Below are 72,089 nucleotides of genomic sequence, written 5' to 3' on the forward strand. Positions count from 1 at the left end.
TTTTTTTTTTTTTTTTTAACATATTCAATAAATATTTGGTGAATCGAGTTATCAGTAACCTTTTACCATAGAGTTAAAAATTTGTTTTAAATATGTAGAGAGAATTTTACTCAAAGCTCCTCGAAATAAATCTTTCATGCTATCTTCTTGCCCTGTAAGAGAGCTGTATGAGACATATCCTTCTTGAAAAAGTAACTTACACTCAGGAGGAGAGAACCACAGTTATCGAACTTTTGTAATGGTTTTATTATTATTGTTATTATTTTTTTAGATTTTATTTATTTATTTGACAGACAGAGATCACAGGAAGGCAGAGAGACAGGCAGGGAGAGAGGAAGGGAAGCAGGCTCCCTGCTGAGCAGAGAGCCCAACGCGGGGCTCGATCCCAGGACCCTGGGATCACGACCTGAGCCGAACGCAGAGGCTTTAACCCACTGAGCCACCCAGGCGCCCATGTAATGGTTTTATTATTAAAAAAAAAAATCTCTCGGAGTGATTAAGAACTGTTAGGCACCTCAATCCCTGTGTATTCTGAGATTTAGCATGAAATGTGAAAAGTATTCTGTTTGTTTCATTAAGTCATGGTAATATTTTATTGTATCTAAGGAGTTAAATGGTCCCTTCTTTGCCCTGTCTTATGAATGTGCATTTCCACTGTCTGAAATTTTCCACATTCGTAGCAAAAATTATGTTCATCCTCTTCATTTGACTTTAATGTAACAGAGATTCAAATGGTCTGTCAGCCTGACTGATCTGCTGATTATTCCTACTAGCTGCCTTTCAATTTGCTATGCTCATTCAAAACTTGAATCTGTTTTTCATCCATTTCAATGTTAATATGCACTCCTGTGGCTCCTACTTTGAAGTCAATGGGAAAATCTTTGTATGAAAGACATGCCTTTGGGGGATAAAGTAATTCAAGTTCTTTCTCAACTGAACGTAGAAAAATTGGGCACAGCTCAGAAATTTGAAATATAGTCTGCCCTTTCTCCTCTTTTGTAAAGAAAAAAAACACCCTTCAAGTACAATTTTTAACACTTTTAGTCAATGCTGTGAAGATGGTGAGGATGTCTTGGTGTTATATTTAAAATGAAAATTGACATTATTTTGCTATACAAAATGCTAATTTGAAACAAATATCTGTCTCCTAGGTAGGACTAAGAGTTTAACTTTTCCACCATTTTCTCCCTCAATTACCATTTTTAGTGTTTTGGTTCAGTAGTTAGACACACTTTCAACAGGAAATATTAATAGGAAAAAGTAGACACTATTTTATTCTGCCATTGGTCTAATTCCCTGCAATTATCAGAAATATTAAGCTATCACCACAGCAAGCTTAGGTTTAATTTACTCAATGACTAAGAGAAATGAATGTTATTCATATCACTAAAATAAAAATTGGAGACAAAAGATATAGAAGATATAAATGCAATTCATATGTAATACTAATGTTAATTATCATTTATACTTAAGCTATGTAGCATTGTTCCTTTGAAGTTGATTTGGAGTAAAAATCACTTTTGTATCTGTCATTAATGTTTCATATATTACTATTTTCATACTAGCTCAGGCACTCCCTTTGCAAAGAGGTATAAGTGAGAAAGAAATCTGGAATATTTAATGCTAAAAGAATCCTAACTGAAAAGGAAATCTGCTCTTTCTGCTAAGTGCTAACACTCCTTTAAACATTTTTAGTATGCCAAGCACACCATCTGTGCTCAATTACTTGTTATTTTGTAATGTCAACATCTGCTTATAAGATAATATATGCTTGCATATATTAAAGACTTGTTTTCCATACAAGAATGTGAAAGTTCTTTGCCTCAGTCCACATGTAATTCATTCTTCATTCTTCTTTTTGCTTTCTCCTGAACAATGCGAGCTAAAATATTAGAACCTCAGAAAGGCAAAGACACGGACAATCTAACACACATAAATCAAGGATAGAAGGCATTAGACGTATGTAGCCTTTGTGCTTTCATTGTATATAGATTTACATTTTATGTAAGTAGTCTGGGAATGTCAGAGATAATTGAATAAAAATTATATTCACACTCACATATTTATAACTCAATAAAATTACTTATTTGAATGGTAGAGATCAGATCACATAATATTTTCGCTACTAAAAAGCCTCTGCTGCTCTTTTCCATCAAGGAAATGCTGAATCTCACTGTAGGTACCAAACTGAGTAACCTCAACTAAGAATAATTTCCCAACTTCATCCACATGTGTTAATTTTGCTTCTACTATGCACACACTATGTAGTTACATTTGTATTCATTTAACTGGAGGCTGTTTTTAAAATTTTTTGTCAATAGAAGTGCATAAAGTTGAGAAGTCAAATAAAATTAAGACTTTTAATGAAAAATAAGAGCATACTCTTCAATTCTCACTCAAACTTGACCTTCTCCCAAAGACAATTATTTTCAAATATTTCATTGATTTTTTCAGGCCTTTTAATATAATATTTTTGAAAATAATGTTCTTAAAGTTTTATTTCTTAATCTATCAAATTTAGACACCATCTATTCATTTCCTGTTATATAATGAGTGGTGATTTAGCCCACTTATTTCAAGCCCCTTTCCCTACCATCCATTAACCTGATGTAGTTGTATCATAAGTATGCATTAAATTAATAGACCATGCTTATTTTATTATGATATATAAATGTGACATTATCCATCCAGGCATTGTTTTGTATTTATTTTTGTCTTCATATAAAATAGTCTTGACTAAGTAGTTTTTGACACTTTGACTAAATAGTTTCCCCTAGCATTAATAATTGCATTCTTCATTTGCTTACTTTTCTAAGGACCTAGTGCTGTTTTTTTCTAAATACATCAAAAGATCTGTCAAAGCATGCAAATAACGATCTCAAATATAAATAATATGTAATTGCACTTTGAAATTTTTCATGTTGCTCTTTCTGAATGATTACCTACTGTGATTGATCCTTAGCTGTTATCCTGGAGCTCTCCTGCAGAAGTGAACAACGGCTCTAGATGGATCGCCTATTTTCCAGAAACTTTATATTATTCTTTTTGGGTTACTCCCTTCTTTTTTTTTTTTTTTTTTTAAATATCCTATTTCAATAGCTTCCTAACTGGTTAAGAGTTTAAAAATGAGAGTACTCTCTCACGTCAAGAAAAATATCAGAGACCTGGAAATGAACAAAAAATTACTGTCTTTTTTTTTTTAATTTTATTTATTTATTTAACAGAGAGAGAGAGGTCACAAGTAGGCAGAGCAGCAGGCAGAGAGAGAGGGGGAAGCAGGCTCCCCGCTGAGCAGAGAGCCCGATGCAGGGCTGGATCCCAGGACCCTGGGATCATGACCTGAGCGGAAGGCAGAGGCTCAACCCACTGAGCCACCCAGGCGCCCCGAGTGTCTTTTTAGTGGAGTTCTGGACATTATCTAGCAAATACTTCAGGGATTTCTGATCTGCAGGAGTATGTTCCTTTGATAATCTTCCCATTGACTAAGCTGTTCTGTAATTGTGTAGGGGTATAAGCCAAGGTGTACAAACCAGATCCTCATTCAAATGATGGTCTCCATAGTGATGCAAATGAGATGCATCCACCTAGCCGGAAGAGATACAATTGATTTTGCCTTGAAGAAAAGATGATCTCAAACATCACTTTGTATTGCTAGAGTTATTAACATTTTTCATAATTGCACATTATTTTTTAGCATTTCTATTCAAGATATATTCAAATTCTCCTTGGAACTGGTTTTAACACCAATTAATGGATAAAATAAAGTCTTTGATTTATTTCATATGTTCATAACAGTAATGTGTTATCTTGAAATAATTAACACATTTGGAAATGTCTTTGTTATAGTCTCCTACTAAATTGATAGCTAGACTGGGTAGAGAATTTTAAGTTGCAAATCATTTTCTTTCACAATTTTGAGAGCATCATTTCACTGATTTCTAGCAGATCAGAAACCTTATATTTTTTCCCATTCATGCAACCTAGTATATCACTTAAAAAAAAAAAAAAATCCTCTTTCTCTGTCTGAAGCTTTTAGAGTGTTCTCTTTTTCCCCAGGATAAGACTTCAGAAGGTACCGTGTATTCAGTAGTTCTTTTTAGCCTAGAAATTCAGGTTTCTCTGGACAAAGTTCCTTGGTTTTCTTTGAGATAGCATGCAGTCATGGTTATATGTGTAAGCATTAACATTAGACTTATTTTTTAAAAAATTTCCATAATCACAGTCTTAATTTGCAAGAATTCTTTCTCTTAATCTGATTTTCCCTTTTCATAGCATAGCCCTTTAATGATAGGAATATATTATGTATAGTTACAACTAGGATAGTAATTAGACAAAAAAGAACAGGTAGGTACAAAGACTCAGCATCAAAAGAGTTTGTAATTTGCATAACATGTAAAAATAATCATTTTGGACCTGGGCATCTGGGAAGAGAATTGGCGAGAAATGGGAATGGAAAGAAAAGATATGGCCAGAAATTGAATGAGCTCTGTTGCTGTCATCTATGGCTTCTTAGTAAATTTATCCTCTATTGTATTGTGTTTCTTTAACATCAACAAATTTCTCCTCATAGCTGGATTTCCATTCTTAAATTCAATATGAAGCATTTTTTTTTCTGCTTCTCCAAACTCAGATTCATTCCTGGTAAACTTATTCTACTCTTCAAAACACTGTTTTTTTGTTTGGAAATAAGCTTTCACACTCCCTGCCCCCCAACCCAGCTTCTATTCTTTGACATTTCCTGAGAGCTTTAGGAATTTATATCAATTTTGTATATCACTAATGGTGTGATCAGGCGAACTACTTTAATTCCCTGGATTTATTTTCAACATTTGTAAAATAAGGATAGTAATTCTTACCTTAAAAATGGTAGGCAGTATTATACGAGATGATGGGCATTGCATTAACACCTGATCAAAATCACCATGGATTCTGCACACTGTATATGAAAAGATGGGGATAATCAACTAGATTTCCATAAACATCACTTTAATGGAAAAAGAGCCTGGAAAGTTTCCATTTTGAAACAGATTTAGAAAATTATGGTTCTATTAGCATGAGGTACTCAAACTACTTAGGTCATTTCTGTCCCTTGAAATATCTGTATATCAGTGACAGGAGCCCAACATGTAAGGGCTGTCGAGGTCCTTAGAAATTATCCTGCCCAACCTCTTCTTTTATTACAGTTATATTATATACCATGCAATTTAGCACCTAATTATATATTGTTTGCATTCTTGTCTAGGTATAATTATATGTCAGTCTCATCCATTCGATTCTCTAAAGACAGGATCCTAACTTTTATTTTTCTATCCCTCAAAGTGCTTTTCAGACAATTAGCTGAGCACATTCAGTTAAAATAGTATTTGCTAATTAGTATGTGATAAATATTCATCTGAAATTAATAAAAATAATATATTATCCTTCTGTCTTTAATAGCAGGTGGAAGTTTATTCTGGTCTCTACAGTATGGAGATGTGGAATATTCCTGTTGGTGAGGGAAGATCGGCCTGACTTTATGATGAACAGATCTAAGTCATTCAGTTCAAAGAAACATTCTGTCCTGCCTTCTTGGAACAGAATGAGTAAAAGGTGAAAATTGTCCCCTTCTATGCCAGAGTGGTGGTAGCTATGCTCAACACCAGTTTTTTAGCTGGGTCCAGTAAAGAGACAATTTTATAAGCACCATTTGCAACAAAGTCAATATGAGACCCACCAAGGAAGCTTGGGGGGGGGGGAAGTGAGGGACCTGTACTAAGCATTACACATCCTGAGAAACACTCAGAAAAAATGCTGACAGTCATTTAGGGAAAATGAAAAATTTCTGAAATAAAACTAAACAGGTCCTATGAGATTATTACATGGAACGTAAAATTGCATATATATAGATATCTACCTCTCTATTAGCTACAAAGAATTTAATAAATGTGTAATTTTGTATCCTACAGTTTTCCTTTATTAATTATGGTATGTTTATTAAAAACTGTCTTTAAGCATGATTTCTAAGACTGTATAATATTCCAGTGAGTAGACATTTCATAATCTATTTAATCATTCACCTGTTCTTGGGTATTTATATTAATCCCAAATTACCAGTAAGCTTTTTTTACTTTTTTGGTAAAAAATAAGGTGTCACTAAAACATTGATTATGTTATTAAGTAAAAGCATATGTGAAGTTTTGGGGTTCATAATGCATATATCAAATGGTTTTTTCAAAAAACTCGATTATCCCAACTATCTTTCCTCAACTATGAGAATGTTTCTTTGTTAAGTTCACTAATATTTAGAGTTAAATATGTAAGTATTTTTACCCTCTTGAGGAGTTTGAAACAAACTTTTATCTTAATAAAAAGACTGGGTAGGGCTTTGCAATTATATTCTTTTGGGGAAAGTTTAAAATTGTTCATGGGTGGAAAGAAAGGGACACATATATGTTTGAGTGCTTAAATGGGCAGAGGATAACAAAGACTGTTTGTACCCACTAATAGCTCTGCTTTTCTTCTGTTGCAGCAAATACATTTTCAGTTGTGCATATTTTACCTAGTTAAACGCCATATTTCTTAGGCTTTCTTTCAGCCATACTCAACCATGTGTTTATTTTCGAGTCACTGGGATATGAGCAGAAATGATGTGTATAACTACCCTTATCACTTTTCCCCCTTCTCCCTGGTTGAAAGGCAGATGTGAAGGAAGGGACTAGAATAACCATCCTGGAACTTTAGAGAGGAACTGCCTGTTGAGGATGGCAGGATGTCAGCCTAGAAAGAAGTTATTAGAATGCTGAGGACTGTGGAGGTACCATAATAGCCTTGCATTGCCCATCCAATTTTTTTTTTTAACCTAAAACAAGAAATCAACTTGGATCTTATCTAAGCCTCCAAGAATTTGTACTTTCTATTATAGCAGTAACCAGGTATCTTAACCAGATAAAAGGGGAAAAACTAGAGACAGGAGGTCTGGTGAGTCTTGGAATACAGTAATGCTTGGTCTGTGTGTCTATTCCTAATCTAGTAATATTTTTAAAATAATATTTTATGATTCAATAGCTGTTAGGACAAATAATTCTCATATTTTTCATTTTCAAATGCTCTTGGATATTTTGCCCTTACCTCTTCCAAATGAGCTTTAGAATCACTCTTACACCATTCAGGCTGCTGTAACAGAATGCCATAGCCTGGGTAGGCAGTAAACATCCGTAGTTTATTTCTGACAGTTCTGAGGTCCAAGATTAAAGCAGACTGAGTGTCTGTAAAGGCTTGTTTCCAGGTTCACAAATGACCATCTTCTGTCCGTGTCTTCACATAATGGAAGGCGGAAGGAAGCTTTCTGGGGTCTCTTACAAAAGCAGTAATTGCATTCACGATGCCTCCACTTTTATGCCTTAATCATCTCCTCAAGGCCTCATCTCCTAATACTACCTCAAGGGGTTAGGATTTCAACATACTATTTTTTTTTTTTTTTTTTTGGTGGGGGGCATAAACATTCAGTCCATTGCCAAACCATTCACCACATTTGCTTTGTATTTAAATTAAAGTGTAATTTATGTAGATTTGATATCAGCTTTTGAATACTGTCTTCCCATCAGGAAACAGCATATATAATTTATTCAAGTTTTTTTGCATATATATTAGCAATGTATGAAATTGCCTATTCTTTAGTTGTAAAAGCTATTTTTGAACTATATACTAAGTGTTTTCTGGGGTATACATGAAAGTACTCAATTTGGGTATATTTACATTTTGTCTAAGATCCACTCAACATTGTTATAAATTCAAAATTTTTCAGTTAATTATTCTAAAGTATCTAACAGAATAATTTGATTGCAAATACTGGTATCATTTTATTCTTAGTTTTTAAGAGCTGCTTTTGGTCTTTTTTATTTGGTTGGTTTTGTTTTTACAGTGAGAAATGGATCTTAAACTTGTTCATGTAATTTTCAGGTTTATTAAAAGACTCATTTTAAATGTGGCCTATTGATGTTTTAGGACATTTCTGAATGTAAAAAGAAGCATCCCTGGTTATCATTATTCTGGGTTGAATCCTGTCTGCTGGGAATATATGTTGAAGTCCTAAATCCCAGTATCTCAAAATGTGACTTTATTTAGAAATAGGGTCTTTGCAGATGGAACTCATGAAGATGAGGTCATGCTGGAGTGGGGTGGGACCTTAATCAAATACAACAGTATCATTATAAGATAATGAGATAATAAAGGAGAAGGGTACCATTTGGCCACAGAGGGAGGGATTGGAGTTACAAGGCAGCAAACCAAGGAAAGCCAAAGATTCCTGGTGATAACAAAAGCTAAGAGTAAGAATGGAACATATTTTCTCCTATAACCTTGAAAGAACATGGACATCTTGATTTTGGACTTCTGGCTTTCAGGGACTGAGAGGCAATAAATTTCCCCTGCTTAAAGACATTAAGTTTATGGTATTCTATTAAGGGAACCCTAGGAAGCTATCATATCATTTAGATTAACTTTAAAGATTTGGCTTTATAAAATATGTGATGTTATAGAGTTTCTCTTCCTGTGTTTCTAGAATGTCAAAATAGCTTTACATAAAAAAATAAATATTGCTGAAACCCATTTCTAATATACACAATAGTTATTCATTTCCTCACATATAATATGAGCATGTACAATTGTGTAATTGTAAAGATTTCAAACATTATAGGGTTTCATTTCATTTAATTATTCACCAAATCCTTTTTCTCATGATGCCTCCAATTATTCTACCCCTGGGTAGAAGAGCTAAACCCCAACTGAACCCCAGGATCTCTGTGTTGAGCAACATGGGGAAATAGAAAGAATAAGAAATATGTGGATACAAAATAGTGGAAGATATTATATTGCTTTTTAGACACTCTGGTGATAAAGTTAGTAAAAATGTAGTAATAAAACTCACATAAGTACACAAGTAATACAAGACCACTTGTGGTAACAATTACATGACTAGTACAAACTACTAGAGGCTTTGAAATAAAGATACAGCAATTGCTTCTGGTAATAATCAAGGGAACCTTTATGAAAGTGATGATATTTGATCAGCATCTTATCAAATGGGTGGAATCTTTCTAAATAGATGTAGGAAAACAGTATATTCCAGGTGAGAAAACATTTGAGGGAAGGATGTTTTGGAGCACGTTGACGAAAAGAGGAAAACAATTTCGGAGGAAACATGGGTGTGATGGTTAATTTAATGTGTCAGCTTGACTTGGCCAGTACCAGATATTTGGCCACAAATTATTCTGGATGTTTCTGTGAGGGTGCTTTTGAATGAAACTAACACTTAAATCAGTGGACTTTGAGCAAAGAAGATTCTCTCCAGAATGTAGGTGGTAAATGTTTGTTAAACAAACAAACAAAAAAGAATATAGGTGGGCCTCGTCCAATCTGGTGAAGAACCAAATAAAACAAAAGACTGGCTTCCACTGAGCAAGAAAGTATTCTGCCAGCAAAATGGTTTTGGACTCGAACTGTAAGATCAGCTATTCCCACATGTTAGGCACTAAATTGTGTCCCCTCAAAATTTATATTTTGAAACCTTTATTCCTAATGTGACTATATTTGGAGGTAGGGCTTTTAAGAGGTAATTAAAGTAATTTTAGGAGGTAATTAAGGTAGTGAAAGTCAAACCAAATGGCGGCAAAGGAAATGAAAAGGTGAGAGGAATGTTCTGAAGTCAGAGTAAAGGACACTATGACAATTGATTATAGGAAGAAGTGGAAGTAGTAATTAAGTCAAGAATGTTTTCTGCTCAAGTGATTTCATACCTTTAAAATGCTTTTCCTTTTGATAGAGAAACTCTTTTCCCACACTTCTTTTTGCTGATAGACTAACAAAATTTAAAACCAAATTCTGTAATCCTTTCTTTTAAGATACCCAAGGCATCTTCTGACCCTGCAGATTAGTATCCTATTAGACGTATAATGTACTTCCTTAGCATGCTTTTCACTCCATAACCAGGGAATTTATCATCTATTATTCCATGTCTGGTTAATTGTCAAATTCTTCCCTTACAGTAGGGCTCAAAGTTCATCTGGCTTTTGTTATCTTCCATAGTAACTGTGCTCTATGCATAAAATAATAAAATAAGAGACTGACACATATAAATTATTGAATGCATGAAAGAATGATGGAATCACTAACATAAAATGAATAATTTAGTGATTTACTAATAATTTAGTATTAAGAGCTAATCTGATAGAAATTCTGACTTTGGTTTTAATTTGTAGACATTGACATGATGGTGAGATATGTGATACAAATATCTAGTCATGACGTTAAACTTAAAAAAAAAATCCACATACACATAGGATTAAAAAAAGGTCTGGAATTCCAGATCGAAATAGTTACTGGAGACAATATTTTAAGAGTCATTTATATTGAAAGGATGATTGGAACAGAGGAGAGAATACGATTACTGTAGATAAATAGGAGAGAAGGGTAAATGATCAAAGACATATCCTTAATCAGTACTTAACACTGACAGTGTCAGGGATAAAAATGTGCTAGTGTGATAAGGAAATCTGGAGAATGATGGGACAATCATAATCAAACAGCATCAAAGAAGTTGAAAGGAAAAGTATTTAGAGTATGGGAGAGCATTTTAAAATATTAATACTGCACATTTAACTGAAAACAAAAACAAAAACAAACACCACTCTGCATTTAAAATTTAAGGGTCAGTGGTAACCCGTGAAATAACTTTTTTTTTTTGGTAGAGTGTATTTTGTATGCTCTGGTATAGTGTATTGTATTTTCTCTTTTGGTGAAGTTTTTAAATAAAGTTACTTAAAAAAAGATTTTCTTTATTTATTTGAGAGAGAGAGCGAGAGAGAGAGAGAGCACACACAAGCTGGGGGAGGGGCACAGGGAGAGGGAAAAGCAGACTACCCATTGAGCACAAAGCTTAATGTGGGGCTCCATCCCAGGACTCTGGGATCATGATCTGAGCCACTCAGGAGCCCCTAAGTTTCCTTTTTATTACAAAAATAATGTAATCATGTAACAGAAAATACAGAATGCAGGAAATGAAAAAATATTCCTAATCCTGTAACTTGAAAACTGGTGTGTGCCTATAAATATGTTTATTTTTCTGGCTCCTTTTATTCTATTCCTTCCGGTCCCATAACCTTTTAATTATTCAAACCATACTGTGGCAGCAGAACCTACTGTGATCCTCCAGTTACCCCCCTCTCCTGGTGTTTACACCTTTGTATAATTCCTTCTCCTTGAATGTGGGCAGGACTAGTGACTTTCTTATGACAATAGAATTTAGCAAAAATGAGAAAATGCCACTTCCATGATTCTGTTATGTCACATAAAAATGTGTAAAGATGACACTCTTGTGATTACCTTATACTCTATAATATTCTCGATCCTAGCAGACTGGAGCTAGAGACACTTCTTGCGGCCATGTCAGAGAAGCCCCCAGACAAGGAAGTATGAGTGTTCTCTAACAACTGTGGTCAGCCTCTAGGACCTGAGAACATACTCCAACCAGTAAAAAAAGCTAGTGAAAAACCCAGGGCTCTTAGCCATACAGAAACAAGGAAACAAATTCTGTCATTACCCTGAATGAACTTGGACGTGGGTTCTTCCCCAGTTGAGCTACAAGATGAGAATGCAGCCCACTTGACACCTTGATTGCACTCTGTGACACTCAGGACATAGATATAAAATTTTCCTCATAATTATTTTCTAATGATGAATTTACTGTTTTTGCAAACAATAGTCATATTCATTATGGCAGAGATAATAATATGTGTCTATTAAACCTAATTTCATGCTCTTCCTGGAAACAGAAGAAGGCTATATTCAAGTGACTGAGCTGTGGCTAAGAGAATGTGGATAGAATTGATGTACACCATGTCTCCTCAGAGATTAAAGGAGACTTAACTCCTTAAATATTTCATGCCATCTTTACTCTCTCTCTTTCCTCCTCTGCCAGCTGGATACAAAGGATTCCAATCTACTTCAATGGAAGAGTTAACCCAGTGGATTGGTGGAGTCATTAGAAGAAAGAAGCTGGGGTCCCTGAATAGCTGTGTGAAGTAGAGGCCCAATAATCCACATGAATGAGCTATCAACTGTGCTTTGTTTTGTTTTGTTTTGTTTTTTAAGATTTTATTTATTTATTTGACAGAGAGAGAGAGAGATCACAAGTAGGCAGAGAGGCAGGCAGAGAGGTGGGGGCGGTAGGCACTCTGCTGAGCAGAGAGCCTGAGACAGGACTCGATCCCAGGACCCTGAGACCATGACCTGAGCTGAAGGCAGAGGCTTAACCCTCTGAGTCACCTAGGTGCCCCAGTCAGCAGTGCTTTGTTAAGACATTAGGACTTTGTAATTGTTATTACAGAAGTTAGGCTAAATTACCTAAAAATTCACTTTGGAGATTTGGGAAATATATATTACAGATAGATACAGAGATTAAAAATGTTATATTATATAAATTATATAAATGTAACATTCTAGTAGATATATATCTGGTGGATATCTTAAAATAATTCTTATACTGTTATTTAATATAGAATATCCTAAATATAATAGAGTTGCCCATGTTAGAAATAATTTTATGAGAGAAAAAGTATTTTCTAAGAAAATTTTGTTCATAATCTTATCTTTTATTGAGCCATGAGGAGAGATTAGCCTTAGTGAAATTTACTGTATCCATCATCTTTTTTTTTTCTTCATCTTTTCTATTTTTCTTTTGGCTTTGATACCTTCATAAGAGTGTCCTCATGTTGCAGGTTGTCAATTCTGAGTTTTTAGAGAAATATCCTACCTTATGATAGTGATTGAGACATTGCTCTCAACTTTGAGTGTTTCAGGATTCTCTTGTCCTGATGCAGGCCAAGTGTTTTAGCTATTTTAACCATTTAAGTCATTGTTCTTTCAATTAATGATGAATAATATACAAAACAAATCTAATGCAAAATCTTGTGGGTAACAAGTACTTTTTATATTATTATTGCAAATAATTTTATGTTCTTATTTTAACAGATATTTTTACTGCTGTAAACTAACAGGATACCTAAGTTACTATGAGAGGAGTTCAGATATTCTCTGAAGTTCAGAGAGTGAGGTATTTGGAGGAACTTTTAGTTTCTGCAGAGACAATTTTCTATATCATGAGGTATAAATCTCGCCTTGGTGTCAATTAACTCTAACCTCAGTAACATGTGAAGCAGGATGTTGAATTAGAAATACTGAGGGACAAAGCAAGTCACAAGAGATTTCATATATCATATTACAAGTCAGAATGTGAAGCACATTTCCAAAAGGAAGGCAAAGGGTTTGCTTCACCACTCTTGATCTTTCCTCCGCATCCACGGGTACCAATCACAGAACCCATTTCCATTACAATGGAAATGTAGAGAGGATCTGTGAGGAGGAGTTCTTTGGAAATAGCTGCGTTGTGACAAAGAAACTTCCTCCACAAAGAAACTGGTAGTGGAAATGCTTACCTTTTTATATCTGGTCAAGGCCACAGAGCTTCAGTATTAGAAAGCTTGATGGAGATCCACTGCAGGGATGAGGACACAGTGGACTACTGTCTTACTCATATGTTAAAAAAAAATCCAGAAGGCAAAAATGGACTGACACATTTTGGTAGTGCTAACTTTCAGAGTAGCAGGTGGGTGGGGAGGAAATGAATGTTTTCCACTGACTAAATATGAGTTATGTGAGAGAACTGGCTCATAATCATCTTAAATTCTGCCCAAAAAGACTATTTGGAGGAATGATGGGATCTTGATAGTTAAGACTCTTGGTGATGTTGGTATGGGACATCTATTAAAAACAAAATTTGTCACTTTATAGAAAACACACTAAAATGTTTCTAGTGATAGGAACAAGGAAGTAGTCAAGAAAATGAATCATAACCTAGAACAATCATATCCTAGAACTTAGAGTATTTAGGGCTGACAAGCAACGGTTACAACTTTTCTGTTGCTCAATTTACAGACACATTTTTAAGGCATAGGAAGATGGATGAAAGAATAGGAATGGATTTCAAGCAGTTCTAATTTAGTGGAAGATGAACATGCTTATACAAAAAGTAAGAGTTAGAAGAGGTATTCTTGGTAAAGTAAAGATACATGGTATATCTATAAATAATACATACAGTTACATTAGCTTGCTATTTTAAATAAAATAAAGAGTAAGTAAGAGAGGAAAAAAAAAGAAAAAAATGATCCAGGAAACCTATCAGTTTAGAACATTTACCAGACTCAGAGAGCATTAAGTCATCGTACAAACACTGTAAGTACACCAAGAACCTGTATACTCGTGCTTTTTAGCTCTTCTCTTGGTTTAGCTCCAGAAAAGTCAGAAATTGAAGTGAACCAGAGAGAAGAAAAAGGATGGAGACTTAAATTAAGGAAAAATAAAAGAAGTACCTTGCCTCCCTTCTTTTGTTTCCATTAGCAGAAATCCCTTCCTGGTGAGAGAGGTTTTAACTTTAAAGCAATTTCGAAGTTTGTATTATGACATAGGACCAGACACTTTTCGTAATTGAACTGAGGCCATGTTAATAAGTTAAAGTAACAGTAAGACTTTTTGTTATTTCAGTTTAAACCACAAGTCATGGATATGTCCTACTTTTTATCCAAGCCAAGGAAAAAAAATCTCTCTGATAGGTAGACCCAAAGGGACTTTGAAGTTTAAAATTAAACTGTTTTTTTATTATTCGTCCAAAATAATGATAATGAGATTATCATTGTGTACATGTAGATCTGTCTACCTATTACAAATACATACAGTAATTCTATTCTGTATTAGTAGATTTTTTCCAGAGTACTAATTCACAAACTGTACAATTACATGAGGTACAAGGATGCTATATGTATGGAATTAACAAATCTCTAACTTAAAATATTTCAAAGTACGATATTCTTTGTTCTTGACTGAAAACTAACTCATTATCCTACTGATTGTTGAATCTTCATTGTGTTAGATCATGAAATGTAAGTATTAGTTTAAAATATTTTGTCAGTCTTTTTCATAAACTATTCTCAAACTGGTGAAAGAGACCAGTGGAATAAAAAGTATGTGAAGGGTGTTGGGTTGAATTTAACTTTTATAGAAGGATCTGAAATTTGAATTAAATTGTTAGAAGTAGATTTGGGGAGGTATGAAAGAAGGGGCAAGTTCTGGTTGTATATTCAAATCTGAGTAGTTATGTTAATATAAATGAAGTTAGAAATTAATGTGAGAGAGCTCCACCTACCGCAAAAAAAAAAAAAAAAATGAAGAAGGTGTTTGCCAGTAGCAACTGTGTTACTATAGAAAGTCTTTCAGTTCAAAGACTGATTTTGAAACATTTTCTTCCAACATGACAAGGCTTTGGTCTACTTCATAATTTCACTAAAATTATATAGCTGTCACAAAGTCATGGTCTGTGAACTGTAGTAATATGTACTGAGAATACACTGTCATCTTCTTACAGTTGGCAATCATTATGGTTGATTTTTTCACAAGTAACATTCATTTACTTAAGACTTCAAAAATTCATAAGGCTATCTGAGAAGACTTACATGATACCAGTAATTCCGGTGCCTGAGGATTTCATCTTTTTATGATCCATTTTAAAGCATTAACTACTATACATACATAAACACATGTGTGTCTATGAATGCACACATACACATATACAGGTAACATATATGTATATTTATGTATTTACATATGTGCATATATACATATATATACATATACATGTGTATGCATATGTAGATGTGTACATATATTTTTGCCAAATGTTTAGCTTTGGCTAAAAACTCTTTATGTTCTAGATATTATGTATGTGTATTCTAACCACTTACTAGATATTTGGGCCTGGAGTTTCTACTTAATCCTCAAACCCAGCTTGTTCAAAACTGAACACCTCATCATTTCTAACTAATCTTTTCCCCCATAATTTCCTAATCTAACAAGTCACAAATTTCCTACAGATGCCACCATCTTGTTCCTCATCGGCCTTCAATCAGAGTTACATCTACATGATCTCTTCTTCATTGCAATATCATTATTCTTATAGATTCTGAAATAGTCACCAAATAGTTCTTCCTGCTGCCGTTCTTTCCAAGTCACCTGAGGCAGACCAGGCCACCAAAAGTTGGCTAATATTTAAGACTGGTGAGAATAGTCTTGGATAGGCTTAAGTTACACTGATCAATAAAAGCCAAGATACAATCAAACGGTTACCACTCCCAGTGTCTAACTTGTTCCCTATTAAAGCAGAAACAAATTTCAGAGGCCAAGGCATGAAGAGAAGTAAATCAGGTTGAAAGATAAGATTAATAGCTGGGATGTATAATGAAAGCATAAAATAACACACATAATTGAGTATAATTTCAGTAAGTGTGAAGTGTGACTCAAGAGTTCTATTTAATTACATGAGGGACAATAACAAAGAAGGTAACCACATGTTCTGTACCCCTACAAAGTATTAGGTCAAAGGAAATGCATGAAAAGATCAAGAGTGCAAGAAAAAAATATGCTGATAATGATTCTATAAGATATAACAAATAATTTTCAAAACTGTTGAGCTGAAATAATGATACCTACATACATTTTAATATATCTTTTCCTTCTGTCTCTAAACACTACTTTCAAATCTTTATGGTAAAAGCTATAAATTGTGACTCTAAACATGTATTATTCCATTTAATTCTAAGCAATTCTATAATAAATATATTATTTGCATGTTAGATGTTAGACAACTGAGACCCAAGATCACATCAACTGTGACGGATACGTTCAGATTTTGAATCATAGTTCTGTATATGAACTTCATTCAAGTCACTTAAGGACTAAAATAGATGAATACTTCTCAGCTAGAGTGACTTTGCTCTTCAAAGAACTTTTGGCAATATCTGGAGATACTCTTGGTTGTCACAACTGGGTAAAGGGGAGTTTGCTACTGACATCTAGTGGGTAGAGGTCAGAGAGTTACTAAATATGCTTCAGTGCACAGGACAGCCCTCCACAACTATTCGACCCACATTCATTAGTGCTGAGGTTGATAAGCCGTGGAACAGTATGTTGTCCCGTTACTACAATATGACATATAAAGTAACAAAGAGTAATATAAGCCTAACAACTTGGGTGGTGTCTTAGAAGAAACAGGAAAAGGAAACATCTTACCAGCTTGGTAATAAGATGAAAATGAAGTTCAATAAAAGTTTACTTATGCTTTATCTATGATAAGAGTTTTGTCCTAAAAATGAATAGATCAAACAGAATCATATGAAAAATTTCTGCCTTCACAAGATAGCAAATGTGATTTCAGTCATTTTAGAAAGAGCATTTATGAAAACAATGTGATTTGAGCTGGTATTTTGCTTCGGAAAATGTAAGCACCATAGAGACGCTATTGACTGTAAGACACATCACCCATTTCCTGGAAGCTCAGTGAAAAAAAAATCAAAACACTTCATTAAATACAAACATTTTAAAAGACAACTATAGCAGAGTATTTGTTTCCATATAATCACAGACCGTTTTCATTTTTAATATCATGGAATTTAAATCTCTTCCTCATTTAGTCTAAATCATCTGTGTCACCGCTACAAGTATGCACAACATAAGGTGACTGCTGCTCATAGTCTTTGTTCATGGTCTTGAAATTATTTGCATCATAAGAAACTGACTATCATCTTATAGCATATCAGAAAATTCTAGGGACAGCTCGCTGACCCATGTGACTCTTGACCTCTGGGTTGTGAATTCGACCCCCATGTTGGGTGTAGCAATGACTTACAGACATAAAAACTTAAAAAAAAAAAAAATTCCAGAATATTATGTGTTTCCTTTTTCATGAGTCCCTTTCCCTTTTTATTTTTTTCAATGCTGGAAGTTAACCTGTTTCTTTTAAAAAATTATCTGGAAGTTTCTGACAGGTATTTCTTCAATGCCTGAGTGATAGCTATTTGTGACTCATGGATAAATCTTCTTTTCAACCTTTGTAAATTCTCTGGTGTTGTGAAGGGGCTTGGCTATTTCTACTTCCTAGACCAATTTGCTGGGCTTGTGTCAGAGAATTATTGGTACACACAATAATTTTTGTTTTAAGAATGTACCACAGTATAATCTTTGGAATAAATTTGCAGGGCCAATCAGAGTTTAAAGATAATATAAATTAAGTTTTGCCACTTTGCAAATACTTAAACTAAGAACAATTGGATGAATATAGTTTTTTAGAGTCCTAGTCTTCTAATTCATTTATAGATACACACAAACACACAGAATGACTATCGCTATTGAGTTTTTTTTAGCCCATAGATAAGCAGATATCATACTCTGTATTTTCAAAAAATATTTAAAAATTAAAAATAGTGGATCTAGAAATTATAAATAAATTTCCTTATCTTTTGATTAAATTAAAATAATTGTAAAAGCAAAATTTTGATTGGATTAATTACTTACATATTCTTCAAAATGAACTGCAGCCTTAAATCAGATATTATTTTTATTCAGCATTAAAATTATTCCAAAATAATATGTATTTCTACTGTAAGAGAAGCACACATCTGTTAAAAAATAAAATAAACCATCAAGAGTTATACAACCTTGCTTCAAATTATATAAATAATGTAAATAATGAATCAATAACTACATTTAGATAATAATTAAAACTTACTAAGTTCTTCTGGCTCAAGTGTCTTTGGGAAAATTAAAATTAGTCTTAGAACTGTGTTAACAAATTGACACAAGATTTGCACATTCCCAAAATGTTCTCTCTGCTGTTTTTCATAATATTGTTAGAAGTAATCTAATAAGATTTTTTTTTCAAATGAGTTTTTTTTTTTAATTGCTGAACTGCAAGATTGCTTTTTGGTTGCCATTAGTAACAGTGACAGTTACTATAGCATCAACCTGATAATTATGTATTTTTAAGAGACACTGGCAAATGCAAGAGTGACTAATTATTTAAAGATATTTAAATTATACCTTTTTTGGGTTACTAACGGTTATGCTTTTTATGCATGTGTTTTTGACATACTTAGCATATGAAAGACCTATAAAATTATTAAGTAAATCATAAAATCTCTAGTTTTGAAGATGAATGTATACATACCTGGGGATTCATAAATAATTGGATGATTTATTGTTCTATGATCCTAAGAATATACTGTCAATAACCGTTGACCTTGTAAAAACACATTCTCTCATTCTAGGACAAGTTAATTTAGAAAAATAGATTAATATAAATATCTCAAAAGAAAAAGCTTCTGCCTTCTCTGTCTTATAAACACAATTTAAACTTTATCTTTTTAAAAAAAAATTTAAACTTTTACTTAAGTCAAATTGTCACCATAAAGCTTCTATAATTCCAGTTTATCGTCTTGCCTTATTTTACTACTTTTTTGTAGTTCCTTATAGGCAGGACATACAGAAATGAGAATTATTTGAGGACAGAAAATGTGATAGAGTTAGGAAACACCTTCTGCATTGTTAAGAAGCTCTTCAGGACGTAAGAAATCTGATGACTAACAATCTAAATTATCTTTAGCCCATCCATGTATTTCCAGTAAACTAAGCACTCTTCATATCAGACCCACCCAAGAAATGTGGCTGGAGGAAGATGGTTTATTTATTTGTGGGGTGTACAAGATGACTGTGCTAATAAGCTACCTCTACCTTCTCGCATCATTAATTATGGGGAAGAGGATGAAATTACCTGAAAATTATTTCTCTCTTGTTAGATGAGGCTTATGGTAAATCCTCTTCTTGGACTATAACAAGGGTGAACTGGCCCCAGAGTAAATTGGTATGTCCAGTGTCTTTCAGATATGAGAAATGGAATGCCTACTATAGTCTACATTTTTGTCCAAGACTCAGACCATTTAGGGTATCTTTTAGAGATCTATAATATATTTCTGGGTTGTGGTACATTAAATCTTCTCCAAAATTATCCTCTCTCCTCGTTCCTCCTCCATGGACTCAGCAATGTGACTTACTTTATTCAATAGAATTTTAGCAGAAGTGATACAGGCAAAGGTTTGAAAATCGTTTGTGTCATTGATGTCCCTCTCTTGTAAATATACTATCGCAGCAAGAATATACTTAGCAAGCCAAGTATTGCAGAAGTAGGAAGATTAGTGTAGCAAAGTCCAGCCAAATCTGCTTACCTTCAGACTGTGGGAAAATAAAACACTGTTTACTCTTTCAGTTTGGGGGTGGTTTGTTTAGTAGTGTTTTGTGCGTGTACATGTGTGTGTCTGTGTGACCAAACTAACTGACACAGTGTTGGAAGTGAGTTGAGGATTTATAACACAAAACAAAAAACATGAGAGGGGAATATAGAATAATTTATATGTTGATGACCATAAAATTATTAAATATATTTAATTTCTGATGCTGTGGGTAAAGGAACATGGTAGGAAGGGCAAGATATGCTTGAAGGGAGAAAGCAAGAATTCAACAAAGAAAATGGAGTTCTGAGTAATGCAGAACAGTCGTACAGACAGTACTTAATTTGAAAACTATCTATTTTTTATATTTAAGAGCAACCTATAATGTCACTTCAACATCACCAGAGATCTTTGTAATGGTTGTGATTGCAAGAGTAATCTTTTTGGACGTCTTTATATGGAGTGGCCTATGGTAATGTAGAAAGAACTTGTATTTGGAACTAAATAGAAAAATGAAAATTGAAGCTGTCCAATTATCTACCTATGTATTTTTTTGAATATCAGTATTCTCATTCATAAAATAAGAATAATAATTCTTTAATATATTTTTGTCAAGATTAGTGATATATGCAAAGGATCTTTCTCAATAAATAGTGGATATTGCTTTTTATTATCCCCGAGGCTATACTTAGCCCATAGAGAATCTTCAGTCAATGGCAGTGATGTTATCATTGTTGTTGTTAGGAAAGAAATAACTTAGCAATAACAATGTTGCAGATGTAAATTGTGTATTTGAGGTTGCATGTAGGATGATACAGGAGGATTTCAATGATGGCAAGACTTTTCCACAGTAGTGCACTTGCTCTGATGATAAACAAAAACAAGCATAGTATAAAAAGAAAGGAAAAAATTACATTTTATTAGAAAACATTTCAGACTTATAGGGACATGAGACAAGATCAATAAAGCAGCAAGATAATAAATAAAAATTTAAGCTTCTCATTTTAAGCAGCTCTGGGTTATTTACTCCAGCAACACAGGGAAGTAGGAATGATAGAAATACAGTTTCATAATGCTCACTTAGTAATTGTGTTATATATAATAACTATTGATCAAATTGTATATGGTTCACATTCACACATGGACCAGACCTTATTTAAAATTATGTCATTGTTAAAACTCCTGAATTAGAAGAACTCCTCATTTATATCCACAAACATTTCATATGGACGATACACTAATTATAGCTGCCGTTCGTATAGTACCCATTATGAATAGGAAATGAGCTAGAGCTCTACATAGATGATTTAATTTCTCATAAACTCTACATTTTATGAAGAAGAAGAGTGAAGTTGCAGAATAGTAAGTAATTTATTTAAGGTCATAGAACTATTAAGTAGAGTAGGCAAGATTTGAATTTAGATTTGTATCTTTTTAAAATCTGTGCTCAGGGGTGCCTGGTGGCTCAGTTGTTAAGCATCTGCCTTTGGCTCAAGTCATGATCCCAGGGTCCTTGGATAGAGCCCCACATCGGGTTCCCTGCTCAGCTGGAAGCCTGCTTCTTCCTCTCCCACTCCCCCTGTTAGTGTTCCCCGTCTTGCTATGTCTCTGTCAAATAAATAAATAAAATGTTTAAAAATAAATAAATAAATAAATAAAATCTGTGCTCATAAGTACCAGCATTTGTAGTGTTTACCTAAGAGATGAGGTTTGAACATAATGCCCATTACATTCTTTATCCTTGTGCCTCCTGGATTTTGTTAAACAAATTCACCTAAAAAGCTACAAATAAGGATAATGCATGTATGTCCAGAGAAAGTTGAACAGGTAAAGAATCTCTTGTAACTGTGTGTATTTGGACAACTGTGAACAACTGTGACTTTCAGCAGTATCCTGATGCCATTTATAATCTGTTCTTTCCTGGAACATGTTGCCCTCTTTTTTTATTACACTTTTCATTTAAAAAATTTCTTTTGATTAATGTATGTTCTCTCTTTCACTGCGGCCAATTTACTTCAATTACAGAGGCATATCCCTCTCTTTCAGACCTTTTCATAGGCCTGATAATTTTTCTCAAACATTAACAGAGGCTCAATGTCTCTGAGAGGGACCATATCAAAACTTTTATAGATCACTGTACAGTTCTTCAAGGAGATAAAAATTGAACTTACTGGAATTTCTTTGTGCTAAGATGGGACTCACAATTAGTCTATTCATGTCATGAAAGCACTGGCAAAAACTGTCCGTCAAATGTGTCAGAGCTCTGGAAGCGAACCAAAAGCTTGCAACAATCTAAGGAAATTTAGTTAAGATAAATGGTCAAATCTAGGTAAGTACAAATCATGTGGTGTTTGTAACTTGCCTTATTCCCATTCTCCTTTTCTTAGCTCTCTAACTAACCTTGGAAACCACAGGGGCACAATCACAGTGGACATGAGCAACCCAGCAGCAATTAGAGAGCAAAGACTAGGACTGGAGTTTCTCCAAAGCCCCATTTCCAGAGAAGTGTCACTATTGATGTATCTGTAGTTCCCTGGCAAATCGCATTCATAGGACATGTCTCCATTTGACTTTGTTCAGACCTCACCCAAGATGAACAACTTTCCCTTGGGCATTTAGGAAAAACAATTAGAGACAATTCTTTAACATTGTAACTGCCTTAGGCAGCAATAAAACTTGGGGCAAGCAAGTTGATCAGTAAACTTAAAAAGAAAAGCTGTTAGATGGGATATTCATAGCTGATTTTGAAAAGTGAAAAATATATTTCTGGGAATCTAGTTTTTTAAGACAAATTTTATTACTAACAATTACTAACCAAAGATCCCCCAAATATATGAAACTGAAACTTATAGTTAAAGGGATAAATAGAAAATTTTAAAATAATAGCTTGAATTTTCAATACCCCATTTTCTGTAGTGAGAAGAATAATCAGAAAGAAGATTCAAAAAGAAAAATAGAACTTGAACAACATCATAAACTAGAGAACGTTCCATTCAGTAAAGTACATAATTTCTTTGCAATTGCATAAGGACCATTGTTCAGATTATGCAAAACAAGTCTCAATCTATTTAAAAGGGTAGAACTTATATAAAGTATGTTATGTAACTGTAATAGAATGATGTTAGAAATCAGTAACAGAAAGAAATTTGGTAAAGTCACAAATATGTGGAAATAAGACCAGCTGATGCCTAAAAAAACAGTTGGTCAAAGAAGAAATCACAAGGGAAATGAGAAATTATTTAAGCCGACTGAAAATGAAAATAAAACATACAAAAATACATGGAGTACTGCTAAAGTGGTGCTTTGAGAAAAAAAAAAAATTGTAGCTAAAAACATATTTGAAAAGAAGAAAATCAGCATCCTTCCTAAGAGTAAGATCAGGGTGGCAGAGTAGACAAATGGAAGAGTGAAAAGAAATGAGTGACTTCATAGATTATGGGATGTTGTAAGGAATTTAAAGCTTATTTTAATTGTGACAGAAGCCACTGAAATGTTTAAAGCAAGTTGGAGGGGGAGGAAGATATGGCAAATGCTATAAGTCATGTTTTATGGGATATGAGCGCGTTACATGATTTAAGTTATTCTAGTGACCGAGTAGACATAGGGTGAGAGTAGAAATAAAGAGACCAGTTGTGATGCTATTGTAGTGACCAAGGCAAAAAATGATAGTGTTAGAACTAGGTAAATGGCAGAAATAAGTGGTCGGAACTGGTTTACTTGCTGATGTGTTAGATGAGGGCTGTTAAGAAAGGGGTTAATGATTTCTAGGTTTGGGACTTGAGCACACTGCCAAATTGAGTGGAAAAACTGAAGGTAGAGTTTTGGAGAGAATATTAAGATATCTAGAATTATTCTAGTGGAGTTATCAATTAAGAGGTTGCTTTAGTAGTCTGGGCTGCAAAAGATGATAGCTAAATCCAGAACTTCGATGGGTGCTAAAATTCTTGAAGTCATATAATCAGAGAAAAAAAAAAATTTACTGGTGACTAAATTCCTGTCTAAGGAAAATCCATTTTTATAACATATTCAGAAAAGAGAAATGGACTGGGTAATTGTCTCCCTAGATAAATCCTTGGGAGAAAAGCACTGTGAATTGCTTATTTCTATGACTTTTGTGTTCAGTATAGAAAGTACTAAGTTTCAAAAAGTCATTTTTGAATAATTTAAATGAACACAAGGGTATAAATTCATATTTATTATGATTGCCAAAAGAGGAGCTTTGTTTGCATATTTTAAATATAATTTCATGTGCAATTCAATGCAGTAAAAATGCTTTCTAATAACATTTTACTGTTTTACTGCCTTGAAATTTACTTTAATTTGGATTTATAAAGATAGGAAACTTGCAGTCTGCAAGTGTAAGGGCCTATTCAGCCAGAGCAGCCCCACCCCGGTTGAACAGCCATTTTGTTGTTTATGCAGTAAAACTTAAATCGACCCTGCCCCCCCAGGGGAACTTACTTAAAAGCAAGTCCGGGAAACCAGTCCCAGGTAACAAAGCTCAAATACAAGGGTGGATCAGGTCAGGTGGAGATAACAGCCTGAATGCAGGGATGAGTCGGGTCAGGTGGAGACATCCAACCAGTAAAGCGTGCATACTGTCTCCCTAGCTACCAAGGAGTGTGGGCGCCACCTTTTGGGTGTCAATTCTGACCAAGGGGATAGGCTAGTTCAAATAGCTACTATAGGGTAAATTCTAATTCAATTGGCCACCCATGTGTGACCTAGCATGACTGTGCAGCTTTCTCTGTGTGTTACAATCTCATTCGCCACCTGTGTGTGGCCAGGCCCAACCACATGGCCTTTGCTCTATTAAAGTTAGTCTGTGAGGCAGGGAGGGGTCGCCCTCTCTGAAAGGGGCAGCCCCGACCGGTCTGGTGGACAGTCGGTTTGATTCTTGATGCTTGGCGAGAAATAAAGCTTTGCTTGACCTTCGCTTTGTATCAGTCTTGCTCCTTTGACTATGGACCCGTTATTGGGGGACCCAACACAAGAACACAAGAATATTTATGTTCAGAGACCAGAAACATTGTAGCAGACCATCGTATATTTTGCTCCCTCCCTTTTAGCGTCTAAGAGTGGTTGACCCCCATAAACTCTGGAGTGTTAATAATCATGTGACTATTTGCCTTCAATGTTGTTTAGGAGATACAGTAAACAGAAAACTCATAGGATTCATAGTTAAAGTCATAGTATTTCCTGCTGTAATCCACATCTAATGGATTCTAATAATAAAAATAATGTTAAAGCATATAAAGGTAAATCTACTTGTAGGAGAGAAAAACTTTTTAAAAAATAGAATACTTATTAAGAACAAGGAAGTTCACTTGAGGTTGTAGCTTCTTCCTCTGGAAACACAACAATGTGCTTGAAAAATTCTTTTCAACTTATTATTCAGTACATTGTTTTGATTTGTAAATAAAAGCTGAGGAGGAAACCTCAAGTCAAACCTGATTTTCCCAGAATAATCAGATATCATTCATTGTCTGAAAAATAATACCCATGTAAAACATCTACAAAGCTGTGGCTGAAGTAACTATTATTTTTGTTACTTTTTAAAGTGAATGCCTAGACAAATGTAGTAGGTTATCAAAATAGGACCTGTGAGTTTGTTAAAACCCCTGGGAAAGGAAAAACTTGGAACAAATTGGTATTTTTTTTTAATCTGTAATAGAGACGAACATTCTGATTTTTTTTTTTTTTTTTAAGGTACGTAACACACCAAGCTGAATATTGCCACTCTGAGCTCATGCACTCAAATTTTAACTGGATTCTTCATGTCCCTCAGTGGGAATAACAGCTCTCATTTACTATTTACTATGTGCCAGGAAGATCTACATGTTGTTTCATTTCTTCCACGGATCCTTGATGGATAATATCATCCCCATTTCACAGATGTAGGAAATGCAGCCAGAGAGGTTAAATATCATGCACATTCTCCCAGGGTGAGGTCAGGCCAGAATTCCTGAGCATGTTTGTCTGTCTGACTGAAAAAAATAAAACAAGAACTTTTTTCTGTCACTTGATGCTATCTTAAAATATTTTTAACCTTGATCAAGGGCTTATGTTATCCTCAGCAGCAATAAGAACTGAATTTTATTCCAGAATTCGTTACTTTTCCCAGATCCTCAACACCCATCCCTTTGCCACACTCTGGGCAGAGGAGCAAGGATCAGTCTCACTCTAGGCTCAGACCGAAGTCAAATCCTTCTCTGAACTTCCCTCCTACATGACCTCAAATGATCTGGCATCTCCAAACATTCCCTCCTTCTTAGTTTTCTTACATCCAACTTATCTGCCACTCACCTGTGAAGGCTGTCCCTGACGTCAGCAATGACTTCTCTGTCCCTAAGACCAATGTCCTATATCATTCATCATGTTCTGCTTTCATTTTAATTCTTCCAGAAGAAGATCCTGAGGCAGATTTGAATTTAAGGATATGAGAGGTTTGTTTTGTAAATGATTCCAGGAAACACTGTGAGGGCAGTGATGAAAAAGAAGACAGGCGATAAAGCTTTGTTGTCAGGCAAGTTTCTCCTGAGAGTAACTTCAAGTTAACCATGGCTGGAAAGTGCCATCGCCAGGGTTGGAGATGTGCCTCAGTTATCTTGCTCAGGGCACAAGGGAATGTCTCAGACAAAATTATACAGGCATGGGGAGCTGGAATTTGGGCAGCCACGTACAACTCTGGTTAGCGTGAGGGGATGTGGGGACACACTCACGTTATCATATACTACTTACAAATATTACCGTGTGTGCAACTAGCAATTTTCTTTTCATAAAAACCTTCTGTGTCCCTTTCTACTTGTCTACGCACTCCTTTATTTTTGTATCTACATTTTTTTTTATTTCTACCACTTGAATATAAACATTTCCTAAGAATCAGTTCATGATTCTTCTCATTTCAACTCCTACCCTTGGCAATCTCACAGTTCTATTATTCAGTGCAGGTGATTTTCACATTTATAACTCAAGTCCAACCCTTTTTCCCTGTCCCAACGTTCAGTATTACACTTTAAACCATCTTCTAGGGCCTTCCTTCTTCATTTAGCATCTCAGGATGCCCAAAACTGACTTTACAATTTCCTTAGGTACACTTCATATTTGAAAAACTACTCACATATTCTTTCAAGTCAAACTGTCAGAAAACTCTTAATCATCTTTAACACAACTATTTTCTTTCCTTAATATTCAGTTACCCTGTCCTGTGGATTCTCTCTCCATAGTATCTCTTCTTCATTTCTTCCTCTTCAACTTCCAGCTACTACTTCCATTCAGATACAAGGATTTCATCATTCTTGACTTGGTCTACTTCAATAGCCTCCAGATTGCTCTTTAAAAAACAAAACCTGAAAAACTTCCGTGTCAGCTACTGCTAAATTGATTTTACTTTTTTCTTTTTTTAAGATTTACTTATTTATTTTAGAGAGAGAGAGAGAAAGCATAAGTGAGGGGAGGAGCAGAGAGAGAGAATCTCAAACAGACTCTTCACTGGGCATGGAGCCCTATCCTGGGCTTGATCCCATGACTCTGAGATCATGGCATGAGCTGAAATCAAGAGTCAGATGCTTTACTGACTGAGCCACCCAGGTACCTCTGATTCTCATAAGGTACAGTTCTGAGCATGTCATTTTCCTCTCAAAAGTCCAAGAGACTCTCTATTGCTTGTAGAATGTTGCTGTAAAAGAAATAGCATGAGCTTTAAGTCAAACAAAATGAGTATAAATCTCTGCCCCTCTACTCACCAACTGTGTGTCTTTGATCAAACTGTTACATATTGTGGGCTTCAATTTCCTCATGTATATAAGCCAAGCATACAGACACTATAAATAATGATGGCATATTAAATAAGGTCATTTATGACACAACCTGTAAACCACCCAGCCCTATGTCAGCCATGCTACAGGCACTCGGTAAACGTTAATTAGTTTACTGACAATCTAATAATTCAGTTACATTGTTTTCTCTTTTCAAGATTCATTAGCCTGGCATTAAAAGGCTTTTAGAATTTATAGACAGAATATAAAAATTACTGAACAAATTAAAAACAAATATATTTAAAAATATATGGATGAGTGTTTATCTTTCTAATTATGGGAAAGGGCTTAGTAGACATAAAAGCAAATGGAAGAACAAGAGCTGCAAATGAGTGGTTTGGGGTACATGCAATTTTGATGATAACTCTGTATCAAAAATGCCAAAAATGAAGTGAAAGATTTAAAAAATACAGCAATAATGTACGTACTGCATGTAGAAGGCAAAAGTTAATGACCTAGCACAAATTAATAAGAAGATGGAAATGCCACAATAGTAAAATTTACAGAAAAACATGAAGTGGTGGTTCACAATATAAGATATGATTGATAGACATTAAGAATGCATAGCTTCAGTAATAACTGAAGTGATGAATTTTAAAATGCCACGTTAGCAAGACACTAATTATTTAAATCATTCTATTCAGGCATAATCTTTCTCACTGTAACCTCCAAACATGTCCCTAATACAGCCTCTGAGTCTGAAAAGACAAATCCTTATCTCAAGTATCTTCCCTTTTTTAACAAAGACATTTATGATTTTGTCCAGATAGACTCACTACCTAATAATGGCCACTTTCTTCGATGATGACTTGAATTGCTTCATTTGAAGGTCATTTAACATTTCAGCATTCAGAAATGCTACAAGCTTCTAGAAACTGTTTGATTATGACACCCAGGTGTGAAATCATTACCCTTGTTATAATGTGAGCAAAGTAGAGCAGACATATATTTAAATCCATGGTTCTTTATTGGGGGCATTTTTGTCCTCCAGGGGACATTTGGCAACATCAGGAGATATTTTTGATTGTCACTACCAGGGGATTTGCTACTGGCACCTAGGGGTAGAGACCAAGGATGCTGTTTAATATCTTGAAATGTATAGGCAAGCCTCCTGCCTCCCCCAACAAAGAATTGTCTAGTCTAAATGACAGTAGTGCTAATGATAATTTAAGTGATTTTCTTTCCACAGGAAAGAAGCACATTTTTATTTTTTTAATTCTTAGTAAATTTTTCTCAGGGAGAAGGTCTCTATAGTTATGAATATTATCAGGCTTTGAGAATGATTATTCTCGAATAGCTAAACAGCCATTAAGAAATTTCCCACTGAAAGTTCTGACCTCTGCTATGATTTCCTGGTGCAAATATTGCTTTCTTCACGAATATATTTGCATTCAGTTAGAGAAATATTTCATTTGCCTCATGATCTTGCCTATGGCATTGTTTTATATTTATATTTCCAGAATGATATGCAGACTTCAAAAGGAAATTGGTTTTACAGGTAAGGGATCAACAAAGCAACAATTTGTACTGAAAAAAGATTTGAATGGCAGAGTTCTTGCCAAACATTCTTATAAAAATTATTTTACCTGAAAATTACCATAATTATTTGACTGTGAGGAAAGATTTAATGTAAGATGAATAAAAATACAAACATACACACCTTTGAGTGCAATCTACACAAAGAATCAGGGTCACAGTATTAATTTAAAATATCATAAATACCATTTCCTGGGCTTTGGGCAAGAACTCACAATATAGAGAAATACATTGTATGCATTGTTTAAAAAACAAACAAAAAAACCTGAGACCCAAATAAACCTTACTTTAAACCAATGGTCTTTTTGCCGAACTTGCAATTAAAAAAAAAAAAAAGTCCCCTATTGTCTTGACACTAAAGGAATGAACCCTGACTCATAGCAACAGCGCCTGTGGGCAGCAGGAAAACAGTGGGTCAGGGAAGCAAAACCAGAAGTGGAGTATGGTTCCCTTGCTTCTTTTCCCTGGTAATAGTGAATGGTTTAATAGCACTAGCTAACTCTCTTCTTTGATAGCACTAGCTAACCATATGGCAAAGTGATAATCAGATGGAAAGATATCAGCAACAATGAATTCTAAGAAATGTGGGATAAAATATGAACTACCTAGCAGTGTCTGGGTGGCTCAGTCAGTTAAGCGTCCGACTCTTCGTCTCGGTTCAGGTCTTGATCTCAGGATCGTGAATTCAAGCCCTGTGTTGGACTCCATGCTGTGCGTGGGGCGTACATAAAAAATCAAAATAAATAAAATAAAATAAAATAGAAGTGAACTACCTGAGCTCTCTCAGGAGAAAAAAGGAAGATTTGATGATGGATCAGTTGGAGATCCCATAGTGATGGTGTTAATTATTAACTATATTAAGACTCACCTTCAAGTCCAGCAGAGAAGCAAAGCAACCTGAAAGATACTTGGGAAAACAGATTGCTAGAGGAAAAAGAGAAGTTTAACTACTTTGATTCTCCCATCAAGTACTCTAGGCAGTGGTGAAATGTAAAACTCTTTCATCCAAAAAGCGTAGTTAGAAAAGGATAAATAGCAAAATCATATGCATAGTGACAGATTCTTATGTATGTATCCAATATTAAGTATGTGGTGTGAGAAATCAAAAAATCTTTCTGGAAGCTAAGAAAAGTAAATGTTAGTAACCGGATAGAAAATAATTCAAATAATCATTGACTCTTTAAATAAAATTTCAAAAGCATCTTCTCTGAAATGTGAGCTATTAAACTGGTGTTTATTTGACTGACAAGCATCCAGTATAGTTTTATGTGGCCACCACTGGAGTCATAGTCAAGAGAAATTTAATAAGTCTGTTTCTTTTTTTTTTTTTTTAAGATTTTATTTACTTATTTGAGAGAGAGAGAAAGAGAGCTAGAGAGCAAGCACGAGCAGGAGGCAGACCTAAACTATACTGGCAGCTATCGTACTCTTCAATGCCAAGCATCCATAAGGTGGCTAGTGTCTCTTACAAATATCCTTGATTGAAGCATAATGATTAGGAATTTATTAAATCTTTATCTTTGATGTCTTTTTAATATTCTGTGTGATGATTTAAAAAGAAGGAAAAAATATAACGTGTTTACTGGTGATAATCTTTGAGGAGAAAATGAAAGCAGGAAAAAGGAACATTAGGGCCTGGAGGTAAGAGAAGATTGGAATGTTTGACTGGGTTACTACAGAGGGTGTCACTGAGAAGACCGCAGTTGAGTAAAGGCCTGAAGGAGGTGAGAGAGTGAATGACGTAGGCAGACATAGTTGTTTTGTTTGAAGAAACAGCAGGTACACTGGCTGTGCTGTGGGAAGGTATCTGAAATGTTCAAGGAATAGTAAATGGAGTCAGTGTGGGAAGAGGAGAAAGAAACAGGTACAGAGTCAGAGAAGTGGTTAAAGTAACCTATATTATGGGAACGTAGACTTTTATTTTTTAAAAGATTTATTTATTTATTTATTTATTTATTTGATAGAGGGGGTGAGGAGGGGCAGAGGGAGAGGGAGAGAAAGTCTCAAGCAGACCCCATGCTGAGCACGGAGCCCAATGTGGGGCTGGATCTCATGACACCATGATCACAACCTGAGTGAAGTTTCCATAGTGTAGTGGTTATCATGCTCGCCTGACACAACCTGAGTGAAAAACCAAGTTAGACACTTAAACAACTGCGCTATCCAGGCACCCCTAGAATTTTATTCTTAATGAGTGGCAATGCCAATGGAAGAATTTCGATAGAGGATCTAACTATGGTTTAAAAGGATAACTAATTTCTGTGTGGAAACAGACCAGAGTAGCAAAAATATAGACACAATCAGGAAACTTGCAAAATCCAGGTGGATCAGGGTGGAGGTGGGAAAGGTATAAAAAGCAGTGAATTTGTGACTATATTTTGAGCTAAATGAAATATTCTGTGGGATATGTGCTAAAGAGATCAGATAAAGAATGATGGAGTTTCCATTTACTGAAATGGACAACTACAGGTAGAAAAGGTTGACATTGGGCATTTGGGGAGCTGGGGTGAAGGGGGAATGTTGTCTGTGAGGGAGTGAAAGTGGCAACAGAATTCGGTGGGGAAAAGACAGGAACTCAGTTTTGAACCTGTTACATTTGAGATGCTTATTAGACATTCAAATGTAGATGTATAATAAGTAGCTGGATGCATATGTTTGCAACTCAGGCAAGAGGTGGGGGCAATTGCACTACTCGGTATTTATCCAAAGGATACAAACATAGTGATTTGAAGGGGCACATGCATTCCAATGTTTATTGTAGCATTGTTCACAATAGCCAAACTATGGAAAGAGCCCAGATGTCCATCCACTGATGAACGGATAAAAAAAAATGCATATACACATGCAGACACACAATGGACTACTACTCAGCCATCAAAAAGAATGAAAATCTTACCATTTGCAGATGACGTGGATGGTACTGAGGGTATTATGCTAAGTGAAATAAGCCAGTCAGACAAAGACAAATATTACATGATTTCACTCCTATGTGGATTTTAAGAAATGAAACAGATGAACATAGGGGATGGGAGGGAGGGGAAAATAAAATAAGGTGAAATCAGAGAAGAAGATAAACCATAAGAGGCTCTTAATTATAAGAAGTAAACTGAGGGTTGCTGGAGGGGAAGCAGGTGGGGGGGTGAGGTGACTGGGTGATGGGCATTAAGGAGGGCACTTGATGGAATGAGCACTGGGTGTTATATGCAACGGATGAATCACTAAACTCTATCTCTGAAACAATAATTCAGTATATATTAAATAATTGATTTTAAATTTAAAGAATGGAAAAAAAAGAATGGGGATGATTTAAATATTTATTTTTTTGAAATAAAACATATTTGTAAGTTGATAGAAGACATCAAGTAGAGAAGGAAAAACTGATATGCCAGGAACTGGTTTTAGGGATTCACCACGTCACTTAAACTTAGTAAAAAGGAGATGAGGATGTGAGAGTATATGGGACTCCTACCACACCTGTCAGCACAGAGTATGCAAGACTACGGGAGCCAGATCACCGGGTTTGGAATTCCAGTTCTGCCACTTACTAGCAAGGTGACTTAGGCAACGTGTTCTCTTCTCCAATCTCATTTTCCTCACCTCTCAAATGATGACATCTTTAATTATGTCTTTAATAATTAAGACATCTTCAGACAATTAGTATGAAAACCAAATGAGTTATGTTTGCAAGAGCCTTCAAATAGCAAGTGTTTTTCATGTTTGTTAAATACGTACATGCATATGCATATATCACATGCATAAGAAAATACAAACATACATAAATTCTTACTGAGATTCCACTTAACTGAACTCCTTTTCTTCCTTTAGTCCAAATCATACCACTGATCATTTGCTAACCGTTTTCTGTACAATAATTCTGTAATAAGAAAGTAAATTAGATTCATGAACTATGAAGCAACACTTAGAATGCAGGCCTGGTACTGACCTACTACTTCATATTCAATTTTATTAAAACCTAAACTCCTCAGCTCTAAAAAAAGAGTAAAAAGAGAGAGAGAGAGAGAGAGAAAGTAAACTGATATCCTAGTAGTTTTGTTTTGTTTTTTAAGATTCTATTTATTTGTCAGAGAGAGAGAGAGCACAAGGAGGAGGAGAGGCAAACAGAGGGAGAAGCAGGCTCCCCGCTGAGCAAGGAGCTTGATGCAGAACTTGATTCCAGGACCCCGGGATCATGACTGGTGCTGAAGGCAGCCACTTAACCAACTGAGCCACCCAGGCAGCCCATAGTTTTGAATAATAAATGAATAAGGCCTATAAAACATTTTGCTCAGCACATGTAACCTGATAGACACTCAGTTAAGGATGGCTATTAATATTGTTATGTTACCCTTAGTTTCTGGCACCTTGGCGGATATGGATATACTGTGGGGAAAGAGAGTGAAATCCGTTGAGATTAAGCCTCTTTCTTTTGCCAACCTCTCCCATTCTTCTTATCTATAGTTCATGCTGAAAGATAAAACTTGGAAAACATGATATGCACTGGAGAATGAAAAGGTTTGGGTCGTAATAACAGCAACAGATTTTTAAGTTCAAAAATGATCATTATCAGTGACGGATCCTGTAACGTTTCTGGCAAGTAGATGGGTGTGCAGTCAAAAACATTTATTGATAATAAAACTGTATTAAACATTTGGCAATTTTTTCATGTTTATGTGGGGCAGTTTATATTTGTTGGACTCAAAAATTTGAGAGAAAAATAAGATTCATTTAGCAAATGTATGTAGGTGGGAAGGAGGAAATATAAAGGAAAATAAATACAATGGACTGAATGTTTATCCCGAGTCTTCCTATGTTGAAATCCTCAGCCCCACTGTGATGGTATATTTAGGAGACGGGAGATGATTAGGTCATGAGGGTGAACCTTCATGAATGGCATTGGTACCTTTATAAAAGAGACCCCAGAGAGCTCCCTTTTCCCTCCTGCCATGTTAGTCGCAAGGAGAAAAAGGCTATTTATGACCTGGAACCAAGCTTTTCCCAGACACTGACTCTGTTGCTCCTTGATCCTGGACCTCCTAGTTTCCAGAACTGCGAGAAATCAGTGCTTGTTTAACACACCCCGTCTATGATATTTTGTTATATGGACCAAGACAATAAGATACATACAGAGATTACCAAGTTGCAGAAAAGTAAGTCGTCAACAAAGGGCCACTCAGCAATGTTTATACGAATAAATACTGCTGGACTACGAGTCATCATAGCCCAAAACCCATGGACTGATTGGGTAGTATCCTCAAGATACATTAATTGTGCAGCCTGCATGCTTCCCTGTTGGGATTTCTTTAATTTGACTAATTCTAGGTTATGAGTTTGGAGGAGAAATCCTGAGTTGGCAAGGTTATAGATAATTAAGAAGTAAAAATGAACTCTTAGGTAAAAAGAAAATAGAATTGGAATTTTAACCTAGATGCCATCTGAAAAACCTTTCAAAGATTTTCCAGACCTAATTTTTTTTTTTAAATGCTTGACAGTAACCTAACATGAAAGACACCAGAAAGAGAATTTGGAATGAGAAATATAGGCAGTGTCTTTTGTTTACTGAAGAGAGATAATAAGAAGTCAAAAACCATCCTGCAGTGATAGACTACAGTAAACACCATGTGGAAGCATTTCCACAATGGAGATGGTATAGTTTAACATAATTAAAAACCATTTGTTCAAAGTAGTAAACAAAATTAAAAAAAAATAGTAACTTGAGGTGGGATTGTTATAAATTGCAGCTGAATTTGATCTGATAGAGGATAATGAACATCTACATCAGACAAACTCGGTTTTTAGCTGAGCGATAGCAGGCATGATGTACAGTCTTAAAAACATCACTTTGTGCATCAGTAAAATAATTCAAATAACATTTGCCTTAAAGTGTTGTTGTAAAGATTATAAATCACTATAAATGGGACTGGGATAATATTTGGCACGTAGGAGTCTCTATGGATATTTGTTGCTTTTGAGGAGCAATATTTGAACACAATTCTTAGATAAACAGGGGAATCTAAAGTGGGAGTCAGCTATCTCCTGCAAGGAATATTAAATTGGGGAGGTACTATTTTTACTCTCAGCTTCTGATGGGTACAGCCTGGTTGTAGGACCCAGGTATAATGAAGTGGATGCCCTGTCCCATTATTTGAATTTTGAAAGAGTGAAGTCGCTTTTAGAGATATCTGCAAACCACAGTGGTTTTCAGCTGGGCCCTTTTATAAAGTTTGGAGAAATTTTTGATGTCAAGTGATACCAACAACTAGTGGGCAGTGTCCAAATATGCCACCAAGCATCATATCATTTAACAGAAAGCCCCACAAATCAAAGTATGTTAATTGTGCTGAGGTCGAACAGCCCCGGAATAGTACTAGCAGCAGAGTGGGCAGTGCAACATCACAGCAGAGGGTGTGGGGAGGAGGCAGGGAAGGTCTAGTTTGCTGACCAGACAGCCATGTCTTGAGCAGAGGGCTTTTGTGATAGCCTTTTGGCATCTTGACTATGCCTTGGTTCCCGAAACCCCTGCTTGATCTCAGCATCCAGTTTTTTAAATTTAATTTTGTAAGCTACCCAACATATTCTTCCAATAAATTCCTTAATGCTTAAGTTAATTAATTTTCATGTTAGCCATCAATTAGCCATCTAATTAGTAGAGATAATCTCTCAATCGCATTTGTTATTAGTAGTATTATCATTATCTTCATCTTAGGTAATGTAATTAATAATACTTAATTAGGAGGGATGATCTAAGTTACTTTTTAACAGTATCAATAGCTACCATTTATTAAGTATTTATAATTGGCTAAAGTGTGTATGCATGATATTCAATTTATTCTGTAAATCCACTTTGTGAAAAAAAAATTAATGTCTTCTATTTAAGAAATAATAACACTGAGGCAACCCAAAGTCATCCAGCTAGTAAGTATCAAGCCCAAGTTTCAAACTCAGATGTTTTCGATTCAGAAGACATTTTTCAATTTAACCATTATTACATATATATTATCATATCATATATATGTTATATATATTAATATATCACATATCTGTCATATATATGTATATATGTGTGTATGTATCTATAGAGAGAGATAGATAAACAGATAGATAGATAGATATAGATTATAGATTATACATCTAGAGCCCGAATTACTGCCTCTTTTCCTCATCTCTATTTAACTTCCAACCTACATCTCCTTCTATTCTGGATTTCAATCCTTAACATTTTTGTCACACTCTCTTTGCAAATCACCAATGGCTTTGGCTTTCTGGGTGTCAAATCAGCCAATTTGACTACTTCCTCCTTCCCAAAATTCCATCACCCCTCTATTGTCAGCCTTTTTCTTACAGTTTGGTCTTCTCAATCTACCCTTTCTCAGTTTAATTAGTGGCTGTTCTAACTCAGCCCAGCTCTTGAAATTGGGTGTTCATGTGGTCATCATCTTTGTCTCTTTTTTTTCATACACACACTCTCTAGATAATCTCATCCATACTCAATGTCATTTCGTGATGGCTTTAATATAATTTATATTAATATTCATTATTTAATCAAGAATGATAAGGAAATAATTTAAATACACCAGTTAAATATACCTACCTTCGGGTACCCATCTGGCTACTTATCAGGTGATTTAAAGAATTCCATCAACTTTAAAAGCAAAATCATCTGAAATAATTTATAGGGTTCTACCTTTTCAACTGAAACCAGAACATTCATTGTCCAAGGTGGGGCTTAGAGTTTGCTCTAAATGTTCTGTGCTACTCCAGATTGGAATAGCACAATATGAGGTCATCCAGATTAAATCATCTCAGGCTCCAGTTCACAGGTTGAGGGAATGGCTTTATTTCTTTGCCTGTGTTCTTTCTCTTGCTTTTTTTTTTTTTTTTTTTAAGATTTTATTTATTTATTTGACAGACAGAGATCACAAGTAGGCAAGAGGCAGGCACAGAGAGAGAAGGGAGGAAGCAGGCTCCCCGCTGAGCAGAGAGCCCCATGCTGCGGGGGCTGGATTCCAGGACCCTGGGGTCATGACCTGAGCCGAAGGCAGAGGCTTTAACCCACTGAGACACCCAGGCACCCCCTTTTTCCTGCCTCGAGACAAAAATTGATTATTACTGCTGAGGGATAGAAAGCCCGTGTAAGTTGTTAGAGAATCCTGTTGTACTATGATTATAGCTACTCAGTGAGAACAATACACTGAGAACAAGTAAACCTGTAGAGAGCTAGATATTCTTTCTATTTGCTGGTCTGTGGCAGTTTTTCTGCGACTGGGTCACAATAGGTTAGAAAAGTTCTCTTCCCCCCACACATACCCCATACTTGGATTACCAACAGTTACACCATGGTAAGGAAGACTTAGATTTCTAAAGGAAGAGTTCAATTTCACATGACTTTACATGCTTAAGTATACACATAGCCACTTTCCTGAAGAAAAGCTGTAGAGTGTCAGCAGGGGTAGACCAGAAAGCGGATCTGGTCTCAACCACACAGTGTTCTAAGAGTTGATTTTGAGCCTTGGTCAACCATCCTTATTTTTTTCACCCTTTCAATGAATTGCCCTTCATGAGTACCTGCTGTCCATATTTGCAAGCTGACCTCTGTCAAGCCTTCTAATTTTATTAAACGTATTTTAATAACATTGAACTTCAAAAGGAAAAGGGTCAAGCTCTATAATGCTTTGCTTTGAATAAAGGAGATCAGCTCAAATTAATTCCTATATATTCACCACCAGAAACAGAAATGGCTGGCATTTTTTTTTTTTTTTAATTTTTGGGGGGGGGGGGCGGCTGGCAATTTTTAACTCAGTTTACCTCACTTGGCAGCTGACCATAACATAAAACATCCTTTTATAGAAAATAGTTCTGCTCAGTGTTTACTAAATAATAGTTAATAGAATTATGATCCTTGATTGATATCTCCCTATAAGCTCTGGTTTTATGAAAGAGGCCTGTGAACAATATACTTAAAAATAAATTCTATCTTCATAAATATTAAAATTCATTTCCACCAAATTACTAAAAATAGTTTTAAATATGTTATTTTACATTGATTTCATTTGGATTCTGAGACTATTTAGGGATAAAAAGAGAATGACATTTGAGTTTAATATCTAGGATACCACATGTTGTGAAAAGACGTCATGTTGTAACATTTATAGTTTTATACATTATCGAAAACAAATTGGGCATTCAAGATTCACCTGACATCATGAGATACAGGGTCAAATATAATCGCTATATAATATTTTCTATATGTTCACTACTAGAATTATAAGTGCACCATCTTTTCCCTCTATTTTATGGAATCATACAAAATACATTTTATCAAAATTCTTATATTTTTGGACATAAACCCATAGCACTGCTACAAGTGGTGAGTTCATCTGTGTGTGGACTCACATTTTTTATATATTACAATTATATCTCATTATATCTGTTGCCTTATATACTTACGGTTTCATAGATCGTATTATTTGGATCTTGTCTTTGTCACACTTCCCTTTTGATGGTTGTCTTTGGAGTAGTCACAGGCATTTTGGGAAATTAAGTTGAACTGATAGTTAATTTGACTCAATAGTATACTATTAATTGATTTTAGCTGCTTTTGTGTATAATTAAGTTATTGGTAGCTACAGTTAGAATGGCCTTCAGAAAAGACTTCCATCACTTACCACATTGACTCACAAAGGTGCATGTATGGCAATGCATGTGTGTCCTATATCTCCAAGCACCAGCTTTATATGGGTAGTGGAGAAGAAACAAGTTTGAAATATAAAGAACCAGAATCAGAACTAGTCTTCAGAAAACTCTTCTAGTCATTCTTTGGGCAAAATATTAAGCAGTAGATTTTAGCTGTTTCCAAGCCTTGCCAAAACAGAAGTCCTCTCGTCAGGAATATATTCATTTCAGCAGCAAATACAGTTTTATGTGCATCCTATTTGTTAAAGGGTATTGTACAAACTGAGACTTCTCAGAATCCCTCTTTGTAGAGTAGATGCAGACTCTTAGCAACACAACAAATCCTGAATCATCAGGAAGTCTCAAGTTTTATGTACAGGGAATATCTAACACATTTTGTCTAGAAGTTTCAGATAAAATGATGTGTAAAACTGATACCAGTGCAGCAAAGAGCCTGAAGAAACAAGAGTTCCAGTGATAAAACTCCTACACATTTGTCAATACTTCAAAATACATAGTGTAAGAGTAATTTGTTTACATGATTGAATAGCTCAGCGCGACACAAGATAATCTAAGTGTGCATTTTGAAGTGCTCTGGGACAGGGCCTAATTTCAGATTAAGTTTTTACATTTTTTTTTCAGAATAACTCATTTGGCTGAAATTGAAGTATAATAAGAGAAAGTAATAAGTATAATAAGAGATTACGTTCTCGTGGAAAGCGAGACACTGAAAAAAAAAACAGAGTTTCGGATTGTCAAAACTGTTTTATTACATCATAGTGGAATTTAAAACCTCTGATGGTTAAAATCACAAATAAATTTTTCTAAATTCTCAATCTGTAAAAAATAAAATTTGATTAACTAATAAAGAAAGGCTGAATTATCTTTATATTGACACTATAGAAAATGATGTTTCAAAGTTGTGGTTTATGAGAGATAATAAAAGACCGAGTTAGGGAAATTTTTAAAAAGTATATACAGATAAATATTCTATAATATGTAATAATATACAATATTAATAAAAATATTATATTATTTTTCTATTTAAATTCTGGTAACATTTTTATATGTTCATAAATTAATGCAGACTCCTGAGAAAATAAGGATTATTATTATTATTATTTTTAAAGATTTTATTTATCTATTTGACAGAGAGGAAGAGAGATCACAAGTAGGCAGAGAGGCAGGCAGAGAGAGAGGAAAGCAGGCTCCCCGCTGAGCAGAGAGCCCCATGTGGGGCTCCATCCCAGGACTCTGGGATCATGACCTGAGCTGAAGGCAGAGGCTTTAACCCACTGAGCCACCCAGGCGCCCCATGAATTATTATTAATCACATTTCTATCCAGAGCCTAAACAACAAAGGCAAGGTAAATATCTGCTTATCATGTCACAGTTAAAAGATGAAAAATTCGGTTAGCGGCATAAATGTCATTCTCCATCCAGATCTCATTACTTTTTCTTTGTTGGTCATATTCTTCATAGATTCTGAATAATACTGTCTCATAGGTGTAGTTGGATGATTCCACTAAGCTCTCAGAAATGATTTGCTTGATTCTCACATTGCAAATGATACCTATTTATAGTAGGCAGAATGATGGCCTGACTCACGTTCTACAACTGCTTAATCCAAGATCCTTGGCAGAATTCTTTACTCATCTCTTTGTCCTGTCCCTTTACCTGGTCTATTGGAAAATCCCATTAAGTTTACCTTCAGAGTATATTCAGAATCTACCTACTTCTCACCACCCCAGTGCTATCCTCCTGGTCTAATCCACCATCATCCCTAAGTGGCTTATTCCAGTGGCTTCCTAACTGGTAAGCCTTTTTCCACTCTTGTCTTCCCTTCCTCCTGTTAAGTCAGTAAAACAGCCAGAGTTAAATCTATTAAAAACTAAGTCAGATCATGCCTCTCCTGTGTCAAATGATTCCAATGTTTTATTCACAATAAAACCCCCAGTTTTTATTGTGAATAAAAACCCAAGTCTTGCCATGATTATTTACAAGGACCTCTGTGAGCTGGGCCCTGCAACACCCAGATATCTCTGATTCCATCTTCTATTGCTCTCATGTCCTTTAACTCTTCTCCAGTCATGTTACCACCCCAGGAAACACCACTCTCTTGCACAGGTATTTCCTTTGCCAGAAATTCTTTCCTGTATACTTGGTTGGCTCCTTGATTTCCTTCTGGACTTTAATCCCAAACCCAGTTCCTCAGCGAGGTCTTCTTTGGTAACATTTACATTTTCAGCTCTCAGATACCTCTAACCACTTCCTTGTTTTATTATTCCCTATAGTATTTATCAGTATCAAACGTAATATATATTGTAGTTACTACTATTGTCTGTTTTCTTTACACTCCCACCTGGAATGTAAACTTCATAAAAACAGGAAAATTTAATGTTTTGTTTGTAACAATATCACCAGTATTCACAAAAGTGCCCTGCACAGGGTACTTCTATGGTAAATATTTAATTATTAATGTAAAGTAAACTTCTTGGAGTAATTTTTAAAAAATCGTCTGGCTATGTGACGTGTGTTGTATCTTCTCAATCTACTTTCCAACTTATATTACCTTTTAATTACCTTTCTGCTGTGTCTGGTCTTCGCTTCATCATTCTCTGCAGAATTACTGCAGCAACCTACAGATTGTCTCCCTGCTTCCTAGTTTGCTGCTGTTTACAATGTGCCCTTTTCCAGGTGCAAATCTGGTGATACCCATCCCTACTAAATATGCTTCCGTGGCTTTAATTGGATAAACTCACTGTAAGGTCACTAGCTTCCCTGCCATTCAAGAAGGAACACTGGACAGATGTAAATGAGAATAATGGATGATAGTATGGGATGAACTGAGATCCACATAAAGTTACTGAAAAGGCAATTATTTACAAATTTGATACTGCTGTTTTTGTTAGTACAAAACATTTATGGCAGGGGTGCCGGGGTGGCTCAGTGGGTTAAAGCCTCTGCCTTCCGCTCAGATCATGATCCTAGGGTCCTGGGATCTAGCCCCACATCATTGCATCATCAGGCTCTCTGCTCAGCAGGGAGCCTGCTTTCTCCTCTCTCTCTGCCTGCTTCTCTCCCTACTTGTGATCTGTCTGTCAAATAAATAAATACAATTTTTTAAAAAAGTTCTGATTAAAAAAAATTTATGACATACATCATAACTCATGGCAAGTTACAAATGTGTCGAGAAAACAACATGGAGAACTGGGGCTTTAATATATGAAAGGAAACTTTCTGTTGCTTCTCTTGTTGTGGAGTTAAGCAACTTGAATCATTTTTGTTTTCCATCCATGATGTTTGGACCAGCTGTGAGAGTTAGGGGTGTAACCCATGGTCTTGGATCAACATAAAAGTAATTAACTTTTTGAAATAACTTCAACCCTAATTTCATTTGAACTAGCTAAGCAATGCAAGTGATTCATATACTTGACTGATTATGTGGTTTATACCTAATCCTTTTTAAATTCCTCGAACTGAAATTTTAATGTATGAGAATGCTACATAATCTTTTAATTTTACATGGTAAAAATTCCAAAGCCAGAGCCTAATCAATGTCTATTTGGAATATTTAGGTGTATCTGAGTAGGTTATAAGTAGCCATGGGTAGTTTCTTGGCAGGGATTTTGTTTGCTTGTGAACATTGTGAGCTCAGTGAAAAATGGAAACGACGACAGCTTTGGTACTTGAATGAAAGATAGTGCAAAGATCTTGATAGTGCAAGATGCCTATTTTGCAGATAAAGTCCAGAGTTGGAAAGGATTGTTTTTCTTGTGTCAATTTAGAGACTACAGCATAAGGGAGGGACCTTTGCATTACTGTGGACTGGAAGGAGAAAATAAACTAATAACAACAAGAAAGCAGGCACCAGACAATGAATGTCTTTTGAAAACACTCTCCTTTATTCCAGAAAAAATACTTTCCCCTTTTTGGTGGGAACAGCTCTTCCTCCGACTCCATTCTGAGGTAGTTTTGGGAAATTTTCATCATGGAAACCCAATCCATTATCCACAGGGATGGACACAGACTAAGGTTTTGCCAGTGAGCATATTTCTCCCAAGGATTTTTGTAATTAAAAAAAAGGGGGGGGAGGGGGATGGTGAAATGAATGAGATCCCAGAGCAGCTAAGTCCAACCCTCCAATATCTTAATGCTTTGATAGATAAAGTCAACACAGAGAGGAAAAAAAAAAAAAAAAAAAGAAGAAGAAAGAGAAGGAGGAAATGTGAGAAAGAGAAAAACTGATGGTGGCATCAGGGTTATCTAATTGTTTTAGTGTTAGCAGTGTCTGGCTTTCTTATTGTTCTGGGTTTCTTAAGCAAGTTAGTGATCTTTCCTTTTTTTTCTGAACTGATTTTAATTGAGTTTCTGATGTTTTACCAATAGAATTCTAACCAACACAAGATCTAACTAAGATGATAATGTATGGAGATGGAGAGAAGAAGAGAAAGGAACACAAATCAAAATAGATGAGGAGAGCTCATAATAAGCAGAATTTCAGTATACTGGTCTTCAGATTTGTCGCCATATGGTTTTGATGACACAAATTTATTTTTCTCTTTATTTCATTGTCAATGCCTGGATAAAATTTGAAGACTTTGAGAACCCTAAGTACATACTCTTTCTACGTTCTTAGAGGCATAGTATTAGTAATCATTACTAAGAATAACAGCTCTAGTTAAAATTTAACTAGAGGTAGTTAAGGTGGTCGAGGTAACTAGAGGTAGTTAAGGTGGAGGTAGAAGGTGAAAAGAATTTCACCAGCTGGACCAAATGTGAGATGAAAGAAAGAATCTCCATGGCTCATGGAAATCCCGTTTTTTGTTTTTGTTTTAAAGATTTATTTATTTTATTTGAGAGAGAATATGTGAGCAGGGGGAGGGAAAGAGGGAGAGAGGATCCCAATCAGATGTCCTGTTGAGTGCAGAGCCCGATGGAGGGCTCGATCCCATGACCCTGAGATCATGACCTGAGCCAAAATAAGAGTCAGACACTTAACTGACTGAGCCACCCAGGTGCCCCCGGGAGTTCTTGATTTAAGAAATATAAGAACAGAATTGTGAGGTGGATCTCTTGGGAACAGAAATAGTAGGAAAAGCCAATGGAACCTTGGACCTGAAATGGTTAAACAAATATTTATATCAGCACTGTAGCAAAAACAAGATCATAGACTTGGTTTAAGTTTTTATATAATAAATTTGGATTATCCAGCTTACAATAGAATGGAGGTCCTTGTATGACCGATGCAGCTAAAAGGTGATAATAAGGGGTAAGTCTGCAACTGGAATGTCCTGGGGGTCCCCTGTAGGCTTATAGAAGCAGCACATGGTTTAGTGAATATTTATATATTTCCACTCATCTTTGTAGTCATAATGAATTATAATCAATTGGGGGAAAAAAAGTGACAATTCTAGTGATTCAGATTTGGGTTCCAGAATTCTCATGACACTTAAATTTCAATATGGCCATTTGAGAGATTGTCTCATATTCTTGCAGGGATGACTGGTGAGGGCAAATGATGAAAAGTGGAGAACACAGACTCTGGAGGAGTCTGCCTTAGTTATAATTCTGGCTCATTTACTCACTAGTGGTATGACTTTGGGAAATTTACATAAACTCTCTGTGACTCAGTTTTCTAATCTGAAAAATAGAAATGATAACATTACTCCTCAAAGATTATTTTGATGATTAGGTAAAGCAACACCTAGAGTTTTTGGAGCTGTCTGCAACACATAGTGAGTTCAAGCTATTTTTTTTTTTTTTTTTTATTTTAATAAACATATAATGTATTTTTATCCCCAGGGGTACAGGTCTGTGAATCGTCTGGTTTACACATCAAGCTATTTTTGACAATAAAATAGTCAGATGAACTTAATGACCAGATCCCAACAGGGTTAAATCTACATGAAGGTTCTGTATCACATCCAAGACACACAGTAACAATTGGAGTTGGACACAGATAACATGTTAATTGAAATTTATTGACGAGAAAACACTAGGAATAATGCTGATATGCAAAATTGGAAAGATTGAATGGAAGGTAATCCTAAGTGGTTAAAACTACAGGGGACAAAATATGAATAGGTGCAATTTAAAATAGAAATGAAGTCAAAAGGCAAAGTAAAAGAACAAGTCATATATGTATGTACATATGTATACATACATACATATATATAAATATATATGGCTTTGCAAGACTAACATCAGAAAGGTGACACAAGGTAAGAGAAAATATAGGAAAGACTTAGAGTTTTGGTCAACTTCAAATACAGTACATCAATGACATATTGAAGATGCCATCAAAACTACCTAATCAGCATGGATACAGTGTCCAGAAATGCAAACATGAGTTTTGCTTTACTCTGTAGTTTTAAGACCATATCTAGAATAATACACAGCTCTTTAAGAAGGAATGTATTTGGAAACCATAACATACAAGAGATTCCCATAAAAGTTAATGAAGCTTAGCTTTATATGAAAGAGAATTCAGAGTAAAATATCTGAATAACCTAAAGAATTCTAAATGAAATAAACATTACACTTATTTTATGTAGCTCTAGAGACCATATTTTATATATGCTTAATGAAGGATATTCAGAAGAAACTATTTACCAACCATTGTGTCACTTCCTGACTTCTCAAATTCCACCAGGGTGAAGTCAGAAACTATACTGAGAATTTCTGCTTTGAAGGCTGAATGCATTCTGGGATAGTGAGCCTAGCATTTTCTATTAAGTGTCTGGAATGCTTGTGATGAGCTCTGAGTAATTTCTTTTTTTTTTTTTTTTTAAAGATTTATTTATTTGACAGAGATCACAAGCAGGCAGAGAGGCAGGCAGAGAGAGAGAGGAAGGGAAGCAGGCTCCCCGCTGAGCAGAGAGCCTGATGCGGGGCTCGATCCCAGGACCCTGAGATCATGACCTGAGCCGAAGGCAGAGGCTTTAACCCACTGAGCCACCCAGGCGCCCCTTGCTCTGAGTAATTTCATACTCTCCTAGTAGTTTTGCAGGGCACCTAGTATCTATTATTTCTTTTGGTAACAATATCTTGAATTACTTCTGAATTACCCCTTCCATGGTCTCAGTTCACTGTGCTTTGTATGTGGTTGACTCCACAGCATACTCTGGGTATTGGCACTGTAACTGGCTTAAGGATAATTATGTGCCCTAACTTTGTCCAATGACACCTAGACACAGCATATTTAAACTGTTAGTAAAAGATACTTGGGTTTCTCCCTCTCCATCCTAATTGTACTTGACTCTGGGAAGCAGTTGTCTTTGTATTAAATCTTTGACAGAAGCCAACATGGAAGAGAGCAGAATTAAGACATATTTTTAGAATAGGTCCTAGGAATATAATATGAAGCCTTGGAACTAGTATAACCTTAGACATTTAACTTGAGTGGGCCAATAAATTCCCTTTTTATTTATGTTTGAATTTGTATAATAGTGTATGGTGACAGATGCTAGCTACACTTGTGGTGAGTATATAGCATAACACATAAGCTTGTCAAATCACTATCTTTTACACATGAAACTAATGTAACATTGTGTGTCAACTATATTAAAATAAAAGTAATTAAAAGATAAGAAAAGAAAAGGAAAGAAGTAGGTCATCTGTAAATTTAACACTTCTACTTTTCAAATTTCTCTTTTAGCAACTTTTAAGAAAATATGATTTCTGAATTTCACAATAGATTTCTTTCACAAGAAGAAATAGGAAAACTTTATACAATAGACTCATATCTGTAAAAAATAGGTTGACATATAAAAACTTTTTCACAAAGAAAATTTCAGCATCATATCCTATTCCTGGTAACATTATTAAACATTAATGGAAGACATAGGGACATTTTCCAAATAGTCTATGATATCAGCACAAACTTGATAATGAATTCATACTTGACAATGTAAAGAATTCATATCATCAAATTCTTGATAATGGGAGCATAAAATGGTGCAACAACTTTGGTAAAGAGTTGTCTAGTTTCTTGAAAAGTTGAAAAAATTCCTAGCAGTTCTACTTCTATGAATTTACACACAAAAAAGTGAAATCTTACCCTCCAAAAGGACTTGTATAAGAATGCTCATAGCATCTTCCCTCCTCAGAGGGGGAGACAACCATGAGAGACTATGGACTCTAGGAAACAATCTGAGGGTTTCAGAGGGGAAGGGGTGGGGGGATGGGATAGTCCAGTGATGGGTATTAAGAAGGACATGTGTTGTAATGAGCACTGGGTGTTATATACAACTAATGAATCATGGAACACTACTTCAAAAACTAATGATGTACTGGATGGTGTCTAACATAACATAATAAAAATTTAAAAAAAGAATGCTCATAGTAGATTTATTCATAATAAATTTAAAAAACCTGAAAACATTCCAAATACTTATCAACTGGGAAATGGATAAATTGCAATATATTCATACAATGGAATACAACTGAACAATAAAGATGTTGGAACTGCTGATACATGCAACAGTATGTATACATAACACCAACTTCATTTTGAATAAAAAAAGCCAAACAGAAGGGGTACATACTCTTTAATTGCATGTATATACAGTTCAAGAACAAGCAAGATCTTTCTCTGATGAAATAAATCATGATAGACTCAGCAGTGGGAGTGGGAGATGTGACTGGAAAATAGCAGGAAGGAACATTCTGTTACCTTAACTGCGGTGTTGACTACATGGGTGTATACATTAGTTGAAACTCATTACACATAAAATATGTGCTTATTAAATATAAAATAAGTGCTTTTTGAAGTTATCCCCTAATAAAAAAGTTGGAATTAAAAGAAAAATATTTTCTTGAATACAACTTCTTGAATCAGTCCATATTCAATACATATCTTTAGACACACATGTGATTTGCCTTATTGCCTGTCAATTATGAACGACATTCCTTTCCTTAACATCAGTTTCCCAAGGCCTTATGCCTCCCAATTCTAAATTTTTCCCTATTTCTAACTGGCCATCTATTGAGGTTTCAACAATATTTCTGTCCAAGTCATGGAAATAAAGACTCAGTTCAGATAGTTCAGATAGTTCAGATAGTTATTTTGTTTAGTAGATGCTTTGTAATACCTATTACATTGCCTGTTACTGTTCTAGAAATTCAGCTGTATGGCTTCAGTAAATTGAGATTTAATAACTTAAACAGCTGCATTTTCTAGTTAGCCTTTTTCTTTTTCTAGCATTTCTTAGCTGTAACTGTACTACATATACAATTAGAAGGAAACCATAGGACAGGGTTTCCATCCTGGCTATTTTCACGATCAGTAGTTCCTCTAAATAAATCAGTTTATTGATAATTGATATCACTTTGTGAGACAAGACAAATGAATCAATCTTGTTATATTTTTTGTCATACACTAGTATGACCAATGATTTAAAAAATTTTTTGTATAAAATGTAAACTAGTCATATTAGGCTATATGTTATCAAGGATAACTACCTTTTGATGAAACATACCAGAATATTTTCATTTATAAATTCAATATAGTTAAATAAACACAAAATTGTCAAAATTTACAACAGAATATGCTGTCTCCCTCTGTTTTGTTAATTTATTTTGTATTTCTTCGCCTATATACATACTATATTATCTAATCTACACCTGGTTTAAAATCATAGGCATCATTAAAATGTAGACTTTTATTATTGCTACAGGAATTATTAAAGTAATCTACTAATAAGTTCTGTGATGATGATGAAATGCTTAACTTATTCAAATATCAGAGCTGTCAAAATTATCAAGTCAGTAAGCAAAACATTTGTTTCTATATTTGCCAATTGATTATTTAAAATAGATAAGACTAATGCAAAATTTTAGTTTCATTTTCAACAGATCTGGATTTATACATATTTTTCTCTGAATTTTGTTTTTATATGTTAGTGTACTATGTACTATCAAATGTCTTCTTATAAGAATTAAAGCATATACTACTTAAAGAATTGTCTTTGCCAAAATCAGATTAGGAAATAAAATAACAGATTCAAGATATTTAGAAATATTTAATTTGACAAACTTTAAGTAATTTGCAACTTTATATTCAATGGAAATAATGTCTACCTCTTATCTATTGTGAAATTAACTGCATATCAGTGTTACTAGTATGTTGTAATTCAGCATAGTTTAAGACAAAATTTAAAAACATTTTTATGAAGTCCCAGCTAATTAAGGATAGTATCATAAACATTATTTATAAATGTAAATTCATATTTTATTCTGGTTACCTAAATTATTCTTATGGAAAAAAAATGTCTACCATACCTTAAAATATTTAAGCTTCCATTTGTGATTTTCTCGTCAGTGATGAAATTAAGCACTATTATTCTAATTCCATTGAAGATGTGTTTTAATCTATTTCCCCTTATTAAAAACAATTTTACTACATAAATTGTAGTAATTGATTCTAAGGACATAGAATTTGGTCAAGCATTTACCTGTTCAGCTAGTATAATTTTGGCAAGCAGAAGTACCTACCCAAATTCCTGTCTAAATTTATTGTTCAATGTAACAAAGCTAAAATCGTGACAAATGTGTCAAAGAAGTGTGCAAAATTACTGGCTTAAATTCTTTACTATGTGGGCTGAAGTTAAGCTGGAAATAGTTTTTATTGATCTTAATTTCATTAAACAGCATTCTTTCTCTTGTGTCCAAGATATTGTTCCAAAAGGGAATTAAAAACACATCCCATACTACAATTATTCCACCTCTCATTAAACTTTAGTGTTCCCTTTGAAAAATAGTACTAATTCAATGCTTTTTGTATTTGGTGGGAGGTCATAAGCTATATGTAAATATGTAAATTATTACACTTTCTAAAATTCCAACCATTAGTAATGGGATTGCCAAATGTCCGAATGTTTTCTTAAACTGGCAAGCCTGGTATCCCAGCTTTCTATCTTTGGGAAACAAACTGGACTCATACACGTTGAGTTTTCCTTTTCTTTTTTCCTCCTACTTGAGTTAGTCATATTACAATCACCTTGTTGCATGACTCTTGCTCTCTGGGCTGTGCCTTACATTGTCACTTAGAAACTACAATTAGCAGAACATTTCTCTTCAGCACAGTGCAGAGAGCTTTTCCACATACGTTTGAATCCATTTTGATGTGGCTTACTAATTAGACTGTATTCAAATATGTAAACTGTGGAATGATTTATTTTTTTTTAAAAATTCATTCATGATTGTGTTGCTTTTCCAATTTTTTACAGAAATACTAAAGTTATCTTGACACGTGACCAATCATTTAAAAAGATACATCAACGGACATGAACCAGAGGTTTACATCAAATGGAATAATGAGTTAGTACAAAATGAATAGAACATTTTTTGAGGTATAGTCCTTTTAATTAATGGGAAAACTAAAATTTGAAATACTAAAAATAAAAATATATAGATATCCCCAACTCTAATGTAAAGTATTTGAGATAAGCAGATTTTTAAAAATAACTGGGTAGAAGTAACTACCCAGTAACTATCCTATGGGTTGAATTCCATACAATTTTTGTGATACGAAAAATATTTATCAGATGACTATTACTTTTGTTTAAATGGCTTGAAATCATCACCATTCACTTTAATTAATTTGGTCCAACTCTATCTTCTATAATTATTCACCCAAGAGGTATCATTCTGTTCACACACTGGGAAGTGGGTTTCCCACTAGTATCTTCACTGAAGTATCAGCATATGAAGATATCCTCACAAAACAATAAATACAGGCATTCAGTAAGTGTGCATACACTTTGTAAGAGGATTATTCTTTTACAGAGATTATAGAGAATAATGGGGCTTGGTTTTGTCTTTCAGCTGCAACTCTAAGTCTGATCCTCCACCACACCCCCAGACTTCTACATCCTGAACTGTTCCTCACTGCAGGGCAATTGAAGATACTCTGGCTGAAACACCTGTTCTATGCTGTTGCCATTGCTTGTCTTGGCAGGCAGATGGCCCCTTATGCACTACGAGGACACTCAGAAAAAGAACATGATCTTCCCCTTCCCTGTAGAGTCTCTTTCACTGAATGTACTGCTTTCCTCTGCCCCTTTCCTTTCTTTTTCCCTTCCCTATGTTTTTCCTTCCTTCTCAATTTTTTCCTCCTTTCTTTGATTTTGTGTATTTACTGAATGGCTACTATGTGCTAAATGGTAGTAAAAAGAATATATTCATGAAGAGAGCCTGAGGGCAACCCACATTAAACCCAATTACAATACTGTGATAAGTGTAAGCAGAATCAGGGGCTCCTGGGTGGCTCAGTGGATTAAAGCCTCTGCCTTAGGCTCAGGTCATGATCCCAAGGTCCTGAGATTGAACCCCGCATGGCATCGGGCTCTCTGCTCAGCAGCGAGCCTGCTTCCTCCTCTCTCTCTGCCTACTTGTGATCTTGGTCTGTCAAATAAGCAAATAAAATCTTAAAAAAAAAAAAAAAAAAAAAAGATGTAGGCAGAATCTTCCTGGAGAGCGCGATGGGGTGGTACATGAGCAAGTATTGGTGAGTCGAGATGGATATCACAGAAGTGGTTTATAGACTGAAACCAGAAGGCTGGGTAGGAGTTATCCAGTCGACTACTATAACACATTTCTTATCCAAAGTTTTTTTTTCACTCACCAGCCAGGTCAAGATTGTATTTCTTTATGCTATACTAAATACTGAGAAATCTCATTTCAGTTAGGGACAGGGGAAGCTAGAGATGGAATATGAATTTCATTCCAAATAACTATTAAGTCTCTAATCCTTTCTTCTTATAAAATTGTGTTTTTGTCTCCATAGTATTTATTTTTGTCTTCATAATATTTATTTTTTCTTAATCTCATATTCTACCCCTGAGTCTTGTGGGTTTTTGGTTTTTTTTTTAAGTTTTATTTATTTATTTTGAGAAAGAGAGTGTGTGTGTGTGAGAGAGAGAGCACAAGCAGAGAGGAAGGGCAGAGACAGAGAGAGAAGCAAATGCCCTACTGAGCAGGGATCTTGATGTGGGGCTCAATCCCAGGACCCTGAGATCATGACCTGAGACCAAGGCAGTCACTTAAACAACTGAGCCACCGGGGCGCCCCTACCCGTGAGTTTCTTTACAACATTATCATCCCTACTATGTTACTCTACTGGAATTTAAATCTTCACTTTTTGAATCCTGTTTTTTGAATCCTGTATTGAATCCTTGATGTTAATTAATAGATCAAATATATATTTTTCTTTTCCAATCTAATGGTAATTTCTTACCTGATAGGTAAATTATACTCTTCAAAAGGAAAAGAAGAAAATAAAGTAAGTTAGAAAAGACATAACAGAGTTTGAAATATTTACCTTATTTAGTTCTAGCCAATAATGAGAGTTATTTAGCCAGACCCTTGTTAATGACAATTACATTCATCTGTCATTTGTTGAGCTCTCAAAATATTATCAGTATTTTAGCTCAGTCGTTCAGTGAGGACTAGAATCATAATCTGATATTCTTCAGGCCCAATTTTAAGCTCTTTCTATCCTTTTATCTTTTTTATTATATTTGAGAGAATTTGAAAGACAATTTATGCAGGTTGATTATCTTAAAGTAACATATTTTAGAATCTTTTGTGTTTATTGCTGAACTTGCAAAAATACTTAATTTTTCAACGATGAATAAAATTTGGGGACATATGGTTTGTACTTTATGTAAATAAAGCACAAATAGAAATTTCAACTCAGTATGGATACTTTATAGATACTTTAGACACAATTAGTTTCCAGAGGCCAAGAAACATGAGGAGACAAAGAATGCTGGCTGACTGAAAAATTAGCTGTATAACACCTCTTGGATTGCCTTCAATAGCTTTTCTAGGAGAGAAGAAGAAAGTCAGACTGAGTCCTTTATTAGTTTTTATCAATAAGCCCTTGTTAGCAATTGACACAGCATTTCAAGTGGTTCAACTGGGAAAGGTATCAGTACAGACTGAACATAATTGGCTCTATAGTAACAGAATTCTATTTCAGTAATGACATACTCTTTTGCTTCCAAAACTATTTTTTTATTCAAATATATTAAACTAATTTAATAGTTGAAGTGATTTATTTTGGGGATTTATTTGGGGAAATGAGAGAAAATTTTTTGAGATGAAATCTTAATAAGAAAACAAAATTTAAATTTAACAAATATTAATATTTTATGACAATTTGGTTAATTTATATTGTGCATCCAGATACAATAACTAGGATGCAACAAAATTCCTTGAAGTTTTCCCTTTAATTCCAATTAACTCCCTTTAATTCAAATTCCCTTTAATTCCAATGATACCAAATGTTTTAAAATGATCTGATTATTTCAGTCAATTTACTTTCAATTATATATATTCAATTTCATTCAGTTTTATTCAATTTATTTAATTGTCAATCAATATAATTGAGTTCTGAAGTAGATCATTTCCATTAAAATCACATAGTATTGCTTTCTACTGAATCTAAAATCAACATACCCTGCCTTTTAATATGACTGCTGCTTAATACAATTATCAAAAGATAATAAGATCAAAGATATATAACACAACTGCATGAACTCAAATAGATCAAAATCAGCATATCATTCCATTTTTCATCTAATTTAAAAATGTTTGTTTCGGAAAAACCACTAACTTAAACTGTAACTATCTTTTCCATTACAGAAAAGCACAAATTGTCCGGGAAATAAAATATACAGATAAACACTATGACATCAGAAGTGAATATATGAACCTCTAGGGCACCTTGATTATAATTCCCATGATGAATACATAGGAAACAATTTTCCACCATTTTTGTGTAACACTCATGTATAAACAAAAGATAAATGAATCTTTCCAAAATAAAATTAACATTAATTATGAACAGGTTGTTCGCTGGGGAAGGAAACAAGATAATTAGAGGGATGCTTGGAGGTAAGTTGTGGGAAAGGCATATAAAAATTTTATTCTTCACTCAGAAGAATTCCATGGTGTGAGAACTGGGCAAGTAAAGGGGATTTGGTGAGACTAGTAAAGTGAAGGTATAATGACTTTAATTTGGACAGGTTTCTGCCACAAATCCCCCACCTTCAAGACCTAAAGGACTGAAACAATATCAATTTACCCCTTCCTGAAACCAGGTTGAAAAGCTTCTTTCAAGTGAATGACCAACCCAGGACACTGAGCAACTGATGTTAACTACCACAGTTCAGCTGCACAGAGCTTTACAGTATCAGAGAAACACAAAGGAGAGTTTGCCTTTTCACGAGGCTGACAGAAAAGAAAGTTACATGCCTCAGAAACAAGTTTCTCTGGAGATAAATAGGTGATAGTTTTCATTTCAACAGCAGTAGTTAGGTGAATTCATATAAAAAATTTAAGTTAACTTTGGATTTCAGTAACCATAAAAAGAATTTAAACACCCGTAACCTTGACTATTAATTTCCTCATTTAGAAAAAGAATGATTACATGTGTGAATGTGTACTCTCAAAAGGACTGGCTCACTGCTAACAGTGAGGATGTAAGGGAAACACAATTTGTTGGCCATTGAAACACATGGTTTTCTGTAAGAAAGTAAGCACAAAGGTTAATATATTTCAGTTAAGTCTTTCAATAATGAAATGAAATGGAAGCATATTATTTTTAATTTGACTTATTTATGTATCTCCTCTGTATTTCCTGGGAGGCTAGTAAAACAAATTTAAGTTGAAATAACTTAAAAAGGTTTTGTGACAAACATGATTGAAAAAAATATGCTAAATAAAATGGCACTTTAAATTGTTAAAATATAATCTCTATTGTACAACAGATGTACATATATTTTGTTAAGATCGATATCTTTGTTTCATGTAGCCAACATCTAGATAAGGTAATATCTATCTTGTTACCTACATAACATACTAGAACCTCCATTGAGAAAGATGTCTACTTTTTGTACATATAACTAAAAACACAATAGAGGTTATTGATTTATCTGGATGTTTCTTAGATAACATGTTACATTAAATTTTATATCTAAATTTATTTCATATTTTAATTGGTTTTGTTTCATCCTGATTTATTGATTTATTTCTTATTATGTGTGTATGTGCAAGGAGCAATAAGATAACTAGTAATTTTACTGATGATCCCACGTTTCCAAGGAATTCTTAATTAAATTCCATTTACAGTTATAATCCCCACTGACCTGATGATTTTTTTTTTTTTTAACTCTCCCTTAAGGAAAAGGATACAAATAAGAAATTGTGAAGGAGGGCTGAATGAGATGAGAAGCTCTTGAACTTCCCTCCTCCCATGGACATAGTGAAAATATAACTACACAACAAGAAGTTACTTCTGAAGAAATTCAGAAAGTAGCTAATAATACATCAGGTAAATGAGAAAATATCCACATTGAAAGGGTAGGAAAAGTTGAGACACAGTCTCACCTTAAATGCCACTCTTGGCAGAGAGCCATAAAATTAGGAGGGAACTCACAATTCCCAACTTCACCCTGAGGAAGAAAGGATTTGGAACCCACATTTAATACCCCACCATTTAAGACTCCCACCCAAGGTACAGGTTTCCAGCTTTGAAAAGCTAGTACAGGTACTAGCTTTGAAAACCAGTGAGGCTTGGGTTCACGAGACTCACAAGACTACCGGAGTTGTTAAGATTACACTCACAGCAGCAGTTCCTCTCAGGCTCAGTGTAGAGGGAACACACAAAAATGCTCACCCTCAGTCTCTCCCTGACAGAGGTCTGTCTGCGTACTTTGAAGGCTATTCTGGTCATTTGGAGCTGGCTGTGGTCCAGCTTGGACCCTGGGAAAACTGGTAGACCTCTTACCCATCAGCTTCCTCTGGTCTACCCCCAGCCACCAGTATCTTCCTAGAAAGGGCTTATACATGTGTCTGTACCTCAGTTTTTGCACTTGATGCCCAAGAGACAGCTCCACAGAGCATACGACTCTGATAGCCAATGGTGATTGCATCCTGGGATTATAGCAAATAAAGAAGCCATTCTTAATGGGTACAAGAGCATCCCCTTCCCCTTGTGGCTATACACCCCACTATATTGTACTTCAATAAAGCTGAAAGGTTTTAAAATTTAAGGTTTTAAAGGTCTGAAAAATTGTTCTCAATATATGCCAAGTAAGGTGTGCTTTTATTTTTCTTCTCATAAAGATAAATATATCAGTAAAAATGAAAGGTGTAAGATAAAATTCCTGTGAGACAATTTTGTACAGAAAGTGTGCTGGGCTATTGCTTAAAGTTGTTACTAATGGGGGCACCTGGGTGATGCAGTGGGTTAAGTGTCAGACTCAGTTTCAGCTCAGGTCATGATCTCAGGGTCCTGGGATTGAGCCCCATATGAGACCTTGTGCTCAACATGGAGTGTGTTTGAGATTTTCTCTTTTCCTCTCCCTCTGCCCCTCCCGCTCTTGCTGTCTCTCTCTAAAAAATAAATAAAATCTTTTTAAAAAGTTGCTCCTACCCAACAGAGGAACTTGGTTTTTGAATCCACCTTAAACAAAGTATGGAAATCTGATTGGATGTAAAAATACTACTGGTTTTATAGCTTCTCTTAGTACAGAAATGACTGGATGGAGAGATATCTAATTTGACTGTTATCTATTCTTTGATTCCTAAATCAAACAAATCATTAACTTCCCTGGGGAGAAGTATGGCATTTTACATTTACCTTTTATTTTGACAACAAATGAAAGTTTTATTTATTCCTTAAAAATAATTACTGAAGAAATAACTAAATCATTGGGATACAAGTCTCACTCTCTCAGAAAAGCCTTCCTATGCAAACTTTCTCAGTTACTTTCTATTGCTTCGCCCTGTTTCTCATATTTATAATTCTAATTAACATCTCAAATGATTTTGCTTATTTATTTATTTATTTATTTCTGATTTCTCCTTCATCTTCAACATAAACTCTAGGAAGGCAGGGACATTCTCTACCCTTTCATCACTGTGTTTCTAGTGCCTATCTCAGTGACCAGAAAATGGGGCCACCCAATAGAGAACTGTATACCCAGTAAGTATCCTTCAAAGGTTTTGGTTCTTTGAAACCGTATTTTAACTCTTTTTTTTTTTTTTTTGTAGAAAAGAAAGAAAAAGAAAAATCTTAATAAAACAAATAATATATGAACCATATAGTTGGCAAGAGGGTTAAGGAAGCTGAGAATTACAATACTGACAGAAGGGATAAGACAGAAAAATATAGCTGGTGTCTTGAGGAGACAACGAGTAACACTTTAAGCCCTAAGAGTCTCTTCCTACCTTCATACTTCCTTATAAAAGGAAGTTTAATATCATACTTCCATTTTAAAAGGATAAGGATGGTCAGTTATACAGAGATTCCTAGTAGAGATTCTGCCTGAGCTCAGACTCAAAGGACAGAGAGAACTTAGTTGGGCATTTCCCACAATTATGTATTTAATACATAAATTACAAAAGGAGTTTTCTGACCATTGTTATTATTTCTACTAATATTATTACTATTCAATTCCTTTAAGAAAATCAAGTAAATAATTATTAAATAAAATAAATTTACCTAAGAGTCCTGAAAAACTGTTGGATAAACCAAAACAGAATGCGATGAAATTATGTTAAGGCAAAGGTGCTGAAAGAAGTAATTGCATGGTTCCAATGTACTCATTCTGTAATGACAAATTATTTCATATAATCCCAGGACATAAGCACCTGATTTATTGACTTTAGTATGCAAGATCAAGTCTCCTTTACTTAACTCCCTTCCCTTAACCCTCTTATGAAGGAATGGATTTGTAGTCAGTCTATGACAGAGGAAAAACATAGTATCTGATAGTCCATGAACATCAAAAAAAATCTGTTCTTCTTTCATCCCCTCTGTTTACAGAGGAAATTCCCTGGATAGAGGAAATTTTCCTACTTAATTTTTATTTTTCTGAATTTCTTTTCTGACCTGGTACTTTCATGGGGCCAAGGTTTCTAAATAGATCATTTTGGCTCCCATCTTGCTCTCTTCGGGGAAGGTGAAATTACTTACAGAGAAGCGTTATATATCCCTCCCTCATTTTCTCAGGTGGACGACGCCATAGATGATAGCTTCTTTCTTTCTAGTTCGTTATTAGGTAAAAGTGACTTGAACAAAGGTGATTTGGGGAAGATAGCTTACTTGAGGGACCATTTGTCTCTTTTAAAGCCTTATTCAGCTGGTGAGAGAAAAGGGATCATGAGTCACAGGCAGACACAAGTAGAGCTCATCCGAAGCCAGAAATTGCTGGGAGCTGGGGGATGGTTTGGAGGGTTATTTTGAGTAGGAATATGGACTAGAGAGTTAAAATGTTCTGCATTGTCTGAAGAGAAAGAAGGAAACTTTGGAGGAAGAGAGCTTCCCTGTTTTCTCAAATACCATGTATGAGATTCCTAAGGCTGACATAACAAATCACAGTAAACCAGATGGCTTAGAACAACAGAAATCTATTTTCTCATGGTTCTGAAGGCTAGAACCTCTGTAGGGCCATGCTTTCTCTCAAGTCTGTAGGGGGTAATCTTTCTCACACCTTTCTCTTAGCTTCTCTGTCTCATTCCCCAGTGCTTACACTAGGATCTTAACGTATTTGGCAAATTGAGTTATCTGAAAACCTAACAATTGATTATAACATGCTTTTCTAGGGGACATGTGTTCTGAATTCTGAATGGCTTATTAGTGAAGCTTGGGGAAACCAACTTATATATGAACTGGGAACTTCCTGTATATTTTTCTGAGGAATTAATAGACATTTCAGCTGTGTTGCCCATAAAAAGCCCTTCGTTGGTCAGAAGTAATTCGATTGATTGATTGATTTTAAAGTTATTACATAATTACATATTAAGAACAGTTACAAAGTTACTTTGCTGTTACTGTAACTAACATGTAGGCAATATAAGTCCCTAAAAGAACATTTAGTAAATAAAATTCTTATTTTAAAAGGAAAGGAAGAATAAACTAAAATTACAATCAATCTCTATTCTCTCCATACAGGGATAAACACTCGTAACACTTTAGTATGTGCCATTTAAAAAATCTGATGCATTTACTTACAAAAATGACATCTTATTTTACATATCTGTAGTAACATAAAATTTTTGCTCAATAATACCTTTTGCTTATTTTTGATGCCATAAAATGTAATTACACAGAGTAATGTTAACAGCTTCATATTATTCTACCATATAGATATTTTATGTCATGACTTATTTAATTACCAATTGTTATACTGTGATTTCAAATAATGCTTTAATGATACTGTTGTGGCAAACTCTTAGTGTCTTCATTATGTTCTTATGATAAATTCTTAGAATGACTTGGTGACAAGAGGATGAGTCGAGTTTTAAGATATTTTCTTGACTTGATTTTTTAAAAAAGATTAATTTGTTTAGAACAAAATAAATTTTTATTGATTTGAAATTACTAATGAGAACAACAGCCACTCAATTAACATCTCATAGATGCACAGACTTGACTATTTCTAGTCTGTGAGTAATGAGTCAATGTTAAGTGAATATATATGTATATGGCTTAAATGCTAGTACAGTACCTGGTGGTATTAGACTGAGGATGTACTTCTCCATACTTAATCCAAAAGTAATAAATCAAAGGTAATAATTTGTGACTTCAGTTATCACAGTTAATTATAGGAGAAGAAACTAGGGCGTCTTTTCCTTGGCTACTCAAGTAAGTTATTTAGCACTTCTGAATTCAATACAAGAGGAGAACTGGGGCAGATGTTTGCGTGAGGTGGTTCTGGTAATTGTCCGTTTAATTGGTCATTGCCAATAGCAATGTCTTACCATGACTTTTTGCAAAATGAAACAAATATGCTCTATCTTAAGCTTTTCACTTGTATGTATTTTTGCCACTTGCTCTGTTACTCAGTTTTCTAAAGATCTGATTAAAGTAAACCAATTCTGGGGGCTCCTGGATGGTTCAGTCAGTTAAGCATCTGCCTTTGGCTCAGGTCATGATCTCAGTCACGCTCTTGGAGTCCTAGGATCAAGTTCTGAGTCTGACTCCCTGCTCAGGGGGGAATCTGCTTTTCCCTCTCTCTGCCCTTTAGCTCCCCTCTCCAAACATTCTCTCTTTTTCTTTCTCAAATAAATAAGTAAAAATTAAAAAAAAGAAAAGTAAGCCAATTCTGAAAGAAAATATAATTAGTGACATTTAATAAATCAAAGTTAATATATATCAAAGGTAATAAATCAAAAGCCACTATTAGGCAGTTTTTAGTGTTTTTTTTTTTTAATTACTTTTTTAAAAACATATAATTTATTATTAGCCCCAGGGGTACAAGTTTTTAGTGTTTTATTTTAGGACATAATTTTCTACCTTTGATGATAAGTGATTATTGTACCTGAGATAGGTATGGATGAAATAAAGCAAATATTCTGACTGTAAGTTTACTATTTCAATTTACTGCATGCCACATTAATGGCAAAATCCAACAACACACATAAATATAGCTTAACATTCACTTAGAAGTCAGAGAAGGAGGGATCAAAAATAGTAGACTGAATAATTCTTCCCCAACCAAGCTTTGTTCAACAAACTTATGGCTTTGTAACTGTGCATCCTTAAAACTTGGTTTCTTCATTTTAAACTGTGATAATTAAAAAAGGATTTCTTATCACTTATTTGTTTCTGGGGGTGGGTGGAGAGAATTAAATTTAGTTAGGAAAATGGACTCATGATTAATTATACTTTATCATGTAAGTTTATATTTATTTTGAGGATAAACTAAAGAAGGGAGATATTGGATAAACAGGAACAGCTGCAAAGACAAAATGGATGGGATTGAATCAAAATGGTCAAGAAATCTGCCGGGCTTTAAAAAAATACTTAAGGAAGAGATACTAAGTTTGCAGCACATTTCTAAACATATAAATGAAAAACAATATAAAATAAAAACTTCTGGCAATATATTGCTTCTTACATTTTTATTCATGACTGTACTGATAAATGTCTATTTTATCATCTTCTCTAAAGGAAGGGATGTTATATATTTGATTTATCTAAATGTATGACTATAGATTTAATTTGAAGCAAAATAGCTTAGTCGGCTATACAAAGAAGTACTACGTTGAGCTCTTAAAAACATGTTAGCACATGTCTTGCTTCTCTTCCCAATTTTTCTACCTGGGTAGTATTCACTTATCTCTACCTTATAAGGACTAGGAGCTATAAGAAAATATTACAATCTTTTCTGGCAAGATTAGTGTGGGAAATTGTCTCAAAATCTGCATTTCTTCAGGGAAGTATTTTTTTCTCCTATAGTAAGGAGACCACTTGTATGTGTTGATGTTTATTGCTAATGTGTTACGATGGACTGAACTGCAGGGAAGCATTCATCAAACCCCACTATGACACAAAGGCTAACAGCCAGTAGCAGTAGGAAGTCATTGGAGGCAACAAATGGTAAGTGGTAAGATGTGGCGGTCGACACAGTTTGGGTAATGGTAAGGCGTAGTTGAACCTTACCCTTCAAAGTAAGTGTTGGATAGAAGTCCAACAGAAACTTTCACTTATTTACCATCTCAGAAAAAAAGTGGAGAACTAGATAGATTTTGCTATTACTGTATTTTGTAGTCATTGTTACATATTCATGTTCATAACTTAGGTAACTTTATACCCAAATTCCTGCAGGTTTTGTATTATAGTCCTTAAAACAAAGGGGGCTTTTTTTTTTTTTCCCCTTTAGAGGCCTAAAAAAGGGACTATGTAGATGAAAATCTAAAGACAGCATTTAATTCCAGAGCCAAGCATAAGGGAGAGACCCCAAGGAATGAAAGGAATTAGTTGGGAATTAAAAAGAGAGAAAAGCAAAATAACACCTTTGTGCCTGTGTCCAAGAAAAAAAAAAATTGGGATATAGAGAACTTGACCAGGCCCACCGATGGGTGCCACAGAAAGATTTGGAGTCAGCTACCAGACAACAGGCTCATTACTGCTGCAGGTAAGTACATTAGGCCCTACCTGAGGCTGTGTAGTTTTTCCACTTCCACAAATCTTACAGAAAAGTCCAACGTAGTAATCATTAATCTAAGTAATATTTCTTATGAAGAGGCTAAAACAAATTGGAGAGTCAGAAATCTGGAAAGTGAATGACGTTTTGAAACTTTCATGATTGATTTCACTGTTATGGAAGAATAAGTAATAAAGCAGCTCTAATTCTGACAAAAGAGTGGGGGAGGGGAGGTAGGAGGAGATTGAGTGACAGTCAAGATAGTAGAAAGATGGGGGCGCCTGGGTGGCTCGGTGGGTTGAAGCCTCTGCCTTCGGCTCGGGTCATGATCCCAGGGTCCTGGGATCGAGCGCCACATCTGGCTCTCCACTCTGTAGGGAGCCTGCTTCCTCCTCTCTCTCTCTCTCTCTCTGCCTGCCTCTCTGCCTACTTGTGCTCTCTATCTGTCAAATATAAATAGAATCTTTAAAAAAAAAAAAAAGATAGTAGAAAGATGGTGGCTGCAGGAAATCAAATTCACATACTCAATTTTGGCTTTGTAAGTAAGTGATTTCTTTCTCTATAATGGGAATAGTGTTGACATTAGAATAGTGGCAGAACTTCATCTTTAAAATAAGAAAACTAATATAATCTGTAGAGTGTTGATTTATCAACTAAATGCAATGACTTCACTAAAGGATATGGGAGCTTTCAAAAAAATTCTGCCTTTTTGTTTTTGAGTTTTGAACTCATTCTTTATGGGCCAGTAATTCTATATCTTCCTTTTAGGATCCAGTTATTTGATTTCTAATGAAATATTAGGTCTAAAGTATTCATAGAAATTTTAGACATTCTAAAAGGTTTTAGAGAGCCCGTAGATTCTAAGCTATGGTATCTCTTAATTTTTCCCTTCTGAGCTATTCTTTACACTTGTCCCAGCCCCCATTCTTCCTCAGGACTCTGTGAGGTTAAAAAAAAAAAAAAGGAAAAAGAAAAAAAAAATATTATCTCCCCTCATTACCAGTCTCATTTTTTGAAATTTGGAGGTAACACAGGATGTATACATATGTCAATAAGATACCATTTGCCTTACAGGCACACATACATCTTTTCACTGTAGTTATCTGGCTTAGGCATCCCTCATATTATGTTTTTGGTGGTTTGCCTACATTGTGTCTCATGGAAACCACACTTGTAATAAAACAACCATATAATTTATAGTGACAAATGTTTCTTAACTAGATTGTAGCATTCTACTTAGAGATTTAGAAACATTCTTAAAATAAGGTAGATCATTATTTTAGTTGCCTAAGGTAAAGAATTCTTGCCAGAGCTCTAAGATGTTTGGTTTGGATGACTTTTTTTTCTTTAGACACGTGATGAGTTCACCATTTCAAAATAGTAAAGAGTTCTTTTTCTTAAGGACTATAAATCCCTGCTTATTCTCATGACCTCTTTTTCTTAAAATATAACAGAAGCAAAACCAATAAGACAGTATTGGACCTATTGAAACTTTTATTAAATTTTATTTGTTAAATCTTAAGGTATGAAATCCTAAAATAGAATTATTTTACTTTTTTCCATTTACTGTCACTGTTGCAATAAAACAATTGGGGAAAAATAATTTTTGGAACTAATGCCTTGTTTTTTAGTTATCCATGATTATTTTGCTGTTTGTCTTGTTGTTTTTTGTTTTTAACCATCAGTGATTACTTTTTTGCCTGTCCACAATTTTTAAAGCATTGTACTTCATTAATAGTGGGAATAGGTAGTCTTCATAAAAATATTTTTTCACAATGTGAAAGTAAATTTTAAAGTGCCAACAAATTGCTTTATGAATTTCAAGAATATGCTTGTAAAGCCAAGTGTATTGCTATGGTAACAGTAAATTATTGCAACTCTATAATAATTGCTGTAATAACCTACTATGTCAGAACAAATTAAGATAGTTCCTATAACCTATCAAATGAAATCATTATAGTTGTTAAACACTAAACATAAGGTTTCTTATAAGTTGATTGATTTCTATTTAAAAGGAACCATCTTGTTGATCTAAACATGCTTACATCATAATAATTATAACCTTATTTATTTTTGAACATAGCAGTCAGTAAATGAATTACTGGTCACAATGTTAGTCAGGCAGATAGTTCAGCTCTTAAATTCAATTAGGGTTTCTGTGGGCCCTTCTGCTTATAGTTTTTAAACTTTATTTTTTTATTTATTTGAGACAGAGAGAAAACAGGGGAGGGGGCAGAGAGAGAGGGAGAAGCAGACTCCCTGCTGAGAACAATCCCAGGAATCTGGGCTCATGACCTGAGCTGAAGGCAGACTGAGCCATCCAGGTGCCCCTGCTCATGTGGTTTTAACACATAAAAATCTGCACACCATTTCCCTGTTGGACTTTGCCCTTTCTTCTTTAGATCTTTTCCACATCTCATTCGGTTTAGAGCTACTGGACTCAGATGTTAGACTTCTCTCTGATTCTTAGATTTAACTTGCCACTGACTGCTTAATTCTTCTATCACTTTACTCTCTGAGCTGGGAATTTCATTATTTTTCTCCTCATAGCCTTTCCTTCAGTAGGACTTGGCTGTTATTTTTTTTCTGAGCCCGGTTAGACATCTTCATAATTTGGTGTCAGAGAAATACCAACGATCCTGGCGGGGGGTGGGGGGCGGTTTGCTGTAGAATTTGCACTAGACAAGAAATTTGTAGATCTGATTTCCACCCACAGCTTACACTAAACTCTGGTTGGATGATCATATTCTTGTTCAGGGACTTAAAATTGTCCTATTAAATAGAGGAGCTGACCTAGGTTGTCTTTAAAATCTTTGCAACTTTATGCTCCATCTATCAATATCAATAGGCCTCAATATATTCCCATTTCTTCAAAGTGAATGTAATGGAACAAAAATTATTTATTCCTTGGACCATCTTTACTCTATGATAAATGAGTCTTTTAGGAAAATTCTTTAAATAGGGCTTGAGAACTGCTCCCCAGCCCCCACTCTGTAATTACATTTTTCTTCTAATGGGCAGTCTGGGGAACTGTTTATATCACCACTTCAGCTAATTCCTTTATTTCTTGAACTACTACTTCTGGCACAGCCTACCAAATAGCATAAAAATCCTCCCTAAATTGTGAAGAATCATCTTTTCTGGTTTCAATAATTTCCTGGAATTTTTTTTTTCATACAATGCTGCATTTCGTATGACACAATATAAGTAATACTCACTCCTCACTGAACTTAGATCTCAGCATTTCTCAACTTCATCATATAAGACCCAAGTTAATTTCATATATAAAATATGTAACAGAAGGGCCACCTGGGTGGCTCAGTGGGTTAAGCCTCTGCCTTGGCTCGGGTCATAATCTCAGGGTCTTGGGATCGAGCCCCACATCGGTATCTCTGCTCAGCAGAGAGCCTGCTTCCCCTCCCTCTCTCTGCCTGCCTCTCCGCCTATCTGTGATCTCTGTCTGTCAAATAAATAAATAAAATCTTTTTAAAAAGTATGTAACAGAAAAAAACTTAGTAATCACTGATTCCCAGTTGCCTTCTAAATAGTTTATATTAATTGGATAAGTGTGACAAACATTGGTATTTAAGTACTTCAACATTCAAAAGTGGGGATATGGGAGTTAGTTAAAATTACAACTTGATGCAGTTTGTATTCTAATCAAGAACCTCAACTCAGGGGTGATGGGTTAGCACTTTATCAGGAAGGTCTCAATCCATATTAAGTTATTATCCTGATGTAAGCCAGATGCTTTGATAATTAGCATAATAAATGATATTAATATAATAGTTTGTTGAGTTAGCATAATGAATGTTAGAAATGGGTTTCCATGGGTGAAGTTAAAAATATTCAAGTTCTGTGGATTTGCTAAATTCTTTAGAGACACTTCCTTCACGTGAACAGTATATTAGACTCCAGCTAGGTATGTGGCCTTTGTCTAGGAATGGAGGCCAAGATTTCACTTCCCAAGTGGTTTTACATCCTGCCATCATTAGAAGGACCCCTGGTTGCCTGGTGACAGCTAGGTTAAAAGGTTTCTGCTTCTGGCGTATTTCCAAGTGAGCTCTTTGGAATGATGTCAAGTGAACATGTCATGGAGACAGTCCTGCAAAGACAGTAGTGTATTATGAATCTTGCCAGTGTGAATGAAAGTTTTATGCCTGTACAATAATGAATGATTATTTACTAAATGTCTATGTGTGGCAGATATGATACGAGAATCTCTTTACTTTCATTATAAACTGGGTGTGATGCTACATGGTAGACTAAATTCTGACTAACACAACCTGCTTCAAGAGCAACTAATAAATGAGCTAAGAGCTGTTGATGACGTTTTTTTGGCTTGGGTTGCTTGGCAACAGAGCTTCTGTTGGTGATCACCTTGAAAGGTGTGGCTGGCAAGTTGGAATAGAGAAGAAAGAAACATGAATTATACTGCAAAAAAAGGGGGAGCTTTTGAGAGTGGGAATGTTTAGAAAGAAAGAGATGAGTACAAGAGAAGTGGTCGCATGTGGTTTTGAGCACTTAAAGTGTGGTTAAAGTGTTTCTTTACCTCACCACTCATATTGAAATGTTAAATATACTTATCAATATTGATAATAAAATGTAACTAATGACAAAATTAAAATGCTGGAAGAATACTTCGTTGAATTAATAGAATTTTAGAGTAAGTCACAGCTTTTCCAAGCAAAACAAAAGCCAGATCTAATTTTTGACGTTTTTGGTACATAAAAACATAAAAGATACACAATGTTTTTTTTTTTTAAGGAGAAGATGTCAATTTGTGTTGGGAGCATAGAGCAAACAAAATACCAAATAGCTCATTTTCCTAAGTTAAATAGTATATTTAAACAAAGCCACAATAAAGTAATATGACACATTCCACAATTACAATAGGAAAAGATTAAGAAAGAGTAGCTTTCAAAAAAAAAAAAAACTATAGATGTACAAACATACAAATAAAACATGAGATTCCATGTTTTTCCCATCAGATAGACATATATGAAAAGTGGTCTAATACCCAGTATTGGTGAATAAGTACTGTCACAAATTTTTGGTGGGGATGTAAAAGGATGTAAGGAAGGAAATTTGGATATATCTATCAAAATGTATAATGCAGGTATTCTGTTCCAACATTCCATATCTATTAATATGATCTTGGACAGACTCACAAGAATTATCAAAACATGTGTTCAAAGCTACTTATTGCAACATTATAATTTAAAGAACTAGAAATAAACCAATAACCAGTATTAAGTAGAAAACTGGTGAAATGAGTTATAATGTGTCAGTACCATGGCATATGATAAAGCTTTTATGTAGACAAAAATGACTATCTATATTGATATAGATAGATCTCAGATAAAAATTAAAACAGAATCATTGCAAACATATTTGTATTTTTTTTTAAATATTAATTAAATTATTTTAGTAGAATACAGAAGAAATTCAATAGTCGTTAATTTTTGAGAAAAGTCAGAGCCAGGCCAGGCGGGTGAAGTAATTTTATTTTGTACTATTTATAATGTCTGAACCACCTGAATGACATATGGTACTTTTACTTTAAAATAATAAACGCAGTTTTTCTTTGAGTGTCCCATAATATAAATTATGAAGAAGATTTTAAGCATGAATACACATTTGATGAGTTTGAGGAATAATATTATTACAGGTAAATGTTTTAAAAGTGTTATAGCCTGTTAGCATAGGCATTAGTTATCTGAGAAATCAAATTACTTATTTGAATATTATCCCTAATTAAAATAATAGTAAATATAAAAATGTATGAACTTTGGCCCTTAAATAACTTATAAAGACTATAGTTATAAGAGTGGAATTTAGTGATTCATCACCTACATATAACACCCAGTTATATGACTCCTGAAGCCAATATTACCCTATATGTTAACAAACTAGAATTTAAAATAAAAAATTGAAAAAAAATATATATATATTTAGGAGGGGCAGATGGAGAGGGGGAGAGAAAATCTGAAGCAGGTTTTATGTGCAGCATGGAGTCTGATGTCACAAGCCTGAGATCATGACCTGAACTAAAATCAGGAGTCAGATGTTTAACTGACTGAGCCACCCAGGTGCCCCTAAAATATTAATGTATTTAAAAAGAACTAGAGGGGTACCTGGGTGGCTCAGTGGGTTAAAGCCTCTGCCTTTGGCTCAGGTCATGGTCTCAGGGTCCTGGGATCAAGTCCCACATCGGGCTTCCTGCTCAGTGGGGAGCCTGCTTCTCTCTCTCTCTCTCTACCTGCCTCTCTGCCTACTTGTGATCTCTGTCTGTCAAATAAATAAATAAAATCTTTTAAAAAAATAAAAAGAACTAGATTTACATGATAGTGGGTAATTAGAAGAGATCTTTAGATATTTTAAGAATAAAGTAATTTCAAAAATGCTATTTATAAAACTGAAAATCTTTTTTCATGACTTTCATATTAAAAAAAACTAAAACATTGGTTATAATAAATACACATGAGAAATTTGTTCTAGATGTACAGTAGGTATAATTCAAGTTACACAGTATTTAGAAGAGAGAAGAAGCAATTTTCTTTTCTTTCATGGGACCATTAAATTCCTGGAACAGAGAAACCAATTTTTGTACATGACTAATCTGGATTGGATTGTATAATCTGATTTATCAGGAGGAAAAGAGATTTGTAGATATCTTTTAATTAGATTTGAATTGAGATGGGAATAATTATTTATTATCAAATACTTAGAAGAAAAGACATTCAATAAATATTTCTAAATAAATATTCTAAAGAATATTTCTAAAGAATTTCTAAAAATTTCTAAAGAATGTAATAACTGACAAAAAAATAAACAAATGATAAAATAGATATAACTTACTATCTGTCTCTATCTAAAAAAAGTGATGACTTAGGAATAATCATATTATTTTGATCAACTTAGATGCAAAATTATAGAAATGTAGAACCAACAGTTTCATCTGAATTTTTCCTTTTTGAATCTTACAGAGATCGGATTAACTAAATTATTGCCATATATCCATTTACCCTGTGTAAAAAAGTTTACAAGTCACATATTTAGTGTTTTCAATAATATTTCTTATAAAGATGGATATATTTGGGCAGAATTCATAACGCTACACTCCATAGAAAGACCAATAAATAAAATCACATATTTGTGTCCAGAATTCTTACTTAATTCCATAAATATGTATTTCTTGATTGAGTTAGAAATATTAATTTAAAAGAGTAGGTATTTTTTTGTTTTTCATTTTCATTCCCTAAAGGTGATGTACTTCCCTTAACATTCATCCTGATATCCTGCATATTATAACATGACAAGAACCATTGTTCAGCTGAATAAATGTTTTCAAGGAATGGTAATATTTTGATAAGCACACATATGTTCTCTACGGAAGAAAACAAGTTTGTAGAAAACATCCCCTGTTTTCTAATTGTTAATGACCCATAACCTGATTCAGCTCTCTAACTGGCTGCTCTAGAGTAAAAATTCCCATAAAACACCTGTGTAATCTCAGAGGACAGCATCACCATCGGCCTAAATCAAAATGCTATCAGCAGATTCAGTATGTTGAAAATAAGAGAAAGTATGATGATCAGACTCAGGTGGGGAACACTGGAATTTCATTTTTCTGGGTCATTTTCATCAGGTCTGCCAGCCTTAGCAGTAGGAAACAACTTTTAAATCCAAGGTGTATACCTACATACTCATTTAGGGAGATGTCATCACCTTTTCTTAATTGAAACACTTTTCTACTCAAGTTCAGGTCTTAAAAACTGAAATTTAAGAATTCAGTTATGTGTGTGTTTAGCACATATTTGGATTGAAGATACATTTATATGTGAAAATATGACATGCCCAATCAGATGTGTGTTGTAAACATTAACAAGCCATTCTATCTCTACTTAGTTATGTTATCTTCAAAAACTTATTGTCGGACCATTCTAAAACTTCCATAATTTTGTTACTATGGAACTACCTAAGGGCATATAAAACAACTTGCCAAATTGCAAAATATAGTTATTTATCATAAAATATAATTCAGTCATTTATTTAAATATCCAGGATACAAATCTAATTTGTATTAGACTGTAATCAGACTAAAAGACTATCTGTATCAAAGACTGGGTATAATAAAAGAGTATAATCGAGGCTAAAATAATAGGATAGATGAGCAAAGGAAATTGTATTGAATTATGTTGGGAAAAATTGGTAACATTTGAGTTGTGTCTTAAAGAAATAAATTTGACTTCACTTTAAGGAACTTCTCCAATTGTTTAGAAAGTCTTTTACCTTTTCATAGGTACTAATTACAATCTTTATTATGAAAAGAAACTTTTACATATTCTATTAAATATACCTATAAATAGCTAAACCTTTCAAGAGAGCACTATCTAGTTTTTTCCTAAATGATATCAACCCTGAAAAAAAAAAAAAAAAGTTTCTCAAGATTCAACAAGATTCATGAAACAGCATGTGTTTATTTCAAGGTCTGTCATTCCTGAGAGATACAGGCCTAAGCCTGCTAGGTTTGTGACAGCTAATAATATCTCAGAATTGAAGAGAACTATTACTTTTATATTAGTTATGCCCTGTACCTGTACCTGTTTGGCGAATTAAGTCCCAAGCTTTGAAAGTCTGACTTCATGTGCAAGCTCAGCTTCTGGTCATCAAAGGCAATTTAGCTGCCCCACAACTGAAACAACCGTGGTTGTCCTGAATCTGTTGCTGCCTGAGGAAAGGAGAATGAGACAGTTTCTAATTTGAATGGGACGTGGGTGGTGGCTGGTGGGCAGGCAAGCCCGTGTCAAAGGACGGAGCTCTTATGAAAATGTCATGGACACAACAGGAGCCTTAGAGAGAGCTTTTATTTGAGACAGTGGAAACTTAACTTGAAGGAGGGGCCAAATCACCGGTGTGCAAGAAGCCTATCTTCTGGTAGTGGTCCTTCTTCGGAGGAGAGCAATGTAAGAGAACTCATCTTCAAGGGAAGCCCAGTTGGGCAAGTTTTTTGGGAACAGTGTCCATGGTGCCCTAAAGTACCAAGCCATCTGGATCGGAAAGCCCTGGCCTGAATCAGTGAGGCAGTTTCAGTTGGATAGGAACATAAAGAAAATGATGATCTAGTCCCTGGGGTTGTTCAAAGCTCTTTAAAGTTCATTGACATTATAAAACACCAAAGGCATATTCCCTCAGTTCATTTTAAACTTGAAAAGAAAGATGGGTGGGGGGATAATTTGAGCACCTTCATCTCAGTGGGGAGTTGTAAATCACTTTAGTTCTTAAAACATGAAAGGAATTTATTTCACTGCAGAATGTCTCTTAATTTTGTAGTTCTGTGGATGAAAGGCCTTTCCATAGAAACTGAAAAAGAATATTGTAATAGAGCCGCTAGCATAAAAACATATAAAGTTAATTCTTTCATATGGCTTTTTAAAATATACCAATAAAATTCTGTAGCTTTTGACGACCTTGTAAGCAACAGAAGTACAAATGGGAGTAATTTAAGTTTTCATTATCTGGTCCTCCTGATCCTGAAAGGTAATAAAGGAGTAAGTTTTAGTGAAAAAGCCTATCGTAAGAGGCCAGGCTTGAAACTCGCTATAAACATGGGACTGCAATGATGGCAAAGGATTCTTAGCAAGACGTAACAGGGTGGAATTAGTGTTGGAGCAATTATTTTAGCAGTATGCTCATTTTCTTTATGTAATTTATGACCTTAATCACTTGTAGGCAAATTCAATCATGAGGCAATGCTTCTGCTATTTACACTTAGTAACGTTGGCAGTGCACGGTGGATGAAAATTCTTCACACATGGCTTCTTCTTCTTCCACAAAGGAAGTTTCCTATAGCTTTTTATTTGTTTTTGATTTTTTGACTCAACAAAAGGATGGGGATCTGGCTTTTGAAAATAAGCCCTTGGAAGGGAGCCACAGATAGGTGTCAACAAGCCTAGGCCTGCTTTCTCATCCACAAA

This window comes from Martes martes (assembly GCF_963455335.1).
Source record: "Martes martes genome assembly, chromosome: 8".
Lineage (NCBI taxonomy): Eukaryota > Metazoa > Chordata > Mammalia > Carnivora > Mustelidae > Martes > Martes martes.